The 72089-nt window shown below is 41.3% G+C and overlaps 3 protein-coding genes across 3 annotated transcripts; 2 read left to right on the top strand and 1 right to left on the bottom strand.

Annotated features, from left to right (window-relative positions):
* Positions 1 to 20085: 20085 nt before the first annotated feature.
* LOC115208087 (caveolin-2) lies at positions 20086 to 22344 on the top strand. The gene is made up of 3 exons (XM_029775861.1): positions 20086 to 20546; positions 21267 to 21454; positions 21599 to 22344. The coding sequence occupies exons 1-3, from the start codon at positions 20307 to 20309 to the stop codon at positions 21747 to 21749; spliced, it is 579 nt and encodes a 192-aa protein (XP_029631721.1). The 5' UTR covers positions 20086 to 20306; the 3' UTR covers positions 21750 to 22344.
* Positions 22345 to 31465: 9121 nt separating this feature from the next.
* Positions 31466 to 34102, top strand: LOC115208088 (caveolin-3). The gene is made up of 2 exons (XM_029775862.1): positions 31466 to 31763; positions 33226 to 34102. The coding sequence occupies exons 1-2, from the start codon at positions 31641 to 31643 to the stop codon at positions 33565 to 33567; spliced, it is 465 nt and encodes a 154-aa protein (XP_029631722.1). The 5' UTR covers positions 31466 to 31640; the 3' UTR covers positions 33568 to 34102.
* Positions 34103 to 38928: 4826 nt separating this feature from the next.
* oxtrb (oxytocin receptor b) lies at positions 38929 to 47086 on the bottom strand. The gene is made up of 3 exons (XM_029775863.1): positions 46978 to 47086; positions 45519 to 46709; positions 38929 to 39905 (listed from the first exon to the last, which is right to left on the bottom strand). Exons 2-3 carry the CDS (start codon positions 46447 to 46449, stop codon positions 39652 to 39654), a joined length of 1185 nt encoding a protein of 394 aa, XP_029631723.1. The 5' UTR covers positions 46450 to 46709; positions 46978 to 47086; the 3' UTR covers positions 38929 to 39651.
* Positions 47087 to 72089: the final 25003 nt, after the last annotated feature.

The raw sequence follows: 72089 nt of genomic DNA on the forward strand, positions 1-72089 counted from the left end.
GTGTCACTTCTTGTTTTTATAAGAAACATTAATGTTTTGGAAATTCCTAATGTTTTGGAAATTCCAAATTGTTTGCATACTGTAGTCAACTTACACACAGCACTGACACACACACACACACCTACCCCACCAGACATGCCGCCAGGGGTCTTTTCACAGTCCACAAGTCCAGAACAAATTCAAGGAAACGTACAGCATTACACAGAGCCATGAGTGCATGGAACTCCCTTCCATCTCATGTAGCGCAAGTGAACAGCAAACCTGGTTTCAAAAAACAAATAAAGCAACACCTCACGGTAAAACTCCTCTCCCCATGTGACTTACTTGTTGTGTGTATGTACTGACAGGTATGTGTAATGGATAGATGCACACACTACATGTTCATGTTTTTAAATATATGTAAATTGTAAAGTATTTTGTCAGTAATGTCTTTTTTTTGGGACCCCAGTAAGACTCGCTGTCGCCATTGGCATCGGCTAATTGGGAGATTAATAAAAATGTCCCAAAAATTCACCTTTCAGTGGATTTTGCAATATGTGATAAGTTTCCATCCCATTACAACAAAACAAGTTACACAATTATTTAATTTTTTTACCTACTGTAGTAAATGGAAGCGGCTGCAGTCAAGACCCTTGCGAAAATATTCCAGGATGGCAGAGAGATCTGTCAGAAGATATTTCAACTCTGCAATGCTGCGGAAATAATAGATGCAAGCAAATCTCATGTACCTTGCATCATAGTTGGACAGATTTTTTTAACTGCAATGTAGACTTTCATTTAATGACTTTATTGACGCAGACTCCAATACCGACATCTAAGATTTTGATACATTTATAATCTTCTTCATGTCAACCACACAGACTCAAATGGTTTGTCCAGTTGTCGGACGCCCCTCTCTTATGTCTTTGTCTCTTTCTCTGTGTGTGTCTGTCTCCATCTCTGTCTGTCAGTGTCTCTGTGGTTGTGGATCCTTCTGATAATTTTTGTTTGTAATTGTAGTTATTGTACTAATAATTCACCCATTATTTTTCTCATGTAGTAGTTTTGATATTTTCTTTGTTTATATTTTTCAGCCTGAAACTAAGTCAAGCACACAGCCAGATATACAGACTCAAGTGGTTTGTCCAGTTGATCATCAGTCTGACGTAAATGGCGCTGGAATTCTAGCTATGGTCATGCACATTTGGCTATATGTTGCGATTGTGTGAATGATTCATAGTTTTACATTTCGCTTCTGCCTGTCAAGGTTGGTGTAGGGCTGGATGATGCTGTACTTCAGGCACTGATTTAAAGGAAGGATGTTGGCAGATTATCAGACTTCAGGGCTGACCAAAGTGTGGGCCACAACTGATTACTGAAATTACATTTCTTCCCACCAAGTCCAAAAGCTTGGCATCCACTGGTCTGGAGGGTAGACCCCTTTCCTGCAGTAGTGGCCTCATGGATGAAATGTTATTAATACTTTTCATAATTTCATAATTAATCAACATTATACATATTTAAAAAGCCCAAAATCCTGTGTTTCTATGTCAAACAGTTTTGTTATATTTCAGTCTTCTGTCATGTATCCAAAGTGTAATATTGGGATTCAAACTCAAAATGGAATACATTTCAACTCTATATTGGACATGGTACAGGTGTCTTCTTTGTTTAAGTCCATAACCTTGTGTGTGAGGTCTCTACTTTTGTTTCAAAGTAGATTGGTTGAAGACTCCCAAGAAACACTCTGTGTGACCATGATTTAGCCCACTGCAGTAAAATGTTAATTATTGGTCATCTGAAGTGGTTTGGTAATTGCAGTGTTCTCACTCTTCCCAGTTACCCATCTAATGCTGACAAGCTCTCTGGCCAAGAACATGATCACTGTCTTCCTATTGTTGAAGGTTCAGATCCCCCCTGAGGCAGAATGAAGGATTTGTAAGTGAAGCCCTAGTTACTGATTTACACTGATATAGATTTAAGAACATGTGTTCATCTTTATTGATTTATTTAAACATGCCCCATGAAAGTTTTGAAACAACCAGACAGATTTCAGATAGAAATGCGAGTATAGATATATCATTCGCATTGATAGCAGTTTTGCAGCTTTAATAGTGAAGTGCTAATGTTCAATGAAAGCATATTATTTATGCCCCTTTGTTCAACCCTTGTCCAGGAACACTTCTACAATCCACCATCCAACAATGGATTTATAAAGCTCAAACTTAGGAACCTCCGGAGGACTCTTCAGGATGACCAAAGACGATACATGCGCAAACCAGTGACGCCCTCGGACCACCGGTGAAGGGGGTGAAATTACTTTTTGTGACATTTCTCATTCTTATTGTGTTTGCTCGGTTTAGAAATGCTTTGCTTCAATGCACTTAAGGTGCTCACACTGCTTTGCTTTATCATGGCCAGATCGCAGTTGTAAATGAGAACTTGTTCTCAACTGGCCTACCTGGTTAAATAAAGGTGAAATATATATATTTTTTAATAGTATTTTAAATACATTTTGTTAATATTTTCCAGCCTGGAACTAGCATCCCTTCACTCTATGAGAATTCTGAGACATCGGAGAAAACCCAACAACCCTAGCTGGCGTGCCTTTACTGGTTTTGCAACTTGGCATATACTTTACAACTCAAGTCTTTTTTCTCTTTGTTCGAGTATGTTTATTTCATGCCCATCCCTGGTGGAAAATTATCTGGTCATGGAGTCATGGAGCTCACTGCCAAGCTCCATGCAATGTCCTAAGGTATTTTAGTTCCAGGCTGGACAATATGTCTTAATTGAACTTAAACTTACCATGTACGTGTGTCCGAAATGTAAGCAATCTCTGGAAATGTCAGGAAACTAATCAGATATCTCAGAGGAATCCATGCTAGGTCCGATGGACAGGATTTTACTATTATTTTTAGTCAAAATGGTTGCCAAAGAACTTATCACAATTTAAATTCTTATCGAAAGCATCGCAATAGAGATCATTCTAAGATTTCAAACACAGGACAACTTGAATTAAAGTACAACGTCCAAGGTCTCTTGGAGGAACCTTTTGACCAAGACAGGGCAACAACATCCACTAACATTGTGGAAACTACAGGCCTAGACACTTCAGTTCATGTTGCTGTTCAGGCTTTGATGCAGGAATGTGTAAATAATTATCTGAAAAAACTCTCTCTTGTGAAGCCCATAGAAATGTTCCTTTGGGCACAGAGATGATACAGCCAGAAAGTGACAGAAGTACTAGCATCTGACACATCAGTATATTTCTATCATCAAGTTCCTCTTCAGCAATGAGAGAATGCAGAGGGTCTATATGCAGTCTATAATAAGTGTAGATGGTAAAACGGTGACTCTTGTGATGGTGCTGTAACGATGTGCGCTGAGAGTCGGGAAGCAAGTACAGGGGGTGAGTGTTTTAATAAATAAACAAAAGAATAAACACAAAACACAAACAATGCACTGGCATGAAACAGAGTCAATAACACCTGAGGAAAGAACCAAGGGGAGTGACAGATATAGGGAAGATAATAAAGGAGGTGATGGAGTCCAGGTGAGTGTCATGAGGCGCAGGTGCGCTTGATGATGGTGACAGGTGTGCGGGATAATCAGCAGCCTGATGACCGAGAGGGAGTTTCCGTGACAGGTGCACAGTTTGAAACTCATCCATTGAACAGTAGCTGTCCAGATGCCTTGCGGATACAATTGTACTATGATGATTTGTCAACAACCAATCCTTAGGGTTCTAAAACCAAAATGGGGGCTGTATATTTCTCTTTGGGGAACTTGCTTCCTGAGTAGAACTATTACCTTACAAACATTCACTTGTGCCTCCTGTTTAATTCTGTGGATAGAGAAGTTTATGGGTTTGGCAAAATATTGGAGCCACTGTCAGACATTAGACGTCTTGAAAGTCATGGTATTGAGATCGAAATCAAAGGTCAGAGCCATTTGCTCTATGGAACCATTTGCCTCTGGACAGCTGACAACCTTGCTTTTTATTCACTGTTTTTTAACTGCTAACAAATTTTGCAATTTTTGTTTGACTGACAAATGAACTGCTCAACATGTGTTTAAGTGAAGATAAGCTTGAGAAAAGTAATAGAAATAGTTATCAACAGCAAAGGCTGTATCACATCTACATGCGATACAGCACATCTATATGCTGTATCACATCCGGCCGTGATTCCAATAGGGTGGCGTACAATTGGCCCAGCGTCGTCCGGGTTTGGACGGGGTAGGCCATCATTGTAAATAAGAATTTGCTCTTAACTGACTTGCCTCGTCAAATAAAGGTTAAAAATAAAAAATAAATAATAATCAGGCTTAATGATTCTAGCTCAACACGGGACTCCCATTTGAACACACTTCTATACTTTAATGTAACTGACTGAGAATGCATGATGTATTAGAAGATTTGGCCTCTTTGGAAGTAAAACTAATGTTACAGTATTTTATCTATGACGAAAAATGTTTCACTTTGTAACAGCTAAATGACAGAATATCAAGTTTTTATTATGGGAATGAGAATAATAAGCCAATCATAATTCTGAAATTGAGAACATCGGTAAATCCCATAAAACAATTGCCACTTAAATGTGGTGTGTCATCATTTTCTTGCCTTTCTTACTGGACCACGTTAGTTTGCAAAGTCCTAATTGGCAGTTGTTCAGTCTTCTGAGGGAAATATGCAGCATAACATGTTCCCCTGTAATCACAAATGGACTAGCTGTGATTTTAAAGCAGTTGATTAAAGACCATCACAACCTATTGAAAATCCTCTATCCAGATAGGCCGCTCATCTCTAAGCATCATTTCTTGATTCATTATGGGCGTATGATTGCAATGTTTGCACCACTTGTAAAGTTATGGTGCATGAGATTTGAAAGTAACCACTGCCCAATGAAACGCCTAGCATTAACATTAGCTTACAAGAACCAAGTAGAGAGTATGTTCAGCTGGAAATTGAGCGAGCTGCTGATGAAAAAAGTTTGTATACCAAATGCCTCTCCTTTCAAGGTAGGATATTTGCAAAAAAAGCGATCTGCTCTTTCAAAACCAGCAAACTATTGACAATGATTTTGGAATTTGTAGCACTATCCATGTTGCACACTCAGTTAGTGTACTGGGTCAGACCTATAGAACAGGGAGTGTCCTCCCTCTGAACTGGGACACCAGAGGTGAACGTCTTTTTGGAGAAACAGTTCACATCATTCCAGAATGTGAAAAACAAGACGTGTTGGTTGATGTTTGTTAGAATTGGCACTGTGAAGTATTTTGACGACCACTTATATCAAATCAAACTTTATTTGTCAAATGCGCCGAATACAACAAGTGTAGACCTTACTGTGAAATGCTTACTTACAAGCCCTTAACCAACAGTGCAGTTCAAGAAGAGTAAAAAAATATTTACCAAATAAACTAAAGTAAAAAATTATAAAAGTAACACAATAAAATAACAATAACGAGGCTATATACAGGGGTTACCGGTACTGAGAGTCAGTGTGCGGGGTAACAGGTTAGTTGAGGTAATTTGTACATGTAGTTAGGGGTGAAGTAACTATGAATAGATAATAAACAGCGAGTAGCAGCAGTGTACATAACAAATGGAGGAGGGGGGTGTCAATGTAAATAGTCCGGTGGCAATTTGATTAATTGTTCAGTAGTCTTATGGCTTGGGGGTAGAAGCTGTTAAGGAGCCTTTTGGTCCTAGACTTGGCGTTCCGGTACAGCTTACCATGCGGTAGCAGAGAAAACAGTCTATGACTTGGGTGACTGGAATCTCTGACAAATGTATGGGCTTTCCTCTGACACCGCCTATTATATAGGTCCTGGATGGCAGGAAGCTTGGCCCCAGTGATGTACTGGTCAATACGCACTACCCTCTGTAGAGCCTTATGGTCAGATGCCGAGCGGTTGCCAATCCAGGAGGTGATGCAACCGGTCAGGATGCTCTTGATGGTGCAGCTGTAGAACTTTTTGAGGATCTGAGGAACCCATGCCAAATCTTTTTAGTCTCCTTAGGGGGAAAAGGTTTTGTCATGCCCTCTTCACAACCTTCTTTGTGTGTTTGGACCATGATAGTGTGTTGGTGATGTGGACACCAAGGAACTTGAAACTCTCGACCTGCTCTACTACAGCCCGTCAATTTTAATGGGGGCCTGTTCGGCCCGCCTTTTCTTGTAGTCCATGATCAGCTCCTTTGACTTGCTCACATTGAAGGAGAGGTTGTTGTCCTGGAACCACACAGTTCTCTGACCTCCTCCCTATAGGCTGTCTCATCGTTGTCGGTGATCAAGCTGTTGTGTCGTCAGAAAACTTAATGTTGGTGTCGTTTTTGGCCACGCAGTCGTGGGTGAACAGGGAGTACAGGAGGGGACTAATTACACACCCCTGAGGGGTCCCATTGTTGAGGATCAGCGTGGCAGACGTGTTGCTGCCTACCCTTACCACCTGGGGGCGGCCCGTCAGGAAGTCCAGAATCCAGTTGCAGAGGGAGGTGTTTAGTCCTAGGGTCCTTAGCTTATTGATGAGCTTCGTGGGCACTATGTTGTTGAACGCTGAGCTGTAGTCAATGAACAGCATTCTCACATAGGTGTTCCTTTTGTCCAGGTGTTGAAAGGGCAGTGTGGAGTGCGATTGAGATTGCATCATCTGTGGATCTGTTGGGGAGGAATACGAATTGGAGTGGGTCTAGGGTATCGGGGAGGATGGTGTTGATGTGAGCCATGACCAGCCTTTCAAAGCACTTCATGGCTACAGATGTGAGCGCTACAGGGCAGTAATCATTTAGGCACGTTACCTTCGCTTCCTTGGGCACAGGGACTATGGTGGTCTGCTTGACGTCAGACTTACAGAACCAAGTTTTCTCCCTCTGAACTGTGACAACAGAGGTGAATGTGTTTTTGGAGAAATAGTTCACATCATTCAAGAATGTTAAAAGGAAGAGGAGTTTCTTATAATTGCCACTGTGATGTATTTTGTGATGTATTTCGACACCCACTTATTTGGTAGAAAAAATATGAAATGTTTAGGATAAATTATTTCAGACCATTGGATATGCTGTCATGTTTTCAGGGAGACTAACCTTACCTAAATCCCAGTTACAAATTGTATAACTTTATGGCACTCTATAAATTGTATGAATCAGTTGAATAAATCAGTTGAATTAACAGTATTTTAAAATGGATTTAAGTGGAAAGTAACACAATGTGTTTAAAAGAAAACAACATTTTGACACATCCCTGTGTCTAGTTAGGGACGACACATGTTGTGTTACTATTCAAACAATCACTGTGTTGGAATATTTAACACATCCGTGTGTCTAGTTAGGGACGACACTAGTGGCGGTCGTTGCCATTTAAGATGAGGGAGGATATTTTTTTATGGGCCTTATTTCTATTACAGTATATTATAACTGTCATTCATTCATTCATTCTTGTTTGACTTCAGTGCAGCTTTTGACATTATTGATCATAGTCTGCTTCTGGAAAAACGTATGTGTTATGGCTATAATGTGGATAAAGAGTTACTAAAGAGTTACTTGTCTGACAGAACACAGAGGGAGTTAATGGAAGCATATCAAAAATAATCCAGTTAGAATCAGGAATTCCCCAGGGTAGCTGTTTCGGCCCCTTGCTTTTTTCAATTCTTACTAACGACATGCCACTGACTTTGAGTAAAGACAGAGTTTCTATGTATGTGGATGACTCAACACTATACACATCAGCTACTACAGCAACTGAAATGACTGCTACAGATTGAATTCATCACTACTTTTATTTATGAGAGGTATTGACATGTTGAATGCACTGAGCTGTCTGTCTAAACTACTGGCACACAGCTCGGACACCCATGCATACCCCACAAGACATGCCACAAGAGGTCTCTTCACAGTCCCCAACTCCAGAACAAACTATGGGAGGCACACAGTACTACATAGAGCCATGACTACATGGAACTCTATTCCACTTCAAGCAACTGACGCAAGCAGTAAAATTACATTTAAAAAACAGATTAAAAAACACCTTATGGAACAGCGGAAACTGCGAAGCAACACAAACATTGGCACAGACACATGCACACACACACACACACACACACACACACACACACACACACACACACACACACACACACACACACACACACACACACACACACAAAATACGCACTATACATACACATGGATTTAGTACTCTAGATATGTACTAGTGGTGGAGTAGGGGCTTGAGGGCACACAGTGTGTTGTGAAATCTGTGAATGTATTGTAATGTTTTAAAATTGTATTATCTACCTTAATTTTGCTGGACCCCATTAAGAGGATCCATAATAAATACAAATACAAATATTCCATTCACCCGGCTCAATATAACATTGATTGGTTTAGGCTACTACATGTTACTCTAATTTTCCAAATACCCATTATGAGGTTGCTACAACCTAGCCCACGAATGACAAAAAAAATGTGTAATCAAGGTGACAGACAGTGACACATTCAATACTGCCTTGCACACTCTTGCATGCATCCAGTTGATCTAGGGTGTAATCATTAGTCCAGCAATTACAAACAAGAGTTTCTATTGGACAAATTTAGGTATGTTTATCCCAGTTTTGTTCCTTTTGCTTCCGTTTAAGAATCGTTTTACAACAGAATTGGCTAAATGAATACACCCTTGATCACCTGCAAATACAGTTCACTTTCATAGCAGCCACATACACTTTACTCGTTGTATATTCTATGCGCTCTCCTCCTTTCACCTTATCCCTTTGCTTATGGACTTCAGTGCACAACACAACAGCTGTCTGTGACCAGGCGAATAAGTCTTCCCAAGCCAAACCTTCATACCATAACCGCTAAAAGCTACACACAGCCTACATCGTTGTCACCATATTAGCTAATGTCATAGTCAACATAGCTACTATAATTAATGCGCTAGTAAACCCGCAACAATCATGCAGTACAGTGTACAGCAATCATTTTAGCAGTTACACAATCTTTCATTTTTTTATAAATTAGTTTGTTCAAAACTTTTCTTTCTCTCTCTTTCAGTCAACTACACACACAATTGTATGCACTGCTAGCTAGCAGAAGCTTATGATTTCAGTACTAGATTCATTCTATGTTCTTTTGATTGGTTGGACAACATGTCAGTTCATACTGCAAGGGCTCTGATAGGTTGGAGGATGTCCTCCGGAAGTTGTCATAATCACTGTGTAAGTTTATGGAAAGGGGTGAGAATGATGAGCCTCCTAGGTTTTGTACTGAAGTCAATGTACCCAGAGTAGGACGGACACTAGCTGTTCTCCGGCTACACCATGATGCTACCCCAGAGCGTGTTGTTGAGGCTACTGTGGACCTTCATTGCAAAACAGTGTGTTTTAATCAATTATTTGAAAAAATTGAATACTTTTTAAATGTTTCACTATTTATATTTTTTATGAAATTCACTGAGGAGGATGGTCTTCCCCTTCCTCCTCTGAGGAGCCTCCAGTGGATGACACATGTTGTGTTACTTTAAACACAATCACAGTGTTGGAAAATTGACACAAATCATGTGTTAAATGTGCCAACATGGTGATTGTGTGAAATGTAACACAACATGTGTCGTCTCTAACTAAACACATGGATGTGTTGAATAATAACACAACATGTTTTGTTTTTATTTTACCCCCTTTTTTCTCCCCAATTTCGATCTTGTCTCATTGCTGCAACTTCCCAACGGGCTCAGGAGGCAAAGGACGAGTCATTCGTCCTCCGAAACATGACCCGCCAAACCACATTTCTTAACACCCGCCTGCTTAACCCGGAAGCCAGCCGCATCAATGTGTCGGAGGAAACACCATTCACTTGACAACCGAGTTCAGTCTGCAGGCGCCCTGCCCGCCACAAGGAGTTGCTAGAGTGCGATGAGCCAAGTAAAGCCCCCCTTCCTGGCCAAACCCTCCCCTAACCCAGACGACACTGGGACAATTGTGCGTGTGTGTGCCAATTGTGTGTGTGTGTGTGTGTGTGTGAAATAGAGAGAGAGAGAGAGACAAAAGGAGAGCTTTTCCAACAGTATTGAAGGAGTTCCCACATATGCTAAGCATTTGTTAGCTGCTTTTCCTTCACTCCAACCGAACCAAACCCATCTCACTTGGGTTGAGGTCGGGTGATTGTGGATGCCAGGTCATCTGATGCAGCACTCCATCACTCTCCTTCTTGGTCAAATATCCCTTACACAGCCTCGAGGTGTGTTAGGTCATTGTCCTGTTGAAAAACAAATGGTAGTCCCACTAAGTGCAAACCAGATTGGATGGCGTACCTCTGTACAATGCTGTTGTAGCCATGCTGGTTAAGTGTGCCTTAAATTCTAAATAAATCACAGACAGTGTCACCAGCAAAGCACTCCCACACCATCACACCTCCTCCTCCATGCTTCATGAGGGAACCACACATGCGGAAATCATCCGTTCACCTACAAAGACACGGCGGTTAGAACCCAAAATCTCAAATTTGGACTCATCAGACCAAAGGACAGATTTCCACCGTGTCTCTTGGCCCAAGCAAGTTCCTTTTTCTTATTGGTGACCTTTACACCATGCCCAAACCGGACGCGTCGCTTGCGCGAGCGTTGCAAAGTAAATATACACATATATGTTATTCAATCATTGCACCCACACTTCTCGTGCGCGCCAACGAGTGTCTGCATTGCCAGGTGTTAGAATAGAAGTTGATTCTATTTGTGACGCAGAACGCATTGCAAGTCCTGCCTCTGCCATCTCCTCATTGATTTTTAGGAACATATACCCACGTGCCATCTTCTCATTGGTTTTTAGGAACATATACCCACGTGGGTGATTGAAAGATGAACTGAGGTCAGTTGTGGTAGTGCACCTTATTATGAAAATTAGTTGCCAATCACCATATAAAGTCCAAAGAAGAAAACGATGCCTGAAAGGAGGAGAGATGACTAGAAACGATTCGGTTGACCGTTTTATGTGTGGATTAATTGTCAGAGTAGAGGACCTTGTGCATTTCAGGTAAAATAACAACTCGGTGTTTATATCCCGGGACAAAGTAGCTAGCAACAGCAAGCTAGCTAGCTAAATAGGACAAATTAGCTATCAACTTTAAGCTAGCTAGCAAAATAGGACAAATTAGCTAGCAACCTCAAGCTGGCTAGCTAAATTGCCATACAGATTTAAATGCTTTTTGACCTACATGTCGTGATCGCGTTTGGTGTGGGGGGACAAAATCAATTTGTGCACGAGGAAGCACGCAGACGCACGTGCAGGTCTAGTTTGGGCGTGGTGTTAGTAGTGGTTTCTCTGCAGAAATTTGACCATGAAGGCCTGATTCACGCAGTCTCTTCTGAACAATTGATGTTGAGATGTGTCTGTTAATTGAACTCTGTGAAGCATTTATTTGGGCTGCAATTTCTGAGGCTGATAACTCTAATGAACTTATCCTCTGCAGCAGAGATAACTTCCTTTCCTGTGGCGGTCCTCATGAGAGCCAGTTTCATCATAGCGTTTGATGGTTTTTGCAACTGTACTTGAAGAAACTTTCAAAGTTCTTGAAATTTTCCCTGTTTGACTGACCTTCAAGTCTTAAAGTAATAATGGACTGTCGTTTCTCTTTGCTTATTTGAGCTTTTCTTGCCATAATATGGACTTGGTCTTTTACCAAATATGACTATCTTGTGTATAACATCCCTACCTTGTCACAACCCAACTGATTGGCTCAAACGCATTAAGAAGGAAAGAAATTCCACAAATTAACTTTTAACAATGCACACCTGTTAATTGAAATGCATTCCAGGTGACTACCTCATGAAGTTGGTTGAGAGAATGCCAAGAGCGTGCAAAGCTGTCATCAAGGCAAAGAAAAATCTCAAATATACAATATATTTTGATTTGTTTAACATTTGATTCTACATTTGATTCACATTTCATAGATTTGATGTCTTCAGTATTATTCTGCAACATAGAAAATTGTAAAAATAAAGAAAAACCCTTGAATGAGTAGGTTTGTCCAAACTTTTGACTGGTACTGTACATACATACTGCATCTCTTTATACTGTGTCTCTAGTTCTAGTTTTCCTTTATAACCGTGGTAGTGGACTATATTAAACACCCACTAACCTTTTTACCATCACCCCTGTGAAACGTAAAGTACTTTTATTAACGGTTCTGTATTTCTGTTGGGCAGATGGGCGGTCCAACATAATGATTACAGTAATTAGTAGACAACAAACGAGCACTGGTCTCCACTTCCTCTAAAGACCAGCTGGGAAGCAATCATGCTGGGAGGAAAGATTGTTGGTACTTGGTAGTAAGCCCGTTGTTGCATTGTTCCATTATTTTGGTCAAGATCTAACTAACCCACTAAATGAAACATCAATAAGCTGAATTTTATTTTCTATTATTTGGGGTTTGCAAATAAAACACAAATCACAAGATGACAGACTTTATTTGAAATTTCAGAGGATTACATATGAAAGAATGAATAAAAACTCTAATTTCCCAAATTGTCTTAACATTATAAAGCAGAACGTTCATGGAATCCCTCATCATGGCAATGTTCTCATTAACTGTAGTTAATCCCCTCTCTCTATTTACGAGGTGGTATATTCATTTGAGAGGGGAAGAAAATGACATAGGTCTACTTGAGCACAGAGCCAGAGACGATCCCGTTCCTCAAAATATATCTCTCAAGTTGCCATAGTAACCAGGAGTCTTGAGCAGTCCAAAATGTTCGTTCAAAGACACACTTTGAAGAATCATAACTTTCAATGGAACTATAGCCCTACCCTCCTCTCCACTGATGCAACTGTGTAAAAGATATCTGATCTATTGTTTTGATAAATTGAGTTTGAATGACAATTTGACGTCACATGAAGCACAGGTCAGGCACAATTACATACTTCAACCACCATATTTGGTATGTTACAGTTATAAAACAACAATCTCAAAATCACATTCCTTCAGATGGAGTAATGCAGTTTCTAAATCAACATAGTGCCTCTTAGATGTAAACATTTTCTAGGAACAGTACTTAACATGGGAACTATTTGCTCATCACAGCTTGTGCTAGTTAATGTCATCATCAGTGAACCTGCAGCCCTGGTCACCACTAGTGATGGCTAACTGGTGTCTGATTACTGCAGTGATCAGATGTGTAAAATCAATGGGTTTAGTCTGAGTTCAACTACAGTATGTAGTGAAATCTGATCTGATGTTACAATTTTTGTGTGTGTGCAGTCCCTATGCTACAATCCACAAAATTCATCCAGGTTTATTTTGTGTTCTATATCCCTATATCCATAACTAAATATGTAGTTTAATGGTAAATGCTGTGTTTTTATTACAGCATTAATACAGTATGTACAGTACAGTATGGTCCAGTTCTTGCTGAAGGCGTGAAGGTGTGTCTCCCTCACTAGTAATATTTACATAATTTATTCAAAATGGATTTTAAAGCATTTTACCATGAGAGTATCTGAGCATACAGTTCCCTCAGAAAGTATTCACACCCCTTGACTTTTTCAACATGTTGTTGTGTTACAAAGTGGGAAATAAAATGTATTTAATTGTCATTTTTTGTCAACGATCTACACAAATTATTCTCCATGTCAAAGTGGAAGAAAAATTATAACATTAGTACCAAAATAAAATGAAATAAATCACTAATATATCTTGATTAGATAAGTATTCAATACATTTTAGTATCACCTTTGGCAGCTGTTACAGCTGTGAGTCTTTCTGGGTAAGTCTCTAAGAGCTTTCCACACCTGGATTCTGCAACATTTGCCCATTATTCTTTTCAAAATTCTTCAAGCTCTGTCAATTTGTTGTCGATTATTGCTAACCATTTTCACGGTCTTTTCATAGATTTTCAAGCAAATTTAAGTCAAAACTGTAATTTGGTGACTCAGGATCATTCACTGTCTTCTTGGTAAGCAACTCCAGTGTAGATTTGGCCTTGTGTTTTAGGTTATTGTCCTGCTGAAAGGAGAATTCACCTCACAGTGTCTGGTGGAAAGCAGACTGGACCAGGTTTTCCTCTAGGATTTTGCTTGTGCTTAGCTCCATTCTGTTTATTTTCTGTCCTGAAAAACTCCCCAGTCCTTAACGATTACAGGCATAACCATAAGATGATGCCGCCACCACTATGCTTGCAAATATGGAGAGTGGTACTCAGTAATGCGTTGTATTGGATTTTCCCCAAACATAGCACTTTATGTTCAGGACAAAAAGTGAATTGCTCTGCCACATTTGTTTGCAGTATTATTGTAGTACCTTGTTGCAAACACTCTGTCAATTAGGTTAGTATTTTGGAGTAACTACAATGTCAGTTTTCTCCTATCACAGCCATTAAAATCTGTAACTGCTTTAAAGTCCCTGTTGGCCTCAAATCCCTGAGCATGAGCATTTTCCTTCCTCTCCGGTAACTGAGTTACAGTAGGAAGGACACCTGTATCTTTTTAGCGACTGGGTGTATTCATATACCATCCAAAGTGTAATTAATAACTTCACCATCCTCAAAGGGAATCCATAATACATACAAAAATACAAAGGGATATTCAATGTCTGCTTTTGACATTTTTAACCATCTACCAATAGGTGCCCTTCTTTGCGAGGCATTAGAAAACCTCCCTGGTCTTTGTGATTGAATCTGTGTTTGAAATTCACTGCACGACTGAGAGACCCTACAGATAATTGTATGTGTGGGGTACAGAGATGAGGTAGTTATTCCAAAATCCTGTTAAATGCTATTATTGCAAACAGAGTGAGTTCATGCAACAGATTATACGACTTGTTGAGCAAATCTTTACTCCTGAACGTTTTTTAGCTTGCCATAACAAAGAAGTTGAATACGTCTTGACTCAAGACATTTCAGCTTTAAATAAAGAAATGTTATTAAATGAAATTGAAAAACGTCATTCCACTTTGACATTATGGGGTATTGTATGTAAGCCAGTGACCGCCACCCGAGCAAATGCTGACCCTTCCACCCTCCATCTTGTATCATGAATGCTTTATGATAACCCTTCTCCCCCCCGTTGTCCTCAGAACAGCCTCAATTCATCGGATCATGGACTCTACAAGGTGTTAAAAGCGTTCCACAGGGATGCTGGCCCATGTTGACTCCAATGCTTACCACTGTTGTGTCAAGTTGGCTAGATGTCCTTTGGGTGGTGGACCATTCTTGATACACACAGGAAACTGTTGAGTGTGAAAACCCCAGGAGAGTTGCAGTTATTGACGCAAACCAGTGTGGCTGGCACCTACTACCATACCCTGTTCAAAAGCACTTACATTTTTTGTCTTGACAATTCACCCTCTGAATGGTACATATACACAATCCATGTCTCAGTTGTCTCAAGGCTTAAAAGTCCTTCTTTAACCTGTATCCTCCCCTTCATCTCCACTGATTGAAGTGGATTTAACAAGTGACAATAAGGGATCATAGCTTTCACCTGGATTCACCTGGTCAGTCAATGTCATGGAAAGAGCAGGTGTCCTTAATGTTTTGAATACTCAATGTATATTCCACCTGAGGACAACAAGAACACCAAGCTGGCACTCTGTATGAGGCCATAAACAAGCAGGAAACAATGCACCTGGAGGCTGCTTTTCTTGTTGCTGGTGAATGTAATTATGCGTCACTAAGACGTGATGCCCAACTTTTATCAACACATCTGCTAAGCCACTAGGGGCGATAAAGTCCTAGACCACTGTTAACCACAAGCAAGCATATAAGGCCCTCCGTCGTCCCCCTTTTGGTAAATCAGATTATGTCTATACTCCTGCTTCCTGTTTGCAAACAGAAGCTCAAACAGGAAGTACCCATGACATGTTCTGTAGAGATATGGTCATAATCGGAGGTTATGCTGCAGGACTGCTTTACTAGCACTGACTGGAAGATGTTACGGTTCTCCGCCGATAGCATCAACGAGCTAATCACCTCTGTCTCAGGCTTCATCAAGAAGTATGTTGCTGACGCTGTCCCCACAGTGAAGGTTTGCTGCTTCCCAAGTCAAAAGCCCTGTATTAAGACAGAAGTATGCACTAAGATAAAGGACAGGGCTACCTCACACAGGGCTATCGCAGCCAACCCTGAGGCTACGGCTGAGGACACAAACACAAACAAGAAGTCGCGCTACGACCATCAAACAGGCGAAAGGACAATATAGGAACAAGGTTGAGTCCTATTTAACCGGCTCCGACGCTCGTCACATGTCGCATGGGCAACATTATGGATTACATAGGAAGACCTAGCTTCGATCTATCCAATAAGGCCTCTCTACCAGACAAACTCAATGAATTTTATTCACGCTTCGACAAAAACAACACAGAGCCGTGCATGGGGGCCCCCATCGTCCCAGAGGACTGGGTGATATGAGTAAGGTTTTTAATTAGGTCAACACTTGTAAGGTCATGGGCCAGACAGTATTGCAGGGAACGTTCACAGAGCATGGGTAGACCAGCTGACAGGCGTCTTCACTGTAATTTTCAACCTCTTCTTGTCCCAGTCTGTAATCCCCACATATTTCAAGCTGACCACCATCATTCCTGTTCCCAAGAATGGTACAGCTGAGGCTACCTACCATAATTACTACCGCCCTGCAGCACTAACATCTGTAATTATGAAGTAGTTTGAAAGGCTGGTCAGTGCACACATCACCTCCATCATCCCAGACACCCTAGACCCACTCCAATTTGCATACCGCCCCAACAGATCTACAGACGATGCAATCTCAATTGCACTCCGCACTGTCCTCTCCCACCTGAACAAGAGGAATACCTTTGTGAGAATGCTGTTCATCGACTACAGCTCAGTGTTCAACATCATAGTGCCCTCCAAGTTCGGGACCCTGGGACTGAACACCCCTCCATGTGGAATGGCCCCTCAGATGCTCAGGAACATTTACAGCTGTACCATTGAGAGCATTCTAACTAGTTGTATCACCATCTGGTAAGGCAACTGCACCGCCCACGTCTGGAAGGCCCTACAGAGTGTGGTGGAGACGGCCCAGCGATTCACTGGGGGTGAGCCAGATGGTGTCTGACTCCAGCCAACCGAGACATGGGCTGTTCTCCATCTCCCATTCGACATAAGACTCAGACAAACAAAGAACAAACAAAGAATACTAAATAGCTTCTTTACCCTGGCTAACAACTACTGCTCTCCCTCTCCCACAGATTATGCACACTGACTCTATGCCCATCCACAGGTCTCTGCACACTCAGACACAACCTACGCTGCTGCTAAAATTATTAATGATTACATGTATTACTCCATTATGTTGCTGTCCATTGGTTATTGAGTGCCATTATCATTAGTATTTATCTATTTATCCTACTAATAGTCACAATTATGCCTGTTTACGTGCATATATTGCCATTACCATAAGTATTTATGTATTCCTGCTACCAGTCACTTTTCAGCCCTGTTTACATGTATATCCTACTACCAGTCACTTTTTATGTATAAACCCATCTCAACCACTCCAGTATCCCTGCACATTGAATAAGGTACTGGCACTGACCTGTATATACTTGCATTCTCCTATTCTTTGACTCTCATCGTAGTTCTTGTGTGGTTTTTATTCTTACTTAATTTTTTTAATTATATTTTCTATTATTATCTATATTATTATTATTATCAGGGAATTGTTAGGAAAGAGCTCTCACGGTAAGAATTTCACTGTACTGTTTTAAACCTGTTGTATCCTGTGCACGTGACGAATATACTTTGAAACTTTGAGAATATGGCTCCACAATGAACACACATTTGGTTATCGGTTGGGTAACGATTTACTTTGGCTACATATCCATAACGCATTTATTACACATCTATAAGCATTTCATGACTGTGTTATATCAGGTCCCAACCACATTATGAAAGGTTAATGAAATATATCCATACCAAAACTCTAGTGCATTCATGTCATGCAAGAGCTCCTATTTAGCTTTCTTAATAGATGCATTATTACAATGACAGCACAGGGTCATCATTATGGCTGTTCTCAAAAGTGCTTCTGTTAGTGAATATGCCGAAAGGCCAAACCACGTTTTGAAAATGATGCTGCTATATAGCCTGAACCAGTCACATTTCCGCCACTGGCCAGTATAGGCCCATGACTTACCTTCTTCTTCTCACTGAGGTCAATGGTGCATGACAATCCCCACATGGTTGAATCTTCAGGGTAACTTTTACAGATCAAATTGTGTAGTTGAGGGTCATATCATAACTCTTTCTTCCTCATTAACAACCCCCCTCCAAATCACAATTAAGTTGGTCGATACTGGTCTATAACATACAGTCAAAGTAAAGTCTATTAATTCATATAACATTTATAGCTAAGCACTTTATGGTAATTAACTGTGCAGTTTGCCAATGATCTATAACACCACTGTCATAAGCGTTGTAATGATCGGACCAAACTGCAGCGGGGATGTGAATCAACTTCTTGATTTATTAAAGAAATGAACCCTGACCAAAAGCACGCCGAAAAACCCCAGTCCTGTAAGGTACTAAGACTATACATGGAACAACCACCCACAAACACAAGAGAAAATAAACCCACTTAAATATGGCCTCCAATTAGAAGCAACGACAACCAGCTGCTTCTAATTGGAGGTCGTTCCCAAAACTAACATAGAAATAGAAAAACTAGAAAACCCACATAGAAATAGAAAACATAGAACATAAACCAAAAATCCCGAAACACACAAAACAGACACCCCCTGCCATGCCCTGACCAAACTACAATAACAAATAACCCCTTTTACTGGTCAGGACGTGACAACCACATTAAATGTCTATGTTTGAATTCTATGCAGTCAATGTAATGTCATTTCTATTTTCCCATTTATGAAGCATTTTCCAGATGTAGTAAATAAAACAATTGCTGAGCACATCGCCGAAAAATCTAACTATTGACATTTTTCAGTTTGACTTTTCTTAAATGGATTTAACACATGTTAATATTCAATGCATTCAAATTCAATATCCCCATTTCAGACTCATAGCTAGCAAGACATATTTTGGTGAGAAAAAATAAGAATCAGACAGGGGATACTTTTACATCAATGGATAGGTAGAGACTTCAGCATTCTCTTCATTTGTAAATTATGTCATTCCTACAAGACAAAAAATGAAGGCATGGCACATTGCACAAGCCCTGCACTTTTAAAATGGCTGTGTTCCAATGGGAATTGTATGATGTGTAGAGCACCACCATCAGGTAAAAGATCTGATTCCTCTCGGTACAGGGGACATATTTGGGGAAATATTTTATTTCCAACCTAGACTTTCAAATCTCTTATTCCCCAACATGAAGAAAATTGGGACCCCAACCCTGAGAGACCAGAAGGGGGCATTGTTGGGCTGCAGCCTTTACACACTTTAGTTGACCCTTTTCTTCTTGGAGTATGGGCGATATTCATTTGGAACAAAACCGGGAGCAAACGGGACAAAACAGGGAGAGACTACATGAACTTGTCAATTAAGAATGGTAGTTTTCATTTTCCGTTGCAAAGCGTTATGCTACGTGTGCAATATTGAGTACGACCCTGAACTGGTTTACAATACCTTCCTGTGGGAACTGGGCCAGGTAAAGTTACCACTTCTAATAAGTCACAGAGTGCAGGGCGGGCTAATCACCACCTAGCCAATGATATCACAAGAACGCGTAACCTATCTAAGTGTGTTTGTGAGATCCTGTTGCCATATCACTATGACATTCATATCACAATTTTGGCTCACTCTACAAAGCTTTCGTGTGCAAATTGTTTCATCTTTTCCCTTTTCATATCAAGTGGAAAGTGACTTTTTACTTCTGTTCATACATTTTGCAAGTCAAAACCAGTACCCTATTGAGTTGTCATTGTCCTCTGTAATGTAAAGTCTCTATTGGATCAGATGAGTAGATCAGTCTATATTCATAGAAGCAGGCAGAATACAGTTCCTTCTCTAGGTATTTATATCCTGCAGCAGGGAGGGTCTCTCCCATCTCCTTGGGGCTGAGCCTGGGTATGGGGAAGTGATCCACACACCAAAGCCCCTTTGAAAATTCCAGCCAGGCCAGTCTCACTTTCCCAATATAACCCACTTGCTGCTGACCACGCCCGTGTAAACAGCCTGGTTGGTCACCCTCTGCCTGAGAGTGTCACAGTTTGACAGTGTGTGTGAGTGTGTAGGTATTTTTGTAGGCAGAGCGAGTCTATTTCTGGCCCTGGGCTTGTGAGTCCTGTTGCTCTCTCGTGTTTGAATACTTTTTTTCTTCAGTTCAAATCAATTCGAAAAACGTTTTGTTTGTTCTCTTGAATGGGCACCATGATGAGGGAAACAGATCCAGTGGGGACAGAGATTGACCTAGGAGACTCTGATGATGAAGACCTTGCCGAAGACCTGGATGAGGACCGTGAGGAGCCTCAGCTGCTATGGAAGGCTGAACTGAGGGATGGGATGGATGAAGAGGAAGCTGTGTCCCCGTTAGTTGACGTTAGTGACACCAAGCCCCTGCTGAATGAAAGAGACCCTAGAGGAGTCAACGACTGTCTGAAGGTATTTCACACAACAATGCATCAATGCATCAACACAGGCGCTAACTGCAAAACGAGACCGCATTTGTTGTGTTCATTTGCATGACTTCATGAATGAGTTCTTTGTGCTTTCTGGATTGTCATCTGAAAGGAGTAATGCTGTCACAATAGTAATATTAGGTGATGTGGGTGGGGTCAAGCATATAATGTCTTAACCGAATTAGTCAAACCTAATTACTAAAACTAGCAAACAGATCTGAAACATTTTATAGTTCTACAGTAGCCTAGTGGTTAAGACAGATTATAGCCTAGTGGTTAGAGCATTGGCATTTTATAGTTCTACCGTAGCCTAGTGGTTAAGACAGATTATAGCCTATCAGTTAGAGCGTTGGCAGCGTAGCCTAGTGGTTAGAGTGTTGGACAAGTAACTGAAAGGTTGCAAGTTCAAATCCCCGAGCTGACAAGGTACAAATCTGTCATTCTGCACCTGAACAGGCAGTTAACCCACTGTTCCTAGGCTGTCATTGAAAATAAGAATTTATTTTTAACTGACTTGCCTAGTAAAATAAAATAAATAATACTGTCTGTGGTATGTCACAGTTGGTTTTCTATGCTTGTACTGCCCTCTTGTGGGCATGTTATTGACTGCACTTATCCATATTTCTTTGAGTGGCAAAAATGTGCTGTAGTTTGAAAGGAAACTGTGGGAACGTCCACCCTGAGACTATGACTCGGCCTTTAGGTGACCTTTGAGGATGTGATAGCGGAGCCGGTGTCAGTGCGTAGCGGAGACAGAGTATGGATCTGGAGTAATGCCCTGTTTGAGGTCACCAGGGTCTGGATCTACCGGATAGTAACTGTCTTGCTGGCCGTCCCTATATCCATCATTACTGCACTGCTCTTCGCCATCCTCAGCTTCCTACACATATGGTAGGCATATAATATCAGTTCAAGGCCCACTGATAGTATATGAACCATAAATCAACATGTTCATATTCTCTCTTGTCTTGTCTTGTCTTCTCTAACCTTCCCTTTCTTCTGTTTCTCCATGTATTCTCTATCTAACCGTGATAGGTTCTTCAGCCCATGCGTCCATTACATCCTTATTATCACATACTGGCTGCAGAGCCTATGGAACATCGTACTGGACATTGGTGTCCGCCCATTCCTCACTAGTGCTGCAAGGTGCCACAGTGGAATCAGACTTCACCTGACACAGGAATGAAGGAATGATAGAACTTCACACAGAGATAATGGGAAAAACAGGATTGGGAATATGGGATTGTTTATAACATTACACTACTATGGAATGCGCTCTGGGGAGACTGTCAGGGCTGGACTAAGCTTTGTAGGATGCTCAAGGATCAGACCAGGGGCACAACTACAGGCCTTTTGGTGGATCATGGGACCTTACAGCTGAACTGAGATCAGTGTGATTGATCAAGACTGAAGAAAAGTGTTTATCAAGCTCCAACAAGAAGATTGGTTACCCATCTGAGAAGTTGTCACAAGTGAAGGTGAAAAGGAGAATGTGTAAAGGATGCACAATCATTTAGGGTAAAATTTGTATCTAGTATAAACTGGAAGTGTGCTTTGAAGTGTACTTTTTCCGCATTATGTGATAGGGTTAGATGATTCACTTGTTTGATGACCACATTTAATATAATTCAGATACAGCACTGGAATATAGTGTAATCTTTATAAAATCTGACCACACCTCCGCTATTTTGTTGTATTGTAGAAAATGTCAAGTTTATCTTCATCTATTCTGATAAAAATGAAATATATCTTAAATAAAGTGTTATAGATTATGATCAATATATCAATATCAGACCTGTTTTCTTATACAAAATCAATCCATTGAAATATCTCTCTTCTTCAAAGAGACACCTTTTCTGAATATTAATGTTATACTGAGTACTGAGTACAGAAACAAGATTCAAATAAAGAGGCTCTTGTTCTAGAATGGTGGTACAATCCAAATCTTGAATTTATTCATTCACACCCAATCTACTTGCAGGTGACCTCATTATGTATGATTAGCCTTTCTCATGCTAACATTCAGTAGGATGAACTCCTTGGCCCTCCCTTTATCTTCACTTCACAGCTCAGGGTCTGGACGCTTCTCTCTTCATCCTGGAAAGCCATCTGCCGTCACCAAAGATAGGAAATGGGGCATTTCAATGAATTGAACAATAGATCAGGCAAAGTCATTGTATTTGAAGTGAACCATGTTTCACAAACACACCATTTTTAGTTGTATTTGTATTTATTATGGATCCCCGTTAGCTGCTACCAAGGCAGCTACTCTTCCTGGGGTCTGGCAAAATTAAGGCAGTTATGCAATTTTAAAAACATTACAATACATTCATAACAGATTTCACAACACACTAAGTGTGTACCCTCAGGCCCCTCCTCCACTACCACGTATTTACAACACAAAATCCATGTGTACGTGTGCGTATAGTGCATATATGCATGTGTCTGCGCCTATGTTTGTGTTGCTTCGCAATCCCCACTGTTCCACAAGGTGTGTTTTAATCTGTTTTTTAAAATCTGATTCTACTGCCTGCATCAGTTACCTGATGTGGAATAGAGTTCCATGTAGTCATCGCTCTATGAAGTACTGTGCGCCTCCCATAGTGTGTTCTGGACTTGGGGACTGTGAAGAGACCTCTGGTGGCATGTCTTGTGGGGTATGCATGGGTGTCTGATCTGTGTGCTAGTCATTTAAACAGACAGCTCAGTGCTTTCAACATGTCAGTACGTCTCACAAATACAAATAGTGATGAAGTCAATCTCTCCTGCACTTTGAGCCAGGAGAGAATGACATGCATATTATTAATGTTTGCTCTCTGTGTACATGCCTGTTTTGAGCCAATTGCAATTTTCCTACGTCCCTCTTTGTGGCACCTGACCACACGACTGAACAGTAGTCCAGGTGTGACAAAACTAGAGCCTGTAGGACATGTCTTGTTGTAGTGCTGTTAAGAAGGTAGAGCAGAGCTTTATTATGGACAGACTTCTCCCCAACTTAGCTACTGTTGTATCAATATGTTTTGACCATCACAGTTTACAATCCAGGGTTACTCCAAGTAGTTTAGTCACCTGAACTTGCTCAATTTCCTCATTATTTATTACAATATTTAGTTGAGGTTTAGGGTTTAATGAATGATTTGTCCCAAATACAATGCTTTTAGTTTTTGAAATATTTAGGACAAACTTATTCCTTGCCACCCATTCTGAAACGAACTGCAGTTCTTTGTTAAGTGTTGCAGTCATTTCAGTCGCTGTAGTAGCTGACGTGTATAGTGTTGAGTCATCCACATACATAGACACACTGGCTTTACTCAAAGATTGAAAAAAGTAAGACAGCTGCCCTGGGGAATTCCTGTTTCTATTATCTTGGAGAGGCTTCCATTAAAGAACACCCTCTTCTGTTAGACAGGTAACTCTTTATCCACAATATAGCAGGTGGTGTAAAGCCGTAACACATACATTTTTCCAGCAGCAGACTATGATCAATAATGTCAAAGGCCACACTGAAGTCTAAAAAAAACATCCCCCACAATCTTTATAAAATCAATTTCTCTCAGCCAATCGTCAGCCATTGGTATAAATGCTGTGCTTGTTGAATATCCTTCCCTATAAGTGTACTGAAAGTCTGTTATCAATTTGTTTACTGTAAAATAGCATTGTATCTGGTCAAACACCATTCTTTCCAAAACTTTACTAAGGGTTGGTAACAGGCTGATTGGTCATAAAGGGGGCTTTACTATTCTTAGGTAGCGGAATGACTTTTGCTTCCCTCCAGGCCTTAGGGATCACACTTTCTATTTGGCTTAAATTTAAGATATGTCAAATAGGAGTGGCAATATTGTCTGCTATTATCCTCAGTAATTTTCCATCCAAGTTGCAAGACCCCGGTGGCTTGTCATTGTTGATAGACAACAATCATCTTTTCAACTCTTCCACACACACTTTACAGAATTCAACATTACAATACTTGTCTTTCATAATTTGGTCAGATATACTTGGATGTGTAGCGTCAGTGTTTGTTGCTGGCATGTCATGCCTAAGTTTGCTAATCTTGCCAGTTAAAAAAGTAGTTGGCAAAATCTGTCAGTTTTATGATGAATGAGCCATCTGATTCAATGAATGATGGAGCTGAGTTTGCCTTTTTTCCCAAAATGTAATTGAAGGTGCTCCAAAGATTTTTACTAACATTCTTTATGTTATTTATCTTTGTTATTTCTAATTATTTTTATTCAGTTTAGTCACATGACTTCTCAATTTGCAGTACGTTTGCCAAATGGTTGTGCAGCTAAACTTATTTGCTATTCCTTTTGCCTCATCCCTCTCAACCATACAAGTTTTCAATTCTTCATCAATCCACAGGGATTTAACAGTTTGTACAGTCATTTTCTTAATGGGTGCATGCTTATTAGTAACCGGGGATAAGCAATTTCATATATGTATCAAGTGCAACATCTGTTTGCTCCTCATTACACACCATGGACCAACAAGTATTCTTTACATCAACAACTTAGGAATCACTACAAAACTTATTGTAGGACCTTTTATACACTATATTAGGCCCAGCTTTTGGAACTTTGGTTTTCCTAAATATGGCTACTATATTGTGATCATTGCTTTCAAGCACATTTCTGCAGCATTAGTAAAGATGTGATCAATACATGTTGATGATTCCATTCCTGTGCTGTTTGTAACTACCCTGGTAGGTTGACTGATAACCTGGCACTGGTTAGAGTTTGAAGTTTTTTCTTGAGTGGGCAGCTTGATGAAAGCCAGTCAATATATAAATCACCCAGAAAATATACCTCTCTGTTGATATCACATACATTATCAAGCATTTCACACGTTATCCAGATAGCACTTGGTGGTCTATAGCAGCCTACCACAAGAATGGGCTTTAGTTGAGGCAGATGAACCTGTAGCCATATTACTTCAGCAGTATTGAACACGTGATCCTCTTTAATCTTCACAGGAATGTGGTTCTGAATATAAACAGCAACACCTCAACCACTGGCATTTCTGTATTTTCTGTAAATGTTATAACGCTGTATTGCTACTACTTTCATCAAAGGTATTGTCGAAGGGAGTCTCACAGATAGTCAGAATATGAATCTCATCTGTTACTAGCAAGTTATTCATTTCATGAATCTTGTTTCTTAAGCTACATATGATTACAACACAATGGTAGTGATTAACTGATCTGGGCTTGGGTCATTGATAAGTCATTGTCTCAACGCAGCCTTATAAGGCTGAAAAGGATCCAGGGACCCAAATGATTTGGGTGGATCCCATCCTCCTTATAAAACTTGTTTTGTTTCCAAAAGGTATCAAAATGGTCAACAAAAGTTACACCCATTGAGCTACAATAATCACGTAGGCAGTGAAGAGAAAGATTCCTGCTAAAACGTACAAAGCCGCGATTCAGAGAGGGCACAGGGTCAGATATGATGGGTCTTTTATTAGTGTCTAGCAGAGAGTCAATCAGCTCTTTAAAATTCAGTTTCAGCTGTTGAGAGTTGCCCTTCATAATGTCATTAAAACCCACTATGATAGAATCGATGTCCATGTCTTGGTGTAGTACATTTGGAAGCAGCTTAGTAATGTAATTTACTCGAGCTCCGGGAGAGGACATTGTTTTTGCACCAGGAACAGTCACATTTCTTACCATAGAGCTGCCCAAAATCACAGCTGGCGAGAAGGACAAGGAAATCCACTCCCACGTTTGACAGGATTGTGCAGGCCTCCGACAGATGGAGAAACCCCGCTTGATCCAGAGCAGGGACGGAAGGAATGTCTACCTGTGTGATCAAGGAAGCCACCTCAAGCCTATAATCCTCGGAAAGCAATCAGTTGCCGCATTGGAACTCTGAGTGATCCAGTTTGTTCCCGAAACAAAGCATAGTAGATACAGCTCCTACAGTGCTGGAACCGTTCATTTACTTCTCCATGGGAAAACTCATCTGGGACTAACTTCGTGAGCATGATGGCTAACGTTAGCAGCTTACCTAGGTTAACGGCTCTTTCAAGCAGACTTTAACCTAACAATTAAGTGGGATTCCCGAACAAGTAATAGCAGTCCTTTTTATTTTTATTATTTTTATTTCACCTTTATTTAACCAGGTAGGCCAGTTGAGAACGAGTTCTCATTTACAACTGCGACCTGGCCAAGATAAAGCAAAGCAGTGCGTCAAAAACAACAACACAGAGTTACACATAAACAAACGTACAGTCAATAACACAATAGAAAAACCAATGTACAGTGTGTGCAAATGTAGAAGAGTGGGGAAGTAAGGCAATAAATAGGCCATGGAGGCAAATAATTACAATTTAGCATTAACACTGGAGTGATAGATGTGCAAATGATGATGTGCAAGTAGAGATACTGGGGTGCAAAAGAGCAAGAGGGTAAGTAACAATATGGTGATGAGGTAGTCGGGTGTGCTATTTACAGATTGGCTGTGTACAGGTACAGTGATCGGTAAGCTGCTCTGACAGCTGATGCTTAAAGTTAGAGAGGGGCATATAAGACTCCAGCTTCGGTGATTTTTGCAATTCGTTCCGGTCATTGGCAGCAGAGAACTGGAAGGAAATGTGGCCAAAGAAAGTGTTGGCTTTGGGGATGACCAGTAAAAAATACCTGCTGGAGCGCATGCTACGGGTGGGTGTTGCTATGGTGACCAGTGAGCTGAGATAAGGTGGGGCTTTACCTAGCAAAGACTTATAGATGACCTGGGGCCAGTGGGTTTGGCGATGAATATGTAGTGAGGGCCAGCCAACGAGAGCATACAGGTCACAGTGGTGGGTAGTATATAGAGCTTTGGTGACAAAACGGATGTAACTGTGTTAGACTACATCCAGTTTGCTGAGTAGAGTGTTGGAGGCTATTTTGTAAACAACATGGCCGAAGTCAAGGATCGGTAGGATAGTCAGTTTTATGAGCAAGTTGCTGCAGGGGGCGCTGAGATGTTGGCCGGGGTAAAGGTAGCCCGCTGGAAAGCATGGCCAGCCGTAGGAAAATGCTTATGGAAAAGATCGATTATCATAGATTTATCGGTGGTGACAGTGTTTCCTATCCCCAGTGCAATGGGCAGCTGGGAGGAGGTGCTCTTATTCTCCATGGACTTTACAGTGTCCCAAAACTTTTTGGAATTAGTGCTACAGGAAGCAAATTTCTGTTTGAAAAAGCTAGCCTTAGCTTTCCTAACTGATTGAGTTTATTGGATCCTGACTCCCCTGAAAGTTACATATCGCAGGGGCTACGCGTTGCTAATGCAGAACGCCACAGGATGTTTTTGTGCTGGTCAAGGGCAGTCAAGTCTCGGGTGAACCAAGGGCTATATCCGTTCTTATTTTTTGAATGGGACATGCTTATTTAAGATGGTAAGGAAAGCACTTTTAAAGAGCAACCAGGCATCCTCCACTGGCGGGATGATGTCAATATCCTTCCAGGAGACCCGGGCCAGGTCGATTAGAAAGGCCTGCTTGCTGAAGTGATTTAGGGAGCTTTGACAGTGATGAGGGGTGGTCCTTTGAACGTGGACCCATTACGAAGCAGGCAATGAGGCAGGGTTAAGAGGGTGCCCATGGTTACGGATTTGATGGTTGTACCTGGTAGGTTCCTTGATAATTTGTGTGAGATTGAGGGCATCTAGCTTAGATTGCAGGATGGCTGTTGTGTTAAGCATGTCCCAGTTTAGGTCACCTAACAGTGCAAACGCTGAAGATAGATGGGGGCAATCAATTCACATATGGTGTACAGGGCACAGCTGGGGGCTGAAGGGGGTCTATAACAAGTGGCAACAGTGAGAGTCTTGTTTCTGGAAAGGTGTATTTTTAAAAGTAGAAGCTCGAATTGTTTGGGCACAGACCTGGATAGTATGACAGAACTCTGCAGGCTATCTCTGCAGTAGATTGCAACTCCGTCCCCTTTGGCAGTTGTATCTTGTGTGAAAATGTTTTAGTTAGGGATGGAAATTTCAGGATTTTTGGTGGCCTTCCCTTCTTAAGCCAGGCTTCAGACACGGCTAGGACATCCGGGTTGGCAGAGTGTGCTAAAGCAGTGAATAAAACAAACTTAGGGAAGAGGCTTCTAATGTTAACATGCATGAAACCAAGGCTTTTATGGTTACAGAAGTCAACAAATGAGAGCGCCTGGGGAATGGGAGTGGGGCTGGGGTCTGCAGGGCTTGGGTTAACCTCTACATCACCAGATTTCTGGGCGCGGAAGAATAGATTCAAGGCATAATGTACAGACATGGGTGTGGTAGGATATGAGTACAGTAGAGGTAAACCTAGGCACTGAGTGATGATGAGAGAGGTTTTGTCTCTAAAGGCAACATTTAAGCCAGGTGAGGTCACCGCATGTGTGGGGTGTGGAACAAAAGGGCTAGCTAAGGCATATTGAGCAGGGCTGGAGGCTCTAAAGTGAAATAATCACTCACCAAAACAGCAATAGACAAGGCATATTGACATTAGGGAGAGGCATGTGTAGATCATAGGGTCCAATGAGTAGCAACAGATGAGTCAGGGAGCCAATTCAGTAATCGCTAATATACTAGGCGAGCTGGAGACAAGGCGATTCAGCCAGCTAGCGGGCCGGGGATAGCAGATGGGCCTCCGGGGACGTCGTAACGGAAGAGCCTGTTGAAACCACCTCGGACAGTTACGTCGGCAAACCAGTCGTGATGGATCGGCGGGGCTCCGTGTTGGCAGTAAAGGGTCCAGGCCAATTGGCAAAAGAGGTATTGTAGCACAAGAATTGGCTGATGGACCTCTTCGGCTAGCCGGGAGATGGGCCTAGCTCGAGGCTATCTCCAGGCTAACTGGTGCTTGCTTCGGGACAGAGACATTAGCCAGGAGTAGCCACTCGGATAGCAGCTAGCAAGCTGCGATGATCCGGTGTAAAGGTTCAGAGCTTGCGGTAGGAATCCGGAGATGTGGTAGAGAAAAAGCAGTCCGATATGCTCTGGGTTGATATCGCGCTGTGCAAACTGGCAGAAATTGACTGGGCTGAGGCTGGCTGATGTCCGAGTTAACGGTGATGACCACTAGCAGTGGTTAACTGACTACTAGCTAGTAGCTAGTTAGCTGGCTAGCTTCTGATGGGGGTTCCGGTTCTAAAGTATAAAAAATAGCAGATCCGTACCACATTGGGTGAGGCGAGTAGCAGGAGAGTATGTTCAGTCCGTAGATGGAAATTGAGATTACGTCGCCGAAATCCATGCAAAAACAAGTTGACTGGTCTGAATGTGATTTGCTTGACAGTACTGTTCCTGGTAGGCTGTCATTGTAAAATAAGAATTTGTTCTTAACTGACTTGCCTAGTTAAATAAAGGTTAAATAAAAAATATAAAAAATTAGCTGCAATACTCCAGACCTCCTCTATGAGGAGAGGAGGTTGTCCTGTACTGATGTTAGCATAAAAATGATTGATTTTACGTAATCAGATAAGCATGGGTGTGAAGGAATAAATCAAACATTTGGTTTATACGGTACCACTTTTAAAAAACAAAGCAAAATATCCTGTTACCCAAAGCCATGGATATTATAATCAAGCAAAGGGAAACTGTGATTGAAATAAAGCAGATATATTTTGTTGTTGTTGTAAAGTCATCCTACCATTTTATAACTGTATCCTGCAATGGCGATGAAAAGAGTGTCACTTAATTAATGACATGGTTGCTGTGGAAACACAGGTTTGAGTGACAAGAAAAAACAGGCAGATATTCATGGTACATTCCATCATCATCAGCATGCTACATCTCCTGCCAAGCTGTATTTTAGATTTACGGAGTTAATGTTAGAAGGGAAATAATTGTTATGTTGTTTATCACCACAGTCTGCTCCCAACTTAAGGTGTAGGAGTAAATGTGTCATACTCCATAGGCCTACATGTCAGTCTCAGATCTTTGCACAGTTCTCTGTCCCAGCAGCAGATCCACCCGCTCAAACATATACTACAAGTCTCTCCATAGAGGGAATAACCAGAACATATCTTGGTAGTGTATCACAAGGCACTATAAATAGATGCCTCATAGAAAGTGTCAAGTTTCAAGTTTTATTAGTTGTATGGGATACACATGGTATACACCGTCCAATGAAATGATTACTTGCAGGTTCTTTCGCATCAACGCAACAACAATAAGAAATACGAAAAGACAAGAATATGAACATAAAGTAAATGGCACAGTAGAATTGAATAAACATTTTAGCATTAGTATCATACATTGAATGTCATCTACTTCTCTGTAGGGACACCACTTGTCTATATCTGAGCATTGCTATATGACATAGCAAACTTACTGTTAGTGTACAGGTGGGAGGATTCAAATGTCTCCACACTGTAGTAGGCTACAATAATAAATGTGGTGAACCATGAGGGAAGTGTGAAATGCAACACACATTAGGTCTGCTCTTTTCTTAAAGAAATACTTAGGGTCCCAGTGTGAGGTATGGCACGAGTGTGGATGGAGAATGAGCCACACCGGTGTGTGTGTGTTTACAATATATTGTCAACACAGCATATGTAGGAAAGGGGAAAGGGAATGCATTCAACCAAAATGTGTCTTCCACATTTAACCCAACCCCTCTGAATCAGAGAAGTGGGGCCGATTTAGTCAACATTCATGGAGCGGCAGTTGGGGATTAACTGCCTTGCTCAAGGGCAGAACGGCAGATTTCAGAGATTCGAACCAGCAACCTTTCAGTCACTGGCCCAACACTCTTAACCGCTAAGCTACCTGCTGCTCCTGTAGTCTATGTGTGTTTGTGTGTTTATGCTATTCCATGGCTACAGTGGCTACAGTCTGACAGGACAACTAGGGGCTGTCAGTAGTTGCAGCTGCCTGCTGGGTGCTGCTGGAATTCCAGGAGTGACATCACAGTGATTGGTGATCCAGAAGCCTGGGCACAGCCACTCCCTGTCCCACTCCCCACTCTGCCCCTTTGACTACTACATCTACTACTGCCCAGCTCCAGGATAGGTAACAGCCCTGCTCAGACCACTCTTCTCGGACCCCTGTACTCTTCGAGGACCTGGGCCCTGCCTCGTACCTCTCTGCCCCCCTCCTCTGACTATCATATGACCGTGACCATGGCTGACATCAACAACGGTTATGAACAGAAGTTCCAGACAGACAGACATCATAAAGAGATTGACCTGATCAACAGAGACCCCAAGCAAGTCAACGAGGATGTAGTGAAGGTAGGCTACATTACAAGTGTGTGTGTGCGTGTGTGCACCAGATAGCTAAGTATGGGCCTATTGAAGTATTTTTGCCCCGGACTGGACTTGGAAATGCCTTGGCTTTTTTGTGTCAGTGACAGAGCTTCTGGTTTTGCAATTTGTTGTCGTATTGAACAGAGGGTTCCGAGTCAGATTGGGAGGAGAAGGACGGGAATCCCTCTGTTATATGCGCACATGTGTCTATGTTAATTATTTAATCAATTATTATTTATTGCTCGTGTTATGGAGTAGCCTGGTGGATATCTTGAGCTGGCAGTGTATCCTTTGGGTTACGATTGTTCCCCATCAAAATGTTCCCTGAAATAGCCTGTATTCCTGTAGTGCTTTACCAGCCCAGCTACAGATAGTAGCTCTATTTCTGGGAAGGCCAATGTAAGGGCGTGAGATGCAGTTAAACATGTTTATCTGCCAATACTACCATCATTGAATTTGTTCTAATCTTGTTATTTTAACATAATGTCTTTGATGGTTTTCTGTGGTATTCTTTGATTTGCATTCAACTTTTGTGGCTTTTATAGCACACATGGGCCTCTGTACAGATATACAGTAAGTGTGTTCATAAGTACCGGTAGTGATATCAGATAGAATGCAGCTTACAAATACTGTTCCATTCATTTGATCTGTGACTTTAAAACAGGCAGGTTGTTAGAAAGAGAACATCTATGTGTTCATGTTGTGAGAATGTATCAAATTGGCCTGTCAAGTGATTTCTTAAAGAAACTGTTCAGTGTCTCCAGATTTCAATGAAATATAACCTAGAATGAATTACAATATGAGTGAACAAATTTTCCTTCCAAAAAATGGCAAATAAGTATGTTAAAAAGCTTCTTCTGTGTTGTTTTGGTCTGGGCGTACTTCAACAACAGAATGGTGCGGGCGTATACTTGTCATTAAAATATTAATACGAGTAGACCACTGATTGGCCAGCACATCCTCCTCACAAGGATGACATCATCCTCTGAGGAAATAGCAGGCATTTTGAAACGGTCTGTTTGAAATACAAGTTTGAGGTTGGGCTTTTAAAGTGTTTTTTTCCCCCCCCTAAAATATATACTTTGGCCACAAATATGCGTATAGGATGAGTAAAAATTATTTCTGTTTGAGATTTTCACTGGACAGTTACTTTAAGATATTTGCTCATGATATAAGTATTTGCATTGGACAGTGAGAGGTTTCACACAATATAATGATGGTTAAGCAACAGTTTTGAGCAAAAATGATTTATCTAAAAGAAGATCTAGCTGTGGATGGCTGTAGCATGATGTACTACAATACCCATAATGCTTTGAGTAAGATATTAGGTTTTATTTTAGTATAGATGTACCTGAAGCTAGCATAATGGTGTCTTGTCTAATTGGCATTTGTGTCAGAAGTGGAATCCTGATATCAATTACAATGGCCTCTCTGTCTCCACCTGCAGGTGGACTTTGAGGACGTGATCGCTGAGCCTGACGGGACTCACAGTCTGGACGGGGTGTGGAAAGCCAGTTACACCACCTTCACTGTGTCCAAATACTGGTGCTACCGTATCCTGTCTGCCATTTTGGGGATCCCCATGGCTCTACTGTGGGGCTTCCTATTTGCCTGCCTCTCCTTCTGCCACATCTGGGCTGTGGTGCCTTGCATTAAGAGCTGCATGATAGAGTCCCAGTGTTTCAGCCGTATCTACTCCCTGGCCATACACATCTTCTGCGACCCGCTATTTCAAGCCCTGGGAAAGATATTCTCAAGTGTTCAGGTGGTGCTACAGAAGGATGTGTAAGGTTCAGAAGCATGGGTCAGATTAATAATTGGATAGGATAGTGATGGTGCTGCCCGGTCTACTCGCCACCCTAAAGTAGGCTACTTCCCTGGCCACATGTCTGGTTGCTGATGCTGGGTCTGAGTCTGACTCATTTTCCAAAAAGAGCTTGTGATTGATAGAGATTAGTGTGTTCAATCAGAAGACAAAAAGAATAGTGCTCTTAATTTGATCTCTCTTTTGTTGCTGAGAATTGCAAACTTTTAGTGTATTCAAGGTTTAAAATGCCTTCTAAAGTTTTTAATTTCCACATTAAAATGTCAGAATTGACTTTCCTTAACTAAAAATGTTTCAAGTTCCTGTTGTTGCAGGATTATTTTCCTGCTGTGGCAAACTGGCTTAAAATAAGGTCCTACTTTACATTTGTACATGTAGATGGGGGGTCAATTATGGTCTATACAACATAGTACACTACAAAAAACACTCATCCATGATTGATTGATTTAATGGTATTCCATACTCTATTTTACAAACTTTATTAAAAAAAATAGATTTATTGTGTTTTCTTTTTAGTCATTTTTCACACATTGATTCTACAATAAATGAATTGTTTATTGTTACAGTTAGCTGTTATGTCAGTCTTTAGTGCTAGTTGTGACTTGCCTACAGTACATAATTGATATAGAAAATATTTAGTGAAAGAATTCCCAGTATGTTCAGGCAAGGGTGAGGCCAGATGGATCTACACAAGCATGTCTTAGTACCAATGGGGAACATTATATCTAATTTATCTATTTGTTGAATGATATGGAAATGCAATCTATAGGAATTGACAGCATGTTTAGCCATAACAGAAACTAATCTTATGACCCAGAGATGAAATGTATAAAGACGCCACGTTTGGTCTTATTCAACCCAGGTAACCATCAACAAAGGATGAGGAATATTCTGTTATCTGATCCAAAGATACACCATAAAATCCAATTGAAGTTAAAGATAAAAAAATAAAAAAAACACTGTTTATGCTCCCAATTCACCGCTTTATTGACAACGTTTAACAGACTGAGTGCTCACATCCTAAAATATAAACATTTCACCTCACGTGACCATTACGCACATGGCGCATGGTGGGTGTGGAAACAATTCAATTCACATTTGCACATAATCACAGAGGTACATATGGTCATAACGGGTTATATACATACAACTCTGTCCAAGTTAAAACCTACGCAAGAGTAAAAAAATGAGATTACATTGGAAACTGTTGGAATACCCACCCATATGACCAATATGCGCATGACAAGTGGTGGCAGTAGATATAATTACAGTGACCTATTTCAAAAACAACTTGTGTACCTCTAATCATTTTATATGAATGAGATGGGCACATGTAGTAAAACAGAAAATCTAATATATACAATATTTACAAAATGACCAAGTGGAGAGAAAGTGTCATCACTCCATGGTACACTCCAAACATGGACCTGTAAACATAGAGTAAAGGTTATAACCGACCCCAGGGTCATGTTCATTAGGCATCAAATGGGGGAAAAGGATTGAAACACGGAGTGACTACCTGGACTTTTCCAATAAGAAACACTCATTTTAGTTTTTCATTGCAAAACATTTTGCGTTGCGTGCCCTAAAGAACACTACCCAGCTTCAGAGTAAAATGCACACTTTTTTTTGAAAGACATAAACCTTTTTGGCCACTAGGTAGAACTACATAGTACGTTTTCCAGCCTCTGCATGTTGTTCAATGCTATCTGGCAGGGAGTGACTTGATCTGAATCATAGACATTGAGAGGACTTGAGTAAAACAAGACCTTTACAAACATGACACCTTATTCATTCATTCGTTCATACTAACAACAATCTCACTACTTATTAACTTATTTAGTGTGGATGGACCAAGCTCCTCTATCTATGCATTAAGAAGAACAGAAAATTAAGCACACACAAATTCTTTATTTTTTCTCATACATTAGTGATACATTTATTCTATTTACATTCAAATAAATAATTGATATAAGGGAATCTTTACTTCCTGAATATATTGTAAACACTGTACGGCAGGGGTCTCCAACAGGTAGATCGCTAGCTACCAATTAGCTCACAGCCCACCTATGAGTAGCTCGCCAAGCAATTCTGAAAGTACATGCATTTTTTATGTGTTCCATCACAAACTGTCATAAACATAAAGCTACTATCCAATCAAAGCCAAGTTGACATTATCCCACTACTGGTTAGCCTCTATTGCTTGAAAAGCCAACGGTAACACAGTATCTACCACTTAATTTCCAGCAATATTTCCCGTCTGTCCGTTTGGTGCATGCATTTGTCTATCATCCTGTATGTAGCGAGTTATCGATGCTAATGATAACAATCTTATGGGTAGTTAACTGCAAAGTAGGCTTACCGCTGCAACCTGGTCTCAGAGCATTCTGTATTATTCTGTACTTAAATCTGGGACACTCCATTTAGTATGATATGTTATGTTTCGTAATGATATGTATTCATTTGTGGATGTACATCACCCATTTCGTATTATATGTAACGAATTACAATTTCTATTATATGTTACTAATTTGCAAAACATATGATATGTTACGAATTCTAGCTAGGTGGCGAGTTGGCTATCGTTAGCTAGCTTGCTAACATTAGCTAGGTTAGGGGTTAGGGTTAAGTTTATGAGTTAGGTTAAAGGGTTAAGGTTAGGGGAAGGGTTAGCTAAAAGAGTTAAGGTTAGGGTTAGGGGTAGAGTTAGCTAAAAGGGTTAAGGTTAGGGTTAGGGTTCGTGGGAAGGGGTAGCTAACATGCTAAGTAGTTGCAAAGTAGCTAAAAAGTATTAAGTAGTTGATTCAAACTCATAACCTTTGGGTTGCTAGATGTTCGCTTTATATGCCTACCCCACTTTCGTTGTTGCCTTAAGAAACCATCTGTCTTAAGTAACCATACCAAACATAACATACAGTATCATACTAATTTGAGTGTCCCGGATTTACATTTACTATGTTACCTCTAGTCTATAAGACCAGGCTGGCTTAGCTGATATAAAGATATTATGACAATTTGTATCAATTGGGTGGCCATTGTTTTGCAAACTCTGCCATGACATGTGCTGCAGCAGTACACTTAACAGGAGAAGATCGCTAGACCACCACATTCCTCTCCTACTTAAAGGTCCAATGTAGCCATTTTTATCTCAATATCAAATCATTTCTGAGTAACAATTAAGTACCTTACTGTGATTGTTTCCAAATGAAATATTCAAAAATTTCTCAAGCAATAATTTAACTAGGACTGTATGGGAGTGGTCTGAGTGGGGAGGGGAAAACTGAAAATTTGCTGTTATTGGCAGAAAGGTTTGGAACTCTCTTTCTTATTGGTCTATTAACTAATTGACTGCATGGTTATGTCACCATGGAAGGTCAAAATAGTCTGAAATTTCAGGCAGTCTTACACATAATGTTCAAAATTTTATCGGGCCCCATTAGAGTTGTTTATTAACCATTATTTTATAAGGTATATTGACAAAAAAACACATCTCTTGTACACCGAGGTAGAGGAGAAAAAATAATAGCCTATTTGAAAGCTATGAAATTAAATTGTAGCTCGTGATGTTTCATTTAAAAAATAAAAAATAAAAAAAATAAAAAATAAAGTAGCTCTCATGCTAGAAAAGGTTGGCGACCCCTGCTGTAAGGTGAATCCGAAAGGTGAATGAGCAGATACATATATATACACAAAATAACACCTGCGTTGATCTACTGTAATCACTCACACAACAATAAAGAAAAAATATACATGTGTTGGAGCACATTTAAAAGCATATGCATGTTTTATTATTTTACAAAGCTACAGTATAACTTACATTGCGTCAGAAATGGAACCCTATTCCTCTTATAGTACACTTTTTTTTTTTTACCAGAACCCTACATGCCCAGGTCAAAAGTAGTGCAGTGTATAGGGAAAAAGGTTCAATTTGGGACACACAGCCTTAGATAAATGTCAATAAAGTGTCTTTAATATCCCCTCCATGGTTTGAAGATATAGATAATCGAATCTAACATCTCTCTGTGTAGAGATCAATAACAATGCAATATCCCTGGCTGAGCAGTAAGGTCACCAAGAGAATAGGATTCATTGTGAAACTTCATTCTATTTCCCATTTTGTTATTGTGGTGACTGAAAGGTCAGCTCGGTGTGTGAATAAGCTCTGCTGAGTTTCTCTCTACCTAGACCTGAGAAATACAGAGAGTCATAGAGCTGTGTGTAGAAACAAATCTTACATCGAGTGTATATAATAAGAATTCAATATAACCTTTTTGCTGAAGAAGAGGAGGGGAAAGGTTGGCGCGGAAACACAATCTCTATTAATATTTTCCTTAAAAAGCAATACAGGTAGAGAATAAATCATTTATGGTACACATTGACTGACAGTCTGATCATCAGCTGTACAGTATATGGAAAACTAAAATGAAACAGGAATGAATATCTGTGCTACAAAGACATACCATAACTTGACCTATGGGCAACAACTTATGGGAAAAATACATTTCTTCCTCAGAAAATGTTCATTTTAGAGGGATTTCAGTAACGTACTGGAGAGGTTTGTGAGACTAAAACACAGAGTAAAGGTTATAACCGACGATAACAAGCACACACTACCCATAACATGATGCAGAACCACCATGTTTGAAATTTTAAAAGTGGTACTAAGTGAGGTGTTGGATTTGCACCAAACATAACACTTTGTATTCAGGACATAGAGTTAATTTCTTTGGCAAAATTTTTGCAGTTTTACTTTTAGTGCCATATAGCAAACAGGACAGATGTTTTGGAATATTTTTATTCTGTACAGGCTTCCTTCTTTTCACTGTCATTTAAGTTAGCATTGTGGAGTAACTACAGCATTGTTGATCCATCCTCAGTTTTCTCATCACAGCCATTAAACTCTGTAACTGTTTTAAAATCCCCATTGGCCTCATGATGAAACCCCAAAGCGGTGCCCTTCCTCTTCTGCAACTGAGTTATGAAGGACGCCTGTGTCTTTGTAGTGACTGGGTGTATTGATACACCGTCCAAAGTGTAATTAATAACTTCATCATACTCAAAGGGATATTCAATGTCTGCTTTTTTTTATTTTTACCCATCTACCAATAGGTGTCCTTCTGTGTGAAGAATTGGAAAACCCCATGGTCTCTGTGGTTGAATCTGTGTTTGAAATTCACTGCTCGACTGAGGGACCTTACAGATAATTGCACACAAAGTGACTCGATGCAACGTATTATGTGACTTATTAAGCACATTTTTACTCCTGAACTTATTTAGACTTGCCATAACACTGTGGTTGAATACTTATTGACTCAAGACATTTTAGCTTTTAATTTTTTTATGCATTTTTAAAAGCACAATTCAACTTTGATATTATGTGATATTTCAAATCTCGCTGTAGCACAACAGAATGTGGAACAAGTCAAGGGGTGTGAACATTTTCTGAAGGCACTGTATAGGCCCATATAGCCTATTTATCTTTTAATGAAGTCATCTCAGTTTTCATTTGAAGCATCGTTTTATCCTCCACTTATAACAATGGCAAATACTTGGGCAACTTTATATTTGTATTGAACTTCGTTCTGAAGTTATCGGCGGTCACAGTCAGACAGATAGCTAAACATAGAATCAAGATGTACACTAATGATGCACTTAGCTGTTCTACGAGTGGTCTGAGGCATTCGGTAAATAATGAGGGTTTTCAAGTGTATGCAATCGTAAGATCGTTCTAACAATGATCTTAACGCTACAAAGGCTCTGGGAAATGAGGCCCTGGTCTTACAGGGTTACCTGGCCCACACCAAGCCTTGGATGAAGGTCTTTCAGGTTTAGAGTACCCAACTTAACCTCTTTCCATGGTCTTCATGTGCTGGAGATCTGTGTGCTGCACTTCTTGCTGGTACCTGGCCCACCCCATCGATAAGCATTGCATGGTGAAGATCTAAGTCTTCACCATGCAACCCCCTCTCTGACTGATATGAAGAAGGGCTTTCAGGAGTAGTGAGTTCCTGTCCCACCCCAACTCATCTCCTCCATGGTCCTCACTCCTCATGTGCTGGTGGTGTGAGTGATGCTCCTCTGACTACTATGGTTCTTGATGACGAAGGTGGAGGTGGAGATGCTCCTGCGGCTCTGCTGGCGGTCACACCCGCCACACTGTGAGGCCTTCAGGTACTGTGAGGAGCAGCAGATGAAGCACCTCATCAGGTCGTGGAACAGGTGGCCAGCGAAGAACATATAGATCCACGGGTTACAGCAGCTGTTCAGACTGGCCAGCAGCATGGCAATGATGAACGCCATGTCTAGGATAAAGAGAGAGAAGGAAGGCTTTATGAATACTGTAATGTTCACCTGTCGACAGCTTTCAATACACAGGTCACTGCCAAAATAAAGGAAACACCAACATAAAATGTCTTAATAGGGCGTTGGGCCACCACAAACCAGAACAGCTTCAATGCACTTTGGTATAGATTGTACAAGTGTCTGAAGCTCTATTCGACGGATGCGACACCATTCTTCCACGAGAAATTCCATCACGTGGTGTTTTGTTGATGGTGGAAATCTCTCCAAAATCTCCCATGTTCAATAGGATTGAGATTTTGTGACTGAGACGGCCATTGCATATGGTTTACATTGTTTTCATGCAAACCATTCAGTGACCACTCGTTCCCTGTGGATGGGGCATTGTCATCCAATGGGGGCATAGCCACGGTAGCCAAAATAATGGCCTGCCCAGCATCTTTATACATGACCCTACATGCTAACCACACCACATACATGTTATTCAATCATTGCACCCACACTACTCGCGCGCGCCAACGAGCGTCTGCGTTGCCAGGCACTAAAATAGAAGTTGATTCTATTTGTGACGCAGAACACGCTGCAAGTCCTGCCTCTCCCATCTCCTCGTTGGTTTTTAGAAGCATATACCCACGTGCCATCTTCTCATTGGTTTTTAGGAACATATTGAAAGATGATTGAAAGATGAACTGAGGTCGGTTGTGGTAATGCACCTTATTACGAAAGTTAGTAGCCAATCACCATATAAAGTCCAAAGAAGAAAAAGAAGCCTGGTAGGAGGAGAGATGACTAGAAACGATTTGGTTGACCGTTTTATGTGTGGATTAATTGTCGGAGTAGAGGACCTTGTGCATTTCAGGTAAAATAACAACTCAATGTTTATATCCCAGGACAAATTAGCTAGCAACAGCTAGCTAGCTAGCTAAATAGGACAAATTAGCTATCAACTGCAAGCTAGCTAGCTAAATTGCCATAAATGTTTAATGCTTTTCGATTTGTACCCAAATTAATAACATTGCTCAGAGATTGTTTTGATATTTCAACCTGCGTGTCGTGATTCTGTTTGGTGTGGGGGGGACACAATCAATTTGCGCACGATGGCACACGTGGACGCACGCGTGCGTCCGGTTTGGGCATGGTGTAAAGCATGATGGGATTATAATTGCTTGAATTAACTCAGGAACCACACCTGTGTGGAAGCACCTGCTTTCAATATACTTTTTATCCCTCATTCATCAAGTGGGCCTAAAATGTAATCCATCATCAACAGAAAACTCTCAACTCTATTTAATTTGATAAGGCATGCATGCAAGGAAGCCTCCTAAGCATATAATGTATAACACCTACACAAGCGAAGGAATATTAGGGTAATGAAGTGAGTGTGATGTGATATGGTGACAGCTTCTCTCTCTCTCTCTCCCCATAGCCTCTCCTTCATTCTACAGACTGTTGAATATACATCAGGCTATAAAGATATATTGGACAAAGCCTCAAGGGCAAACTTGATCTGGTATAGAAGTGATTGATCCTAAAGAAGTCCAGAGCAGTACCCAATGTTACAGTACAACCATAGAAATTGACCGACTACATTATATTTATATGAGTAGAAATGAACTGACAATCAATTAGGACAGTTGAGAGCTGAACAGGTGTCAATTATAAGTCACCATGGTAACATGGGCATACCCATGTATTAATAGTTTTCTCCTACTCATGTATTAATCATGCACAGAGAGAGACTCTTGTCAGATGCACTCATTATTCCTGAAATCATCCAATTAATATTGTGTTGTGCTACCTCCACTAGACTTGAGATAATGACTCTGCAGAGTGTGTGAGAGAGAGAGAGAGCGAGAGTGAGAGAACGACAGAGTGAGAGAGTGAGTGAGAGAGAGAGAGCGAGACAGACAGACAGAGACCATCTCGCTGGATGTTGTCATTAAGACTGTAAATCCTTCTCTAGTCATGGATCTTAATTTGTGCAAAGACACAGGCCTTTTCTCAACTAGATTTGCTCAACAACTGCATCCTACTCCTCTGTCCTCTCTGGCTTCCTTTTGACAAAGGTCAATGGTAAGGGAGAGGGAAAGTGGACGAAAATGCGCAGTATGAAATGAGACTCCTTGTCGCAGGCAAATTACGTTTACAAATACGTTTACAAATAAATGTACAAAGTGATAAAAACAAATACAGTTAGTTGTGCAGACATCGTATAGATAAAAGGATAAGTAGTATATTGTTTTTAAATGTTTACATGCTTTTCTCCTTCATGAAAACAATAGCTGATTCAACGTGGGGTTTGGCAGATTTTAAAACTCTTCTGGGAAGGACTCGGTTTCCGGGTCATGGAGGAGAGAAGACGGAGAACGGACTTTTGCCCAAATAAGGCCTTGTATTTTAGATTAGTATGGCGTAGGAGGCCATGGCCATTATGAAGCATGGACTAGCTCATGATTCTCACCATCCAGAGAATTAATCACACGCCAAACGACAGAGTCATATATCCACTGTTCTATTTCCTCCACATTAATGGCCTTGACAGGCGTTCAGAGCTAAGCTGACAAATAGGCTCATGGTGACAACTCAAGCAGACACCGGTGCAATTCATTGCCACAGACACCATCTATATCACGTATGGACCGAAGGCCTAAGGCATGGCCATCACCACAAAACATCAGACCTAAGTTCAAAAAAGTTTAAAAATCTTTCTAATACATTGAGGCTTTGCTTTAGCATGCCTGGAGTACCAGGTGGGCGTGGTTCACATTTTGCTATTGGTTCATTACAACATGCAAGCTACATTAAATCAAGCATACTTATACATTTATCAGAGGATCTTATTCAGATCAACTTACAGTAAGTACATTCATCTTAAGATAGCTAGGTGATACAACCACATATCACAGTCGAAGTATGTGAAAGTATTACAAATAGTATTTGAACCCAGACCGGTGGAAAATCCCATTTTACTGATGAATGGGTAAACAAAAGAGGGGGATGAAGCTTTCAAGACGTTGTTGCTGCTAGACTTTCCACTTCCCAAAAACAGCACTTACAGTTGACTGGGGCAGCTCTAGCAGGGCAGAAATTTCACAAACTGACTAGTTGGAAAGGTGGCATCCTATGACTGTACCACATTGAAAGTCACTGAGTTCTTCAGTAAGGCCATTCTATTGCCAATGTTTGTTTATGGAGATTGCATGGCTGTGTGCTCGATTTTATACACCTGTCAGCAACGGGTGTGGCTGAAATAGCCGAATCCTCTAATTTGAAGGGGTGTCCACATACTTTAGTATTATTATTTATTTATTACCTTTATTTAACTAGGCAAGTCAGGAACAAATTCTTATTTACAATGACAGCCTACACCGGCTAAACCTGGATGACACTGGGCCAATTGTGCGTCGCCCTATGGGACTCCAAATCACGGCCGGTTATGATTATATTTTACATGTTGGCATTTGTGACTCATTTAAGAAAACTAGGCGTATGTCGCCCGTCACTAGTTCACAGGAGAGGCATTTGAACAAAAATGTAAATGTTTTATCAAAATGTGTTTTTTGCCAGAAATGTGAACTTTCATGTGCCTTAATAACACACTTGTATGCCATCTGTTAATATGAATAAAATTGTTAAATTACGATCATAGTTGGTTTAGCCACTGAAAGGACAGGAATCTTCCCTCTAGCCATGATCGGCTTAGATAATGGATGGGCAGGAAATGCAGAGAAATGAATTTGGATAGGTCTGCCATGTAGCACGCTTCTGTCTATAATATGAGCTGCTCAGTATGTGTAGGTAATCCTTCATAACACGGCTTTTTGGAAAGATATCATGAAGAACTGCAAAAGTGTTTGATTGCAAATATGGGAAGGGAGTCAAAAAAAGAATGCACAAAAGGCTGTTGTAAAGAACAACTGTCTCCGGATTACATCTTCAAACTAAGGGCAACCATGGCATCTGTGACAGAGAGGGAGAAGCTTTCTTCCATGTATATGGGTAAGATAGTCTAGCTAGCTAGATTTTCAGATATTATACGTTTCTAATTTTGTCAGAAAGTCATTTTCATTGCAAGTTAAAGCATACTGTTAGCTAGCTAGATAACGTTAGCTGGCTGGCTCGCTAGCTAACGTTATGTGTATGATCTGTGTAGTAATATTATTTGTATCTTAGAGCCATTTGCATTGCTAGTTACAGCCCAATGTTAGCTAGCTACCATTGAACTTAGTTGATTAGCTTTAGCTACAGATTCATGCAGGATAGTAACATTATGAGTTGGGATTATGGTTCATTGTTTAGCTAACTAGTTAGCTACATGTCTAAACAAAAGACTATGCAAGTAACCATTTCACTGTACCATTTACACCTTCTATATCCTGTGCATGTGACAAATAAACGTTAATTTATTTGATACAGTGTGTGTGTTTACCAGAGACGGTAATGTGAAGAACAACATGACCTGCACTAAAGTCAAATTAGGATATAACGTTAGCCCAACGAGACAGTGTCCAAGTTCTAATATTCTCTGGTAGAATGCCCTGTTTTATTTTGTCACACTCACAACCGTAAGCTATTTTTGTAATTAGCTCGCCATTAACTTGTAAATTAGGATCTTGCTGTGAGTTTATTTTCCTGTAATAATGAATACAAATTAGCTAAAGTTAAGACGTTGTAAGTTATATGATATGGTCATTATTTGAACTGGCTAGCCAGCTAACTTAACATTAGCTAGCTAGTGAACAAGCTAGAAACAAACAATAACATTGGTTAGAAAGTTGCTTTTATTTGCCTGGTTTCTGGTTTTCTAGATTGACATATACTAAATTCATTTTTAAACGGATGGGTTTATTGGTGTTAAAAAATATCAGTTATGCTATTTTGGACCACCAGGCTGTTGATGTCAAGCAGCCCGTCGTTTTGTGTTCATACTTTTTCATAACGACAAGTTTGATGTTGGACGACAATAGAATGTTCATAATGTCACTGCGACAACTGTTTACAGACGTAGTTTAAACCATCCTTTAGTCTTGAAATCTTTGGTTGTTTAGTACACTACCGTACTCACTCTGTTTAGCACATGGCTTCACTTGAATCCTTAAAGAGATGGGTGGGGATAGGGTTTAAGGGTTTAATGATTCTGAATGGGTGTAGACAAAGAAGAGCTCTCCAAAACATTCAAGGGCCATTTTCTCAAAAGTGGGGTTACAAGTTTATCAACTTTCAAAGCAGAATTACTTTCCCATTGTTCCTCAACTGTAGTGTATAATATAAAATGTTCTAGCTCTGAGTCTCTACTTTTATCCAATGTAAAAAAAAAATTTAAAAAAAATTTCAAATGTACTGTAGTGCATAAGACCGAATTGAGCCGGTCAGTCTGATTTGAGCCGGATCAAAAAGCCATTGAAAATGCCCTCTTCCCTCTTATGAGCAAATCCATAACTCTCTTACTAAAACAACATTTGACCTGTTCAGATAGTGACAAATAGCACCAGGAGAGAGACAGGAGAACAAGTCATTCCCCAACTAATGACATGTCACTCTGTGCCTCCCTCCTTATAACCCCATCCATGTATAAAGCAGTGTGTAATTCACGCATAAAGCTCTTTATAGTTTACCTTCTCTGGGCGCAGCAGGGTCCCATGCCGACCACATTTGTACGAAGAAAAAAGGAGTCCAACAAACAATATAAGCTACGACAATGACAAAAGTCATTTTGACAGTTCGGATCTTCGCTTTTGATATGAGCCTCACGCTGCTCACCCGAGAGAGCGCTGCACCTTTGGACGTCCGCGGCGTATGAGACATACACTGATCCCGTCTGGTTTTCATTTTAAAGTTTTGCCATATTTTAAAACTTATCAGGCCATAGCAAATACTTAGAATAGCCACTGGAATGATGTAGATTGTAAGACTAATCCATGTAATGTACGCCTTGGCGCCCCAAGGTTCTACGAAGTCTCCCCAACAGTCATAAACTCCGTTGCCCACCTCCCTCAAGGAAAATATGTACACTTGAGGGGTACTGAAACCCAGACTAAGCATCCAAGAAGCAATCACATAAAAACGGTCCTTCCTCTTGTGCAGCGAGCGGAGGGGCTTACATATCGCCAAGCATCTGTCTATGGACATTAGAACAAGCATGTAGGTGGACGCGAACATCCCGACAACCTGTAGGTACTTCACCAGCCTGCACAGTAAATCAGACCCGTAGAAGCGAAATGTAATGTCCCATATGAGCTGCGGGAGGACCTGGAAGATTGCCACCACCAGGTCCGCAATACTGAGGTGTTTCATGAAGTAGTACATTCGAGAGTGGTTGTGCTTGCTCGTATGTATAGCCAAGAGTACGCAAAGGTTACCGGCCAACGCCAGCAGCAGGACGAGGACAAGAACGGTCACCTCCACTTTGGCCACCTCCTCGTTCCGCTTCAGGGGGTTCACGCCGGTCTGGTTCCTGGTACCCGTCTCGTTTCCACCGCGACTCGAGTTGGTCCATGAATCGTTCATCATCGCCCACACGTCTTGGTCTCGCTGGTCCTCCATCATTCATGCGTTAACTGGCCACTAAAGCGTTTCACCCTGAGCGCAAAAACACTGCTTCCAGCACCAGAGATCAGTGAGGTGAGAGACTTATTGGCTCCTCATCTGTTCCTTGTTCATTTGTTTATCATTTCCCGTTTTTCCAAAGTTTAACAAGTTTGTTTTCCGTTTACATGTTTCGACGGTAGGCCTATAAAGGCTAAGTTAATTCCAGTAGTAAGGAGGTGTCCCAATTAGGCGTAGTCTATGAGAGATAGGCCTACGTTCTAGGTAAACAAAAACAAAAATACCGTTTACAAGTCAAAGTGACAAAAAAATCGAACATGGATGAATCAATACATAAATATATGATATGCGCAATGTGCAATTATACTAGCGGAATCAATTAATCAATCAATGTCAACAATATTAATAGGCTACTAATAATAGACAAATTATAATAATCACAATAATGTTACTAATTATAATTCCAATCATACATACTAATCATGATCAAAATGCTAACTTTAGAATAATGAATATTCCTTTACATACCGTATTATAAAGACCGAGACTTTCCAACTTTACACAACTCGTGTGCAGTTTTTTTCAAGAGAGGCTTTTGCTTACCGCATCCCTATGTGTCTGTGCAGCGTGCATGAGGTCTAATGAAATGATTCAAGCACAGTATATCAAGTTGAAGAAGCTTCGACCCGCCCTCTGCCCGCGCGCAATGTATCCCGCATCCTTATTGGTAGCACTATCGTCTCTGCGGAGGAGCGGCTGAGATACTAACGGCCATCGCTAGATGGCTATGCAAGCCATGTTCTTCCAATCTGTAACTAACGCAGGACATGAATTGTTTGTTTTGACAGTAACAAAAACAAAATGAGTTATCAGTGGATTCATCAATAGATGTTTAACTGGCACACTGTTTTACGCATGAAAAGTATTTGCTCTATTTAGTATCAATTCATACAGAGAATAAGGTTACCTCGACCTCTCTAGGCTACAATCAATCTCCAGACGCCACAATTTTATTTTCAACAGTGTTTGCTGGATGTGCGTTAGTGGTTTATCAGTGAGAAACATAATTTGCCAAACGTGCAGGGATAGCACCAATCACAAGTATCCATTTATTGAACTGTAGTTCAATGAATTCATTTAAATGAACTTACATTTTAACCTTTATTTAACTAAGCAAATCAGTTAAGAACAAATTCTTATTTACAATGACGGCCTACCCCGGCCAAACCCGAACGATTCTGGGCCACTCTATGGGACTCCCAATCACGGCCGGATGTGATACAGCCTGGATCTGAACCAGGGACTGTAGTGACGCCTCTTGCACTGCGCCACTCAGGAGCCCTACTAGGACTATGTACTCTATGAAAGCCCTTAATCCAATAATTCCAGTGCATGCATACAGTATACCAACACATATGGCTAATAACCTGAAATGTAACTTCAACCTGAAATTTAAGATGAGCAGATTTAAAAGACAAACCATGTTAGGGGTTAACAGAATATGAATATGATAATCCCATCCTTTTACATAACTCCTCTTCCCCTGCCTCCATTGTCCTTATTTAATCAAATAAAAGGCCGTACCCATTGACCTCTTGTTTAGTCTGATTCTAACTGTTTTTAATGTACTGCCATGAAAGTCCTGAGTGTGTGAAACTGAATTATCCCTGGTATTGTTAATGAGGGACAATTCAATTCACAACCTCAGAATAGGAAAAGTACACTCACATCTCCATCGGCTTGCGTGGGTGCGTGGGAATCAATCAAATATTAACTCCAGCACCATACCTGTGTCAATATACTGTATTTATACAACGGGTGGGTCTAATCCTGAATGCTGATTGGTTAAAACCTCATTCAGCCTGTGTCTATTCCACAAATGACCACCAGCTAAATGTATTACGTTAACATGTATTCTGTTCCATCTGCGCAGTCCACTGTCTCATCAGCCCAGCCAGGCACTTTGTGAACTTCATCTCCACTATAAAAAGCATCTAGACATTATCTCACATTTCTTTTGAACTAACATTTCGTTTTCAACAGTGGAGATTTGTATAAACCTTACTGTCTGTCTCTCCGACATTTGCAACATTGTTTCAATATTCAAAATTGATCTTCAGATGTCCCATAGTACTGAACTTGTCCGTATGAGACAGACAGGCAGGCAGTTTTTCCTCAGCCATTTTTATGGATATACACAAAAACTATCAATAGAAAACAGGTAACACGAAATGAAGTGCAGCTAGTTTGCTGTCTTTCCAGCTTCAGATTGAAGTGATTGTGTTAGCTGTGATGTTGGCTTGCTCATCTGAACAAGTCTCCTGATGAGAGAGCACATTTTCTACGGCAGGCGAAATCCAACATCATTAGATCAATAAATGTAACTAGAAAGCAGCTTAAACAAACGCAACCAAACCAATTAGAACGATCGACCAGCCGGTTTGAGTAGCAACCCTAGATTTGTGTCGGGACTATATCTTGTGCAAGGATAAAATAATATGAAAAAATTTATAAAAATAAAGTTTTTAATGAAAATACGTAATCATTATTTTAATATGTTGGTAACCCGTTGTATAAAAGTGATAATGCCATCGAGGCCGGTGTTTGCAGGATATATTGGCACGGTTTGCAGGCCCGAGACGAACAACTCCAGTGACAATATATCCGCTAAACACCGGCTTCGAGGGCAATGTCACTTAAATAAATAAAAACTGCGTTTTTATCTTGTCTAGTCAAACACATAAGAACATTTCCTAAGAAAACTACCCCCTATGATGTTCTAGGATGTTATATGCTATCCATGAACTGATTAACTTAATTTAATTACTGTATATTGTGCCAATTCCAAACAGTAAGATTATGTTGCAAATAGCAACCTATTCCCTACATAGTACACTACTTTTGACCAGCGCCCTATGGGCCTCATAAAGGGAAAAGGAGTGCCCTATAGGGAAAAGGGTGCTATTTGGGATGCTATCTCAACTTCTACTTCATGGAAACACTCTACCATTTAATTTTAATTTGAGAGGGTTGCATAGCACCCTATGATAAGCTATTACCTATTATTACTTATGTATTTTCAAATCAATGTATTCTAAATCATTATTGGCTAAATGTTCCAAGTGTCTAAGAGTCAATGTCCTGTGTTACTGTTGAAAAGTTTACAAGGTACTCTTTGAAAACTGACACACAATGTAGAATTGCACTACACACAGAGTGCACACCACTCCCAGAGCTGAGAAAGTGCAATTTATTTGAGTGGTGGAGGTACAACATGCCTAAAAAGCCTTATACATGCAGCAAAAGAAAGTAGTGCAATTTAATGGCAAATTATGCAAAATGGATGTGGTGATTCCATTAAAAAAAGCACAGCTACAATGCAGGAACAGTGGGACTACTCAATGTGTCAGTCAGCCTGTGTCTGAAAATAGATTTTTACTTTGTGCTGTTGTGAGAAGAACTCCAGGTGACTCACAGCGCTCTCTTGTTTTCCTCCTTCAATTGACCACATCAAGTCTGCTTTGTGTCTGATTAAGTATTTTGTTTCCTATGCCTCACGCTCTCTCACATTTGGCTCTTAAGCATAATCAGGATACAGAGAACATCATAGAAAATGCTGCCAATCTTTCCCCTCAAAAATAAACCTCAAAAATACATTTCTTGAAAGCAGGAAACTCACTGAAAAAAAGCACTGTGATGTCTTCACGACGAAAAGCCCTGCGCTTTCGGCAGGGTGCATGTGAAACCATTTTAGGTGTGTGCGCGTGTGTGTGTGTGCGTGCGTGCGTGCGTGTGTGCATGTGTGCGTGTGTGTGTGTGTGTGTGTGTGTGTGTATATGTGTAAAAGAGGAGAGAGAGGGGGATGTGAGCATTTTAGAGAGAGTTTGATGTCTATTTGAGGGTCAGGTAGGAAAGGGATTTTCAGATTTAGTCCCCCAGGTGGATGGAGAGTTAAGGGGGAGTGGGGACGTGACAAGGTTTACCATCTGGGCTTGGATCACAATCACATGCTCACTGGACGTGTGCCAAGGTTTTAAGGTTGTAGAACTGTAAAACATTATCACAGTAAACCTCCATCCTGGAGAATATGTATATCAAAGCACTATCAAACATTATATTTGGCTGTTACAAATTCCAGGAATAAACATTTTGATGGGCAATATACGAAGAGTTTTTTTCCAAAACGCTATATACAACCGTTTTTCCACATTTGTGTCTTTTCATCAGAAATGATTGCTTATGGGTACATTCATGTGTGTGAAAAATATATTTTTATTCATAGATATATTTCCATTGTTTAGCTGGAATGGGATGTTTGTATACTGTATAGTTGACTGTGATATATGGTTGTCGCACCTAGCTATCTTAAGACGAATGCACTGACTGTAAGTCGCTCTGGATAAGAGCATCTGACTAAAATGTAAAATGTAGATGTTTTACATACAAATCTCATATTACTGTATCGATTCTTTAAAAACATTTTTTTTCACTTTTATCATTTGTACAGTTCTTTATTAAAAATGTAGTTATTTGTTACATTTGCCTGTGTAAAACCTAGCTGTACTAATTATTTATCTGAGAGGGAGGTGGATATTTACATTTACATTTAAGTCATTTAGCAGACGCTCTTATCCAGAGCGACTTACAAATTGCAATATATAGGATTTTGCAAAAAAACATAATGTGTCTCTCTGCAATGAAACCATCAAATGATAGATTTCAAACAAATATAACCCCATGCCACGATTAGATAGTGAAACAATGATAATCGTCTTAGAGTGTGAAATTTAGCAAATGGTGTGTCTGGTACTAAAAGCCCTGCCATGTCTGCTCTTAGGAGTGTGTGGAGATATCACACACTGGCTCCTTTCCTTGCTCCTCACATCTCGCTCAAATTCAATGCTTCTCTCTGAGGTGAAAAACAAGACAGATTATATATCTAATACAGAAACACTAGATTCTCTCCTGTGATTCGAGTGATACTCCCGGGACATTTCACTAGGACATAAGGGTTGTGTGAAAATGTCAGGGGTCACATGATTATGAATTGTGAAAGTCCTTAAAATAAACTCCCTAAAAGTATTTCCCCCAGTAATTTACATGATCACAAACAGGAGTACCATTATTTATGTTTTTAGTTAGTTTATATCGCACTGTTCCACCCAAGGCATGCTGTGGTCAAAAAACGATCATGGCACACATAACCCCATTCATGGTACATTAGGTTGCTTATAATAAGTATAAGTATATGTATTTATCGTAAATCACATGTGCTATAGCATCCAGAGCATTAACACTCATCACTTTTACTGTAACAACAACTGTAACTTCTTTATTTGACCTGGATCTAGGGCAGGTGTCCTGCCGCTGCATGTACAGTATAATGGCCACATGAACAGTGTGATGGCTTTAGATAACATTCTGTGTCAATTATAGCTCCTACTTTGTTTACATCACCATCAATGTTCCATCATGCATATACAGCCCTCAAAAAAATACATACAACCACAAAGCACCAATATTTTTTTGCTGTGTGCCCAAGTTTCCTCAAACCCTCATATTCAGTATGACCTTTAAAATTAATCTATGCTCTTGTATCTTTTCTTTTCATCTCTCTTTTCCTCTCTTTGGTTTATTTGTTCTGTCTCCTCTAACGATGCTCTGAACATCCATTAGAGCTAATGTTTTGTTGTACTTTTCTGTGGTCAGTCATCCTCTCTTATGATCTATTGGTCTTTGCTGTGATTATTTTTGGTACAGAGCGATGTAGAAAATGTTATTTGGTCTTTGTTCTGATGATTTTGGTACAGCGTGCTACGGAAAAAAGCATCTGTTGGTCTTTGTTCTGATGATTTTGGTACAGCGTGCTGCGGAAAAAACATCTGTTGGTCTTTGCTGTGATGATTTTGGTACAGAGTGCTGTCATTGGCAAAGTCCTATTGCTAAATAGTACCTCTAGAAATATGGAATTATAGTTCCTGATGACAGTACAGTAGTAGCAGTAGCATGATAGGGGATTGTGTGTGTGTGTGTGTGTGTGTGTGTGAGTGTGTGTGTGTGTGTGTGTGTGTGTGTGTGTGTGTGTATGTGTGTGTGTGTGTGAGCTTTCCACATCTGGATTGTGCAACATTTGCCCATTATTATTTTCAAAATTCTTCCAACACTGTCAAATTGGTTGTTGACCATTGCTAGACAACCATTTTCAGGTCTTGCCATATATTTTCAGGTAGATTTAAGTGAAGACTATAACTAGGCCACTTGGCCACATTCACTGTCTACTTGGCAAGCAACTCCAGCATAAATGTGGCCATGTGTTTTAGGTTATTGTCTTGATGAAAGGTGAATTCATCTCTCAGTGTCTGGTGGAAAGCACACTCAAACAGGTTTTCCTCTAGGATTTTGCCTGTGCTTAGCTCCATTCAGTTTTATGCTGAAAAACTCCCCAGTCCTTAACAATCATAAGTATATACATAACATGATGCAGCCACCACCATGCTTGAAAATATGAAGAGTGGTACTCAGTGATGTGTTGTATTGGATTTGCCCCAAACATAACACTTTGTATTCAGGACCAAAAAAGAATTGCTTTGCCACGTTCTTTGCAGTATTACTTTAGTGCCTTGTTGGCATGTTTTGGATGTTTTAAATTCTCTACAGGTTTCCTTCTTTTCACTCTGTCAATTGAAGTTAGCATTGTGGCGTAACTACAATGTTGTTGATCCATTCTCAGTTTTCTCCTATTACAGCCGTTAAACTCTGTAATTGTTTTAAAATCACCATTGGCATCATGGTGAAATCCCTGAGCGGTTTCCTTCCTCTTCTGTAACTGAGTTAGGAAGGACGCCTGTATCTTTTTAGTGACTGGGTGTATTAATACACCATCCAAAGTGTAATGAATAATATCACCACGTGCAAAAGGATATTCAATGTCTGCTTTTGGGGGGGGGGGGGGGGGGGGACTTCCCTGGTCTTTGTTGTTGAATCTGTTTTTGAAATTCACTGCTCGACTGAGGGACCCTGCAGATCATTTTATGTGTGGGGTACAGAGATGAGGTAGTCATTCAAAAATCATGTTAAACACTATTATTGCACACAGAGTGAACCCATGCAACTTCTTTTTACTCCTGAATTTATTTAGGCTTAATTGCCAACAAAGGGGTTGAATACTTATTGACAGTTTATTCTGAATGCTGAAACACTAACAGTGATTCTTGAGGCACTATCTCTGAAACCATTAACACTTGTAGCCATTGCATTTACCAAGTGTGCCAAACTCTGCTTTATACTCAGTGTGTCATTTTATGACACACTTTTTGCAAAACTGTAAACACAACTCACTGCTTTACACTCAGTTTGCAATTTAATAACACACTGCTAGCAAAACTGTAAACATTGGTCTCTACATTGCTACACTATTTCGCCAATTGCCTTCCCACATTGACACATGTGAAAACACTTTTAGATAATGACTTCACTTACAAATCAGCGCTTGGCCACTATAAATAGGCTACAGGTAAACATTTGATTTGGACAGCAATAGAGGCCAATATTGGACAGCGAGTAAGAGGAGTGAGAACTAGAGGAGGACGAGGAGGACGAGGAGGAGAAGAGGAAGAAGTAAGAGGAGGAGGAGGAAGAGGTGAAGTAGACGGGGGAGACGGTGAGGACGGGGCAGTAGAAGAGGAAGGGGAGTCAGGAACAATATAACTGATGAAATCAGAGTGACTGTGGTTGACCATGTTGTCAACCATGGGATGAGCATGAGGGAGGCTGGGCAATGGGTTCAACCATGCAGGTATCATCCAGATATTTTCAAATTAATCCATGCTTTTGATACTTCTAGGTTGGACTACTGCAATGTTCTACTTTCCGGCTACCCGGATAAAGCACTAAATAAACTTCAGTTAGTGCTAAATACGGCTGCTAGAATCCTGACTAGAACCAAAACATTTGATCATATTACTCCAGTGTTAGCCTCCCTACACTGGCTTCCTGTGAAGGCAAGGGCTGATTTCAAGGTTTTACTGCTAACCTACAAAGCATTACATGGGCTTGCTCCTACCTATCTTTCCGATTTGGTCCTGCCGTACATACCTACACGTACGCTACGGTCACAAGACGCAGGCCTCCTAATTGTCCCCAGAATTTCTAAGCAAACAGCTGGAGGCAGGGCTTTCTCCTATAGAGCTCCATTTTTATGGAATAGTCTGCCTACCCATGTGAGAGATGCAGACTCGGTCTCAACCTTTAAGTCTTTACTGAAGACTCATCTCTTCAGTGGGTCCTATGATTGAGTGTAGTCTGGCCCAGGAGTGTGAAGGTAAACGGAAAGGCTCTGGAGCAACGAACCGCCCTTGCTCTCTCTGCCTGGCCGGTTCCCCTCTCTCCACTGGGATTCTCTGCCTCTAACCCTATTACAGGGGCTGAGTCACTGGCTTATTGGTGTTCTTCCATGCCGTCCCTGGGAGGGGTGCGTCACTTGAGTGGGTTGAGTCACTGACGTGGTCTTCCTGTCTGGGTTGACGCCCCCCCTTGGGTTGTGCCGTGGCGGAGATCTTTGTGGGCTATACTCGGCCTTGTCTCAGGATGGTAAGTTGGTGGGTGAAGATATCCTTCTAGTGGTGTGGGGGCTGTGCTTTGGCAAAGTGGGTGGGGTTATATCCTTCCTGTTTGGCCCTGTGCGGGGGTATCGTCGGATGGGGCCACAGTGTCTCCTGACCCCTCCTTTCTTAACCTCCAGTATTTATGCTGCAGTAGTTTATGTGTCGGGGGGCTAGGGTCAGTCTGTTATATCTGGAGTATTTCTCCTGTCTTATCTGGTGTCCTGTGTGAATTAAGTATGTTCTCTCTAATTCTCTCTTTCTTTCTCTCTTTCTTTCTTTCTCTCTCTTGTAGGACCTGAGCCCTAGGATCATGCCTCAGGACTACCTGACATGATGACTCCTTGCTGTCCCCAGTCCACCTGGCCGTGCTGCTACTCCAGTTTCAACTGTTCTGCCTGCGACTATGGAACCCTGACCTGTTCACCGGACGTGCTACCTTTTCCAGACCTGCTGTTTTCAACTCTCTAGAGACAGCAGGAGCAGTAGAGATACTCTCAATGATCGGCTATGAGAAGCCAACTGACATTTACTCTTGAGGTGCTGACTTGTTGCACCCTCGACAACTGTGATTATTATTATTTGACCATGCTGGTCATTTATGAACATTTGAACATCTTGGCCAAGTTCTGTTATAATCTCCACCCGGCACAGCCAGAAGAGGACTGGCCACCCCTCATAGCCTGGTTCCTCTTTAGGTTTCTTCCTAGGTTTTGGCCTTTCTAGGGAGTTTCCTAGCCACCGTGCTTCTACACCTGCATTGCTTGCTGTTTGGGGTTTTAGGCTGGGTTTCTGTACAGCACTTTGAGGTATCAGCTGATGTAAGAAGGGCTATATAAATACATTTGATTTGAATTTGATTTGAAATGAGAACCGGTAAGTAACTGTAAGTGCTATAGTCTTACTGGTACAGTATTATGTACTGTACTTTCATAATGAGAAGGATCTATCACTAAAACCATTCAAATGTTTTTACAGAACTGCAAGAAAACCATTATCTGGTGGAAGAGGTCGACTGTTCACCCCAATAGGAGGAGACCCATATTGTAAATATGGTCATTGCAAATAGCTGCATCAGACTCAGAGAACTGCAAGATCACATAATAGCAGATAACACCATATTCCAAAACGTCAATAGAGTGAGTCTCTCTGCACTGTCTAATCTACTGAAACACAATAGAATTAGGATGAGGCAGCTGTACAGAGTCCGTTTCGAAAGAAACACAGATCTTGTAAAACAACTGAGATATGAATATGTGCAGGTAAGCTATACAATCCTATCATTGGTACTAGATCTGGAAGTGTATGGTGCTACATCATATTGACTGATCCCTGTCGTTTCATACTGTGCTACATTGTTTTGTCTTGTCTCTTTCAGAGAATCATGGAGCTAGAAGCAGATGCAGTGCATCATGAGCTATTATACGTGGAGGAGGCAGGTTTCAACCTTGCAAAAACAAGGAGCCACGGCAGAAATATCATCGGACACAATGCCATCATCAATGTCCCGGGACAACGTGGTGGCAACATAACAACGTGTGCGGCTATTAGTCAAAACGGCGTCCTTCACCATCATGCAATCCTAGGCCCATACAACACTACACACATGATCACATTTCTGGACATCCTCCACAACAGACTAATCCCTAATGACCAGGGGCCAGAGCAGCCCAGGTACGTTATCATCTGGGACAATGTTAGTTTCCACCGGGCTGCTGTGGTCCGCAATTGGTTCACAGGTCACCCACTTTTCATCACACTCAATCCCCCCCCCCCCCTACTCTCCGTTCTTGAATCCTATTGAATAATTATTCTCTGCATGGCGTTGGAAGGTGTATGATCGCCAGCCCCACCAACGCATACCCCTTCTACAGGCAATGGAGGAGGCTTGTGGAGACGTCGATCAGGGGTCATGCCAGGCCTGGATACGGTACACCAGGCGATACTTTCCACGCTGCCTAGCTCAAGACAACATTGCATGTGATGTGGAGGAAGTCTTATGGCCAGACCCACAAAGAAGGCGAGATGTAGCCTCATTTTTTTCTGTTCTTTTTTTTCTAGCACAAATGCTTTTGTTTTCTTCTACTGCGCTTTTGTTGTTTGGTCACTTTTTCCCCTTATTTGTATTGATAGTGTGTTATGTTCGGAATACACATCCATACTTTACACATTTGAATACCTGTGTGAATGTGTTCACTACATGTATGACAAATACATTTCAAACAAACAGACATAGCTCAAAAACAAAGAACAAATGATAATAACAAGTTAACTGAGTTTTAATGATAATGACCACAACCTCTTCTTTAATATGACACCACATTCATGGCAACACTCATTTTGTCTTCCATTGTATAAAGACACTCACTATCATTGTCAAGGTTGTGCGCTACTGGTGAGAAGTCAGGTGCAGGAGAGCAGAGAGTTGTGATCAGGCACACTTTATTTGGCAGAAGCACAAAAGGCTTCTGCGTCAAAACTGCGTCAAAAAAACCTCCAGCCACTGGCAAAAGAGACTAAGCGCGAAAACACTCACAACAATGCAAATGTATGACAATAACTATACTACGAGTCAAAACACGATACCCGGGGAAAAACCAGTCTGGCGCGTAACACTAAACACGTAACAAAACAATTCCACACAAAGACATGGGGGGGAACAGAGGAATATATATATATGCAGTGTGATTAGGGAATGTAAACCAGGTGTGCAGGGAACAAGACAAAACAAATTGAAAAATTACAAATGGAGCGGCAATGGCTAGAAGGCCGGTGACGTCGACCGCCGAACGCCACCCGAACAAGGAGGGGAGCCGACTTCGGTGGAAGTCGTGACAATGATAAAACGATTAACACGCAACACAACAAGTATTTAAATTGTAGTAGATTTGACTAAATTACTATCTCAAAATGTACCAAGTATAATATATTATACTTATAAATGTAATTTACATATACATTCAAAAAGTATCCAAACTGTGACCAGAGGACAGTATTCATAAAGTATTTCAAAACCCACACAAAGTAGGCTATTTGATTGACAATGAGTATTACTTCTGCAATAATGTAAAAATGCAAACAACTATTCAGAGACTATTTCAAAATGTACGTAACCTCTCTCAATAAGATTTAGTACAGAACAGGCCTGACACAAAATGTAGAAAACGTTGCCTACTATGACAACAATTCAGTGAATGCAACAAGTACTAGATAGAGACAGATAAAGAGAGAAGATACAAAACACAACAATTGTTCAGAGATAATAAAAGATTTGTAGGACAAATTCATATTTTACACTGTCACTTTAGTGCTTGAATTTAGCCTAAAACATGTCATGAAACTTCTGGAAGCACTGCCCGATCCTGCAAAGTGACACAGGACATGTACAGTATAGCAACCTAAGGAGGTTGCTACACATCTCCCACTTTTTACTCTGCTCAAATGAGTTACAACTATGTCCACACACCCTGGTGCCACACTCTTGGCTCCACTCTTCCTGCCACTGTAGCCATATCACAAAGTGAATGCACAAGCTGCATTTCGAATGCCTTCAAGGACCAGTGCCAGTGGTTTCTTGGAAGGGGCATTTCAGGGTCCCCCATACAATGTATGCATTTATGATGGAAATGTTGAGCATCCCCCAAAATACCTACTTCCACCATTTTCTGCCTGTGCGTCCAACATTCCAATAGCTCCTCGGTTGGTCAAGATGGTCAACCCCGCCCATTTTCTTGTTGTAATCCATTACAAGCACTGGAACATATATCCGTTTCTACCACTTTTAAAAACAACTCCAAAACCCCTGCAACAGTCACTTTAGGCCAAGGCTGTGTTGTACAAGGGTGAGTGGTGGGACTTGCGGCAGACACACTCCATGGAAACATAGGCTCCCCTCTCGAGTGTGCTCTCCCTCTTCCCCTCCCTGTTCCTCCCCCTCTCCCTTTGCTTCCTCCTCTCCCTCTGCTTCGTCCTTTCCCTCAGTTTTGTCCTCCTCTTCCTCCTCTCCTTCCTCATATCCCTCTTCCTCCTCTCCATGTTCCTCTCCCTCCACTCTCCTCTCCCTCCTCTTCACTCTCCTCCTCCACTCTCCTCTCACACCACATCTCTATCCCTCCAATCATCTCTTTCTCTTCTTCCTCCCTGCATTTTGCTGCTGAACCCTGACTCTCCACATCACTTCCTTCACTTTCACTGACCTAGATGAACAGAGTAACAGAGGGAGAGGAGAGGAGCGACAAATAGGATACAAATGTGGTCAGGAACATAATCTCCCTCTCACACTCTCTCTCTCTCTTCCTTCCTCTTATTCTTTTTCTCAACCACACACCAGTGGAGGCTCCTCAGAGGAGGAAGGGGAGGACCATCCTCCTCAGTGAATTTCATAAACATTTAAATTGTAAAACATTTACAAGTTATAACTTTTAGATAAAACTATAGTAAATATAAACACGTCACCAAATAACTGATTAAAATAAGGAAGTCTACAGTAACTTCAACAGCACTCTGTAGGATAGCACCATGGTGTAAGTGGAGGGCAGCTAGCTTCAGTCCTCCTCTGGGTACATTGACTTCAATACAAAATCTAGGAGGCTCATGGTTCTGATGCCCTTCCATAGACTTACACAGTAATTATGACAACTTAAGGAAGACGTCCTCCTGCCTATCAGAGCTCTTGCAGCATGAACTGACATGTTGTCCACCCAATCAAAGGATTAGAGAATTAATACTGTACTGAAAGCAAAACTACAGCTAGCTAGCACTGCAGTGTATAACATATGGTGAGTAACGTTAGTTGACTCAAAGACAGAGAAAGACAATAGTTGAACAGTTTTGAACAAATACATTTCTTCCAAAACGAAGGCAAATCAAGAGAGAAATAGAGAGAGAGAGAGAGAGAGAGAGATTGTCTTTTTTTCATTTTCAGGTTCACTTACTTAGCTAGGAAATGTAACAAGCTAGTTTATCCTACTGAAACACCCTGCTCAAAGAGAGGGATGCTATGTTAGCTAGCTGGCTATGACTTTCCAACACAACACTGGAACTCTTCCAAGTCAATGTAAGCTTTGGTATGACTAATATATTGCTACCGGGGCCTGCCGGTGTATCTGCTTGTTGACTGTACACTAACGTTACTGCATGATTGTAGAGGGTTTACTAACGCGTTCATTCTATTAGCTATACTAAATATGACCTTACTTTAGCTAATATGGTGACTACGATGTAGGTTGTTTGTTGAGGTTTGGCTTGGAAAGGTTTTTCCGCCTGGTAACAAACAGCTGATTTGTTGTGTTTTGAAGTCCGCAAGCAAAGGGGAGAGAAGCAATACAACGTGGCTGTTATGAGAGTGAACTCTGTTAACACTTGATCAGGGGGGTCTTCATTCCGCCGATTCTGTTGAAAAACGTTTCTTAAACGTAAGCAAGCAGAACAAAACGGGCATAAACATACCTGAATTTGTCCAATAGAAACTCTTGTTTGTAACTGTTGGACTAATGATTACACCCTATATCAACTAGATGCAGGCAAGAGTGTGCAATGCGGTATTGAATGTCACTGTCACCTCAAATTTGACTCTCGACCTGTGTGCACCTACGTTGTAAACTTTAATTCATAGGCTAGGATGTAGAAACCTCATGCAGTAGCCTAAACCTATCGCTGTTACATTGAACTGGGTGAATGGAATTGGAATGAGAGTCATCCAATATGCTGTAATAGAAATAAGCCATGCTCATGAGAAAAAAAATGGTCCTCCCTCATCTTAAACGGCACTGACCACCACTGCCGTACACATATTCTCTTCCTAATAAGGGATTTCCATAAGAAACTGATACAGTTACACGCCTCCCATTCCACACACACACACACACACACACACACACATATAAACACACACACACACACACACTCTCTCTCCTCCATCAACTCTTTCTTTCTTGCAGACTACAGAGTTTGCCAATGTTAGCTGATTAGTTATGAAGCTGGGACAGTTTCCAAATGAATTGCATCGGTAGAAAAAAACCAAGCAACTTGTTAACTGGCTATGGAAACAAATATCCAACTCTTCATATGAGCTGGCATCTACTACCCTAACATGACAGCTAAGCTGACAAATAATAAGAAAACGAGGCAATGTATACTCAATGAATATCTGCACCTAGCAAGCATGAGAAACCATAACCTAAGCTCAACAGATAAACACAAATTACTCTAGCCTTCATTTTGTTGGCTAGTTAGCTGGTTGTCTGTGTGGCTAGCTAGTGAAAGCTACAGCTGAGGTTGACGCTTCGTGAGCGAAGCCCAAATTTACTGCTACACACAACTTTTCTTGCCTGACAGACTAACTAGTTAGCTAGCTAGCTTAGGCAAGCAACTTGGCTATTTACATATGAATTACATTGGTAGAAACAAGACAAAACAAGCAAGTAGTTAGCTGACTATATACAGCTAAACACAACTATTTCTATGAGACAGAGAGCAATCATTCGAGCTAAACTGCTGATGTGCTTGCCTGTAGCAACAAAGTTATCATGACAGGACTTGCTAATCTGAGAGCTATTCCCCAAGTTTCACAGCATCAAACATCGACAACACCCAACATACAGTGCCTTGCAAAAGTATTCATCCCCCTTGGCGTTTTTCCTATTTTGTTGCATTACAACCTGTAATTTAAATGGATTTTTATTTGGATTTCATGTAATTGACATACACAAAATAGTCCAAATTGGTGAAGTGAAATGAAAAAAATAACTTGTTTCAAAAAATTCTAAAAAATAAAAAATGGAAAAGGGGTGCGTGCATATGTATTCACCCCTTTGCTATGAAGCCCCTAATTAAGATCTGGTGCAACCAATTACCTTCAGAAGTCACATAATTAGTTAAATAAAGTCCACCTGTGTGCAATCTAAGTGATAAATGATCTGTCACATGATCTCAGTATATATGCACCTGTTCTGAAAGGCCCCAGAGTCTACAACACCACTAAGCAAGGGGCCCCACCAAGCAAGTGGCACCATGAAGACCAATGAGCTCTCCAAACAGGTCAGGGACAAAGTTGTGGAGAAGTACAGATCAGGGTTGGGTTATAAAAAAATATCTGAAACTTTGAACATCGCACAGAGCACCATTAAATCCATTATTAAAAATGTAAAGAATATGGCACCACAACAAACCTGCCCAGAGTGGGCCGCCCACCAAAACTCACGGACCAGGCAAGGAGGACATTAATCAGAGAGGCAACAAAGAGACAAGATAACCTGAAAGAGCTGCAAAGCTCCACAGTGAAGATTGGAGTATCTGTCTATAGGACCACTTTAAGCTATACACTCCACAGAGCTGGGCTTTACGGAAAAGTGTCCAGAAAAAAGACATTGCTTAAAGAAAAGAGACAATAAGCAAACATTTGGTGTTCACCAAAAGGCATGTGGGAGACTCCCCAAACATATGGAAGAAGGTACTCTAGTCAGATAAGACTAAAAGTTAGCTTTTTCCTATCAAGGAAAATGCGCTATGTCTGGCGCAAACCCAACACCTCTCATCACCCTGAGAACACCATCCCCACAGTGAAGCATGGTGGTGGCACCATCATTTTTCATCTTCAAAGCGGTAGGCATGTTGTGTAAATCAAATGATACAACCCCCCCCAAAAATCTATTTTAATTCCAGGTTGTAAGGCAACAAAATAGGAGAAATGCCAAGGAATACTTTTACAAGTCACTGTATCTGCTGTTTGCTTATTTCACTTGCCTCGAAATCATCACTTTTCAAAGTGCAAGGACGTGTCCGAATCCATATCACCAACTAACATAGATACAGCCTCTTTCACAGTGAAAAGTTGTGTCCGCTTCGGCGCAGTCATTTTGAGTAATACTTTTAAAGTCAAATGACAGCATTCCCTGTTTCTGGTTTCTGGTTGATGACAACTGTCACGTGAATACAACAACAGGTTGTTAGTAAGTTAATTTTGCGATATTGACACAGATATTATTTTTAGTAAAACAAAGCCGTTCGTGCCCGCTATAGTAATTTAAAGAAAACGACCGAAATGGGTTCTCAAGAGTTAAGACAACTGTACCTACCTCATTTTTTGTAATAGAACGTTGAACTAAATCCGTTGTTGCATTGAAGTCCTTAACGAGCGATTGGATTCTTGAGCTCGACGCCCATTCAGAAAAAGAAAATAGTAAATTGACTGTTGAGTAAGATTATTGTTGATATAGGAATAATTATTAAACTATCAATCAAATGCCGACCTCATTACCTCCCGAGAAAATTCTCTCCGGTCATCGTTACAGCTGTGTATATACTCAAACAGGAAGTTCCTGTGGTAAGGACTGTTCAACACTGGTCTGACCAATTGGAATCCATGCCTCAAGATTGTTTTGATCACACAGGCAGGGATACGTTCCTGGTTGCCTCTGAGAATAACATTGACGTGTACACTGACATATTGACTGAGTTAATCAGGAAGTGTATAGGGGAAGTTGTTTCCACTGTGACAATAAAAACATATCCAAACCAAAAACCGTGGATAGATGGCAGCATTCGTTCAAAACTGAAAGCGCGAACCACCGCATTTAACCATGGCAATGTGACTAGGAATATGGTTGAGTACAAACAGTCTAGTTATGCCCTCCGTAAAGCAATCAAAGAGGCAAAACGTCAATACAGAGACAAAATGGAGTCGGAATTGAACGGCTTATATACGAAAATACAGTGCTGTGAAAAAGTATTTGCCACCTTTCTAATTTTCTCTACTTTTGCATATTTTTGATATCGAATGTTATCAGATCTTCAACCAAACCTAATAGTAGATAAAGGGAACCTGAGTAAACAAATAGCACAACAATTATATACTTATTTCATTTATTTCAGATACAAAGTTATGCAACACCCAATGCCCCTGTGTGAAAAAGTAATTGCCCCCTTACACTCAATAGCTGGTTGTGCCACATTTAGCTGCAACAACTCCAACCAAACGCTTCCTGTAGTTGTTGATCAGTCTCTCACGTCGCTGTGGGGGAACTTTGGCTGACTCTTCCATGCAGAACTGCTTTAACAGTGACATTTGTGGGTTTTCAAGTATGAATTTCTCATTTTAAGTCCTGCCACAACATCTCAATTGGGATTAGGTCTAGAATTTAACTAGGCCATTCCAAAACTTCAAATGTGTTGCTTTTTAGCTATTTTCATATAGACTTGATTGTGTGTTTTGGATCATTGTCTTGCTGCATGACCCAGCTGGGATTCAGCTTCAGCTCACAGGTGGATAGCCTGACATTCTCTGATACAGAGCAGAATTCATTATTTCCTTTAATTAAGGCAAGACGTCCAGGTCCTGAGGCAGCAAAGCATCCCCAAACCATCACACTACCACCACCATGCTTGACTGTTGGTATATGGTTCTTACTGTGGAATGCAGTGTTTGGTTTTCGGCAGGCATAATGGGACCTGTGACATCGCAAAAAGTTAGACATTTGACTCATCTGTCCATAGAACATTCTTTCAAGAGTCCACTTTTTGGACAAGATGGGAGGGAGCTTTGCTGGAATCTCATCGTCTTAGGCCAGGCTTGGTTTGAATGTGTTCACCCATAATAATAAAAGGGCCAGCTGTCACACCCTGATCTGTTCACCTGTTCTCGTTATTGTCTCCACCCCCTCCAGGTGTCGCTTGTTTTCCCCAGTGTATTTACCCCTGTGTTTCCTGGCTCTCTGTGCCAGTTTGTCTTGTATGTCCAAGCCTACCAGCGGTTTTTCCCATTTTCCTGCTTTGCCTTTTCTCCTTTTTCTAGTCCTTCCGGTTTTGACCTTGCTTGTTCTGGACTCTGTACCCGCCTGCCTGACCTTTCTGCCTGCCCTGACCTCGAGCCTGCCTGCCACTCTGTACCTCCTGGACTCTGATCTGGTTATGACCTTTTGCCTGTCCATGACCATTCTCTTGCCTATTTCCTTTGGATTTATTAAACATCTTAAACTCCAACCATCTGCCTCCTGTGTCTGCATTTGGGTCTCGCCTAGTGTCATGATACCAGCTGCCATGAAAGACAATGTAACACATTTTTATTAATGTGAAACAGACAAATGTATCCTCCTGAGATAGGATTTTATCTCAGATTTGGTAGATTAGTGTTCGGAAATAACTTCTGCTGCCAGATCTTGGTTAATAATTGATTTCTTATAACCATATAATCTATCAGTCTCATAAAAAAATAACACTTGCATGCTTTTAGACAGTCAAAACCTAGATACTGTATTCATCACTTCTATATTGAGTTGGAAATCTTACAACCACAGAAACTGATTGATTAAAAGATAACAATGCTAAGAAAAGGTATAATTGATTCTGACAGGGAATGGCTTGTGGCTAGCTAGTGCTCTGCTGTTCACTTGCTTGCTCCACAAATCAAATTACTCTCTCCCCTGTGGTGATTGGCTAAAAATAAAACATAGTGACACTCTTTTAATTAATCCTTAAATGTCAATCTAAGTAACATAATAAAAGAATCCGCATCAAAATCTGTCAGTTTAAGCTAGAGATATCAGTGCATCTGTGGTGGAAGGTAGCCGAGCTCCAGCGATGTTTGTCAGACCATGAGACATCCTGAAAATTGGTCTTCTCACAAAAACGTCTGTAGCGTCTGAACGGTTTGGCCTAGAAACTATTAGGACCACTCTATGGAACCCATACAAACAAATGGAAGTATGGAGGTAGTTTTGTGTCAACAAAAATAAGGGGTTAAATATGTGTCCTGAACTTTCTTATATCACCTAGATTTAAGACAGAAACTTCAAAACAGTAATGAATGTGTTATTCAATGTGTTTCTATGGGCTATAGTGGTAAAGGCCAAATACAATATTTTATCCCCCAAAAAATCCTATATTTTATTTGATATCTAAAGGGGTCCTAAAATTCTAAATCAAATAGCTAAATTATTGAAGTTATGACCATCTTAAAGCAATTCCATATGTTAGCTTAGTAGTCAGACATGACATGAATTACTACCATAGCTGGATCCTTCATTTATTTTTGCACCCCACAATAAACTGTAATGAGAACAGTCAGCCCTCGAATGCTAGCTACCTAACGTTAGCTAGCAAATCAAAGTTGAAACAAACTAACTAGCTAGCAGGAATTTTATCTGCCCAGGTTGTATTGAAAGCTAGCTAGCAGCTACATCATATCAAACCTGTCTTCTGGTTTGCTTGATTAGCTAGCTAGCTAATAGCCAATGCCATGGCAAGCAAGATAGGAATTAAGCTAGCTAGATAGCTGGTTAGCGTAGCGACAACGCTAATAATTTAGCTAGCTAACTAACGTCAACAAGCTAAATACATGGCTCAGGAGTATGGGGTAACGTTAGGCACAGCATGGTGAGGGTGAATTAAATTCTTCAACATCTTGATAGCTAAACTGGGCCAGGGTGTGGACAGGGCTCACGGGAGGAATTTCCTGTTCCATGTAGAACCCTGTTAGTTCCTACTGCTTGACAAGGTCCCCGTGCTCAAGCCATGGGAACTTCAGAACTATGTCCCAAATGGCACCCTATTCCTTATATAGATCCATGGGCTCTTGTCACAAGTAGTGCACTATAAAAGGAATAGGGTGCCATTTCGGACGCAGCCAGCTGTGACAGAGACAACAGTGGCCATGTTGGAAAGGATGTGTTCCATAAAAGGTTACATAATATCAACTCCAGTCCAAATAGATTCTGGCAGTTCCCTTGTTGTATGTTGTTTTAAATTCTTTCTGGGGCTTTAACAGTGAGATAGAATTACAGAAGTGGTTTCAGTGAGTTGGCATGTGGGATTTGATGATATGGATGTTGAGAGGCTTGTTGCATGAAGTTCAAGCGACTTTTAATTATTCCGTGCAGAGGCAGTGAGCTTCCCATGGACTGACAATGGGAAAAATAGTACACAAAGTAGTGACAACTAACCACAGAAATAAACAGATTGGAAGAGATGGGAATTTAGTTAAGACTTTTGATGAGAAGTTTCAGTCAATTAGACACAGATTTCTCCAGTTGGAATGAAATTGGATTAGAAAAATGATCACATTTTAATCCCATTTATTTCTGCTTATTACTCTGTGGGAAGATTATATGGAGAATGGAGCCTTTCCCACGATAATGAGGCTATAGTCTGTACTCTTGTGGGAATTTATCATATCCAAATCCATGTGAACCTACTCACTGGACACAGACGTCATCCCAACGTCTAGTTTTGATTTACATTTGGTTGAGTTGTCAACTAACGTGAATTCAACGTGAAATCAACAAAAAATTGCACCTTGTCACTGGATTTAGTTAAAAAGTTGGATGAAATAAAATGACATTCCCTGATGTTGATGACTTTTTCAAATCCAATCAGTTTTCCACGTTGATTCAATGTCATCACATTGTTTTTTTTGTTTTTTATTACGTGGAAACAAAATTGATTCAGACAGTTTTTGCCCAGTGGGTATACTGTACTATTCCACTACTTAATATGTGACCGACTTGCTCGATTCGGTCTTATGTAGCAAAATTTGAAATTGTGTTTTTTACATTGGACTAAGAGCTAGAAAATTGTATATTGTACACTACAGTTGAGGAACAATGGGAAAGTAATTCTGCTTTGAAAGTTGATAAACTTGTAACCTCACTTTTGAGAAAATGGCCCTTGAATGTTTTGGTACCTACTGGAGAGCTCTTCTTTGTCTACACCCATTCAGCTGCATTCACACCCTCTTAAACTTTAGCCCCACCCATCTCTTTAAGGATTCACATGTGATGATATGTATTAAATAACCAAAGATTTCAAGACTAAAGGCTGGTTTATATTACGGGTGTGTTCGTAAATTTAATCTGGAGTGCCAGAGTGTGCTCTGGGTGTTCGTAAACTCAGAGTGTTGTCAGATTGTCCGTTCGTAAATTCAGAGCGTTTCGCTCTCAGAGCGTTCAGAGCCCACACTGGGCACTCTGGCTGAGGAGTAGGGTTGATCTGAGCGTTCTGACCTAACAACAGCAGTCAAGCACCCAAGCTAACTGTCTAACGTTGCCTAGCTTGCTAGCTACTTCTAGATACAAGTGAGAGAACAGCTCACTCTGACCATTTTACTCGCCCTAGCAGAGCAGGTGAGGTTGTTTTTATGTTATTCAGAGCATTGGTGATTGCAACTGTGCTGCTGGCAACAATTTAATTACGTTTTTTTGTCAACTTTTATTGACACCGGCCACATTCAACAGGTGTTGAGCGTTTGTAAATTTCTCAGTTATTCTGCGCTCTGGCACACAGACGAGAGTGCTCTGAAATCGGAGTAGATTTCTGTCTATCGACAGTTGTTGCAGTGACATCATAAACATTGAAATAGTTACTTGTGGAGTCTTTTGTTTAGACATGTAGCTAGCTAGCTAAACAACAGGGCTGGGTAGGTTACTTTCTAAATGTAATCTGTTACAGTTACTAGTTACCTGTCCAAAATTGTTATCAGTAACGTAACTTTTGGATTACCCAAACTCAGTAACGTAATCTGATTACATTCAGTTCCCTTTAGATTACTTTCCCCTTAAGAGGCATTAGAAGAAGGCAATGTATGTTACCAATTGAACCACATCTATTGCAGGATAAATCAATGTTAAAGTTTACATAGCTGGCCATATATGGATGTAAAATGTTACTTTATGGATTGGTTATGTAGGCTTCTTCTAAGCTATCGCTTTCTACTACATATAATAATACAATTAAATGATATCTTTACATTAAGACCAAAGTCTATCAGAATTCCAGTCATTCCAGTAAATGTTATACCCCTTGATCTTCAAGTATAGGACTTGGAAATATGGAAGTATAGATTAGCCAAATTATTTTACCTGAGCATAACCCCAAAGCTAAGGACTTATTAACTACAGTAAAGTTGTTGATGATTTTGTTGTCATGGAGTACTGATTGGGCTCATTGATTTGAGTTGAAAAATAAATGCTGCGCTCATGGAATGGCATGCCTTGAGCACTACTTAAAAGTGCTATTTACATGTGAAAAATGAATGCCATTTGCTGCATTTGCTATAGGCCTATTGTTTACCTTTTTGTTGGTGACACTTTGATATCTTGATTATATGCAGCTGTTTAAAGGGCAAATCCACAGATGAAACAATAACAAAACATTTGCCCAGCCTCTGTTTTGGTAAAAAGCTGAGGGAAGGGCCTGGAGAAATGTTACCACTCTCAGATTAATAGACGGAGCTATGGATGCAAGGACTGACCTTCCATGATATCAAAAGTATTGTTTTAACCATGTTATGAGGCTATACAGTGTTTGTTTACATTTACAATGGAGAAAAACAAGCTTCTATTTTGAGTTCTCATGGAGTCCATCAATAATCAATGGATATATATATATATACTGTATATATAAGTCCAAAAATTGATGTAGCAACTACAGATTGCCCCTTTAAGTCTATCAAAAGTGTGCGAGTTTGAGCATGTTGTAAGGGCTGTCGTGAGAGAGAGACCAAGGTGCAGCGGAGTTAGTGTTCATCATAAAAGGTTTTAATTAAAAAACAAGAGAACACTACAAAAATGAACAAAAACGACAGCAAACAGTCCTGTTGGGAAAATACTCAAAACAGAAACAATTACCCACAAAACCCAAAGGAAAAACATGATCCTTATGTGTGACTCCCAATCAGCAACAAAGAGCTTCAGCTGTGCCTGATTGGGAGCCACACACGGCCCAAAACAAAGAAATACAAAAACATAGAAAAAGGAACATAGAACGCCCACCCAATGTAACACCCTGGCCTAACCAAAATAAAGAACAAAAACCCCTCTCTATGGCCAGGGCATTACAGTACCCCCCCCCCCAAGGTGCAGACTCCGGCCGCAAAACCTGACACTGAAGGGGAGGGTTCGGGTGGGCCTTCATACGGCGGCGGCTCAGGTGCGGGACGTGGCCTCTGTTCCACCCTTGGCGTCGCCCTCTTAGGTGGCGCACCTGGCCGCGTCGAAAGTCTGGTGGGCGACCCTGACTGCGCCCAGCTGGCGGGCGGCCCTGGTTGCGCCCGGCTGGCGGGCGGCGATGGCTGCGCCCGGCTGGCGGGCGGCGATGGTTGCGCCCGGCTGGCGGGCGGCGATGGCTGGGCCCGGCTGGCGGCGATGACTGCGCCCGGCTGGCGGGCGTCCCTGGCTGCGCCCGGCTGGCGGGCGTCCCTGGCGGCTCCGGCGGCACTGACCCAGGATTCACCAGGCTGAGGAGACATGTTAGAGGCCTTTCCCTAGGCGTAGGCACAGGACTCACCGGGCTGGCGGGCGGCTCTGACTGCTCCGGACAGGCGGGCGGCTCTGGCGGCTCCAGACAGGCGGGCGGCTCTGGCGGCTCCGGACAGGCGGGCGGCTCTGGTGGCTCCGGACAGGCGGGCGGTTCTGCCGGCTCCGGACAGGCGGGCGGCTCTGGCGGCTCCGGACAGGCGGGCGGCTCTGGCGGCTCCGGACAGGCGGGCGGCTCTGGCGGCTCCGGACAGGCGGGCGGCTCTGGCGGCTCCGGACAGGCGGGCGGCTCTGGCGGCTCCTGACTGGCGGGCGGCTCTGGCGGCTCCTGACTGGCGGGCGGCTCTGGCGGCTCCTGACTGGCGGGCGGCTCTGGCGGCTCCTGACTGGCGGGCGGCTCTGGCGGCTCTTGACTGGCGGGCAGCTCTGGCGGCTCCGGACTGGCGGGCAGCTCTGGTGGCTCCGGACTGGCGAGACCCACTGGAGGCCTAGTAATGGGAGGTGGCACAGGACGGACCAGGATGGGGAGACCCACTGGTGGCCTGGACGTAGGAGGAGGCACAGGACGGACCAGGATGGGGAGACCCACTGGTGGCCTGGACCTAGGAGGAGGCACAGGACGGACCAGGATGGGGAGACCCACTGGAGGCCTGGACCGAGGAGGAGGCACAGGATAAACCGGGCTGTGGGGGAGCACTGGAGTTCTGGTATGTACGCTCAACATGCTTACTCCAGGCTGAATGCCCACTTTGGCCCGGCACGGGCGGAGAGCAGGCATTGGGCAAACTGGACCCTCCCAGCGCTCTGGAGACACAGTACGCAACGCCGGCGCAGGATAACCTGGACCGAGGAGGCGCACTGGAGACCAGACGCTCTGAGCTGGCACCATCCATCCTGGCTCGATGCCTGCACTCGCATGGCACTTGCGGGGGGCTGGTATGTAGCGCACCGGGCTTTGATCGCGCACTGGGGACACCGTGCGCTCCACAGCATAACACGGTGTCTTACCAGTGCCACGCTGCTTCCGGTAAGCACGGGGAGTTGGCTCAGGTCTACCGCCTGACTCCGCCAATCTCCCCGTGTGCCCCCCCAAAAAAATGTTTTGGGGGCTGCCTCCCGTGTCCGTTGCGCTCCCTTTCCTCATACCAGCGCCTCTCAGCTCTCGCCGCCTCGATCTCCCAGTGCGGGTGGCGATAATCCCCAGCTTGAGCCCATGGTCCTTTCCCGTCCAGGATTTCCTCCCAAGTCCACGAATCCTGAACGCTCCTCTCCTGGCACTTCTCCTTCCTCCGCTGCTTGGTCCGTTGTTGGTGGGTAATTCTGTAAGGGCTGTCTTCGTCGTCAGATGAAACAGAGAAGTCATCGTCGGAAAAGGTGGACCAATACGCAGCGGAGTGAGTGTTCATATTCAATATTTAATTAATAGAAACACTTTAAACAAAACACGAAAATGAATGACAGCCTACAGTTCTGCTAGGTACAAAACTAACAAAATACAATTACCCACAAAACCCAAAGGAAAAACATGCTCCTTATGTGTGACTCCCAATCAACAACAACGAACTACAGCTGTGCCTGATTGGGAGCCACACATGGCCCAAAACAAAGAAATACAAAAACCCTAGAAAAAGAACATAGAACGCCCACCCAATGTAACAACCTGGCCCAACCAAAATAAAGAACAAAAAAACCCTCTCTATGGCCAGGGAGTTACACGTGTCCGTTAGGTCGATGGATTTCTTTTTAATCGGCATGAATTAGATTGAACAATAAAAGCCCCACTTTTATTCCAAAG

This window comes from Salmo trutta, chromosome 14 (assembly GCF_901001165.1).
Source record: "Salmo trutta chromosome 14, fSalTru1.1, whole genome shotgun sequence".
Lineage (NCBI taxonomy): Eukaryota > Metazoa > Chordata > Actinopteri > Salmoniformes > Salmonidae > Salmo > Salmo trutta.

Bases quoted from the DNA above. Each gene is read 5' to 3' on its own strand.
- LOC115208087 (XM_029775861.1), top strand. From the start codon at position 20,307: ATGGGCACCATGATGAGGGAAACAGATCCAGTGGGGACAGAGATTGAC. The intron at 20,547-21,266 runs GTATTTCACACA...CTCGGCCTTTAG, and splicing joins GAGTCAACGACTGTCTGAAG to GTGACCTTTGAGGATGTGAT. The intron at 21,455-21,598 runs GTAGGCATATAA...TAACCGTGATAG, and splicing joins CTCAGCTTCCTACACATATG to GTTCTTCAGCCCATGCGTCC.
- LOC115208088 (XM_029775862.1), top strand. From the start codon at position 31,641: ATGACCGTGACCATGGCTGACATCAACAACGGTTATGAACAGAAGTTC. The intron at 31,764-33,225 runs GTAGGCTACATT...CTCCACCTGCAG, and splicing joins TCAACGAGGATGTAGTGAAG to GTGGACTTTGAGGACGTGAT.
- oxtrb (XM_029775863.1), bottom strand. From the start codon at position 46,449: ATGATGGAGGACCAGCGAGACCAAGACGTGTGGGCGATGATGAACGAT. The intron at 39,906-45,518 runs GTAAACTATAAA...TCTTTATCCTAG, and splicing joins CCCTGCTGCGCCCAGAGAAG to ACATGGCGTTCATCATTGCC.